Source organism: Quercus lobata, chromosome 10 (genome assembly GCF_001633185.2).
Source record: "Quercus lobata isolate SW786 chromosome 10, ValleyOak3.0 Primary Assembly, whole genome shotgun sequence".
Taxonomy (NCBI): Eukaryota; Viridiplantae; Streptophyta; class Magnoliopsida; order Fagales; family Fagaceae; genus Quercus; species Quercus lobata.
Window position 1 is genome coordinate 39,026,288 of NC_044913.1, and position 72,089 is coordinate 39,098,376.

Below are 72,089 nucleotides of genomic sequence, written 5' to 3' on the forward strand. Positions count from 1 at the left end.
TACGAGTTTCTAGTAATGCCATTCGGTCTCACCAATGCCCCATCCACATTCCAGTCCCTTATGAATGAAATTTTCAAGAAGTACTTACGAAAGTTTGTCTTAGTATTTTTAGATGATATTCTAATTTACAGCAAAAATTGGGATGAGCATTGGATTCATGTCGAGAAGGTACTGTCCATTTTAAGAGATCATAAGTTGTTTGTCAAGAAGGAAAAATGTCAGTTTGGCCAAGAATGTATTCATTACCTTGGTCATGTGATTTCAAGGGAAGGAGTAGCGATAGACCTAGAGAAGGTGCAGGCCATGTTGAAATGGCCAAAGCCAAAGACACTTAAAGCTCTTAGAGGATTCTTGGGGTTAACTGGATACTACAGGAAATTTATTCAAGGCTATGGGAAGATTGCTGGTCCTCTCACATCCATGTTAAAAAAAGATTCATTTGCCTGGAACCAAGAGGCAGAGAAGGCTTTCGAACACCTCAAACATGCTATGACTCAAGCACTAGTGCTAGCTCTTCCGGATTTCACTCAACCATTCATAGTTGAATGAGATGCATCAGGCATGGGTATTGGAGTGGTTCTCATGCAAAATAAGAAACCAATTGCATTTCTAAGTCAGGCTTTACATGGAAAGAATCTGGCATTACTAACTTATGACAAAGCAATGTTGGCGTTGGTGTTAGCAGTGAAGAAGTGGCGACCGTATCTCACGGGGCATCGGTTCATAGTAAGGACAGATCAGAAAAGCTTGAAATATCCCTGGGAGCAGAAAATTAACACAGTAGCACAGCAGCACAGCAAAAATGGCTCACAAAATTGATGGGCTATGACTTTGTCATTGAGTATAAGCGTGGAAGTGAAAATGTTGTCGCTAACGCCTTGTCACGTTGTGCAGAAAATGGAGAACTCATGGCATTGTCTCAACCTAAGCCATCATGGTTGGAACCCATCAAGCAGGAGGTCCAATCACAACCATAGTTACAATGGTTAGTCAAGCTATGTGAAGAAGATGAGGTAGTGGGTCCATGGTTGTTTCAAGAAGGAATTCTTTTCTTCAAGAACAGGATTTATTTATGGGAGCAATCCCCATTAATAACATCCATAATTGAAGAAATTCATTCCAACACTCATGAAGGTTATCTGAAAACATTACAGCGGGTTCGATCGATTTTTTATTGGAAGGGGATGAAGAAACATGTAAAAAAGTTTATTCAGCAATGTGATGTCTGCCAATGCAATAAGGTTGAGAATCTCTCTCCAACCGGCCTACTTCAATCGTTACCAATTCCCACTCAAGTTTGGTCAGATATATCCATGGATTTCATTGATGGTCTTCCTATTTCACAAGGTAAGACTACTATTTTTGTGGTTGTGGATAGACTATCAAAGTATGCACATTTTGTACCTATCTCTCACCCTTACACTGCAGTTGGTGTGGCACAAGTATTTTTTGAACAAATTTTTCAATTGCATGGCATGCCACAATCTATTGTTTGTGATAAAGATGTAGCTTTTACCAGTGCCTTCTGGAAGGAATTATTTCGATTGTAGGGAATACATTTTAATTTCAGCTCTTCATATCATCCACAAACTGATGGACAAACTGAGGTTGTCAATCGAACCTTGGAGATGTATCTGCGTTGTTTTACAGGTACAAGACCCAAAGAATGGGTACGATGGATCCCATGGGTTGAGTTTTGCTATAACTCAAGTGTTCATTCGTCAACAAAAATGACCCCGTTCAAAGTAGTTTATGGAAGGAAGCCACCTACCCTACTGTCATATGTTCTTGGTATAGCAAAGATTGAAGCTGTGGAAAAGGAATTGCAAACTCAGGATGAAGTTTTGCATGAGCTCCGTCAGAATATCAAGGCTGCCCAAGCACGAATGAAGCAAAATACAGACAAACATCGTAAGGAAAAGGAGTTCAAAGTTGGTGATTGGGTGTATTTGAGGCTCCAACTTTAAAGGCAAAATTCAGTAGCTTTTCGTAAGAATCTCAAGCTGTCACCCCGCTATTATGGTCCTTTCCACATCATTGAACGGGTAGGAGCTGTGTCTTATAAACTTAAGTTACCTGAAGGGTCAAAAATTCATCTGGTGTTTCATGTTTCAAACCTTAAGGAGAAGTTAGGTGAACAAGATAAAATGAATCCAAAGTTGCCTCACTTGGATGTCACTAACAATATTAATCCCACTCCACAAGCGATTTTGGATAGGTGAACCAGGCGAAGGAAAGAAGAGGTTCTGGTACATTGGCAAGGGTTATCACCAGCAGATGCCACATGGGAAGAAGTTGAAGGTTTACGCATCCGATTTCCCAATCTGTCCCTTGAGGACAAGGGAATTCTTTAAGGGGAAGGGAGTGTTACGAACTAGCTTGTTGAAGTAGATTTGGATAGCAGCTCAGATCAGATTATGTAGCATAATTCAGATTATGCAACACAGTTGTTACTCAGATTATGCAGCACAGTTGTTACTATCTCTTGGCTGCTCTAGATGAGTGTTATCTGCTGCACAAGATTGGTTCCAACTTGTTGAAGTTATCGGATTGTTTAGGATTTGTTTTGGAGTTATTAATGGTTATCTTATTTATGTTTATAGGGTTGCTTTTCAAATAATGACTCTGCTTGGGGTGTGTCCAATAGAGCTAGGAGTTGGAAATAGGATAGGACTTGATGTTATTTTATCTTTATCATTAGGAATGCATTGTATGCTCAATTGGAGGCTATTTATAGTCTACGTTTATTAATAAAAAGTCATCTGAATATTCAAGTAAAACAATCAAGCTTTTGCTTGTTAAGGAGGTCCCGGTTATCCCTCAAAGCATAACCAGAAATTTATCCTTCTTTTCTATTAAATTCCAGAATTTCCTCGATCTAACCATAGCCCCACGCGGGAAAAGAGGTGCTACACGCGGCCGAGGTGGGGGTTGTATCAAAATATGCCAAGAACTTGAATCACATGGAACTAGTTCTATCAGGACATTCCTTAAACAAACAGTGAGATTTATTTGTTTATATCAGTTTCCCAAAAAAGAGAACAAAATTATAAATGTCCTATTGCATAACTAATTTGTTAAGATAAAAAATAAAAATAGATAAGAAACAACCTTAAAAACTTATTTCATAATATCTAATACCTTTAAGCTTTCATTTTATTGTTGATTGTGGATAAATATGGCTTAGAGAAGTGTTATTGGTTCATTGCGCATATTTACTTTTGAGTACAAGCCCTTGTGTTTTAGCACAAATCCGAACTTTCAATTTGTTTATTACTATTTTTTTCTCTCTCTCTTCATCTCTATCTCTCTATCTTCTCCCTCTCTTTAACCCACAACCACTCATGGGCACCACCACCACCACTACCACCACTCACCGTTGTGTCAAACCCAACCTAGCCACCAACTCACTACCAACCCATGGTGAAACCCACCAAAGTGGCAATTGGATACCCACCCACCACCAGCTGAAATCCACCCACAACCACCATCAACCACTACAAACCAATCCACCACCACTAATCCAGCTAGAATCAACCACCGATCCACCACAAAACCCATTAACAAAAAAAAAAAAAAAAAAAAAAAAAAAAAAAAACAAAATCCATTAACCTCAAAATCAAAACTCATTCATCAAAAAAAAAAGTCATCAACAGAAAATCTCCCAATCATGACTCCAATTTCGCACCACAGAGATGGGTCATCAATGGAGGCAGAAATGGGCTGGCTTGGGTAGGCGGCAAGTGGAGGAAGAAAGATGGGTCGGTGTTTGGGCAGGGGAGTTGGGCCGGTGAGGAGTGGAGGAAGAAAGAAAAACAAAATGAAAGGGAGAAGAGAAGGGCAATGGCTTGGGTTGACAACGAGTGGAGGAAGAGGTGGATCGGAGTTGGGCAGGGGAGATAGGTTGGTTGGTGGCTGGGCAGGGGAGATAAAGGTATGGGCTTGGGTTGGCGAGGTGGAGGAAGAGAAAAAAAATCTAAAGAGGAGAGGGTGAGATTGAAGTGAAGGCTGAGAAGAGAGAGCGGAGATGCAACAAGAAAATGAAAAAAGAAAGAAAGAGAAAAAAGAAGAAGGAAATAATCATTATCATAATTGGTCCGCAAATAAAATATATTATTTTAGTATAACATTTGAGCTAAAGTGCACTACCAAAGATGGTAGTGCATTGTATCTCAAAAGCCAAAAATTTTACATATAGCTCCGCTGATGCAACCCCATTTTTGTTATATTGGTTGTTAAATTTGGCAACTTGACACCACCAATGTGGATGCTTTAATACTTAATTGTATATGTACAATTCCTATTATGGCTTGAATCAAAGACAATAAAATCATCCTTGATACATGCATAATCAAAGTCTCATAACTCAAATATTATTGTGTATAAATGGAGTTTTATGTACACTATCTAAAACATGGAGAAATATACAAATTATTTGCAAAAAAATTTCATTCACTCTTTGTTTCTTTGTTTCTCTCAACATCATATGTATGTGGCTTTCACTAGATTTATCATCACTGTACACCTATTACTAATTTTTTTTTTTTTTTTTGATAAGACCTATTACTAAATATTATTGTATATAAAAATAAAAACTAAGATGTTGAGTTAGTTGTAATATAAGATGATAAAATAAATTAAATGGTGTTTGAGGATGTAAAATAAGTCTTTTTTTAGCATCCCTGGATGCTAGGCATAGTGATGGTAGTCATGTTTCGCCACATGGCACATCTTAGTTCTGAGTATTGTTCCATGCGCCACTTGGAGCTAGACATGGCAAAACAGGTTAGAATTTTCTGACCCGACTCGAAAAATACCTGACCTGAAGCAAAAACGGGTTGACCCATGACTCGACCCGAACTCGAACCATTTTTTAAAACTTTTTTTTTGGTAAAAAAATAATAAAATTAAGACAATATTGATTTAATTTTTTATTGTAAGTTTTAAGGAAACAATTGAGACATTTACATAACTGCATTGAAATTAATTGAAAGATGAATGATTGAGTATTCTGTAATGAGTAAAGATTTTTAGATATCAAATAGCAAAGTACATGTCAAGATAATTTGGTTACAGTATAGTTAAAAAAATAGATTTAAAATTGTAGACATGTGTGAAAAACATTCACAAGTGTGAAAATAGTAAAGCCAAAGTATCAAATTAACATAAATTATGAATGCTTAGACCTATTTTTTAACAATTTATGTCCAAAATAGACGGCTTTTCAAAATAAATTATGATATTTCCTAGGATGTGTGGTGCTTAACAATAATATGATATTCATAAAAGAGACAATGTATAAATAAGTAAACAATCAAACTTTAATGTATATCTCAAATTGAAATAGAGTGCCAACCACAATTGACAATAGATTATAAAATTAATTTCCAAGATTGTAAATTTCTTATATGTTTTTATTCTTTGTCAAATGAATTATCCAATAAGTCATTTGCAATTTTGTTTTATATTTTGGGATGTTGATACTGTGTAGAAATGAAACTTGTGTATTTGTTTTACTTATCTTTTTATTATTTTATTTTAGATAGCAATGTTAGGATTTCTGTAATTTTAAAATTATTGAATAAGTGTAGTTCATTCTTGATATAAGTGGTGAATTCAAATTAATGCATTTTACATCAAGTAATTTGTTGCATGATTTTCCAAATGGCAAATACTTGTTGTTTTCTTTATAAAAAAAATTCATGTGAAAAATACGAGTCTACTTGACCCGAACTCGAACCCATTTTTAACTTGCTTAAAATGACTCGTTTTGACCTGCAACCCGATTGACCCGACTTGAACCCGACCCGACCTGCCCGTTTTGCCATGTCTACTTGGAGCCCACACGCAACAGCAAGTGATGGTAGTCATGCTTTGCCACATGGCACGTCTTTGATCAACCACATTAGTCCTGGGCTTCGAACTGTGGTCTAAATTGCAACACAATGCAACCCAACCCACCTACAGAGCCCAAAAAATTTCTTTCAAATGATGTTACCCATCCAATTTCCATTATTTTGGATGCATCAATTTTTCTAGTGTCATTTTTAAGCCCGAGCCCCATTCTCTGTTCAACATGTCTACTTTGAGGTCTTTTTCTTGGTTTATTAAGAGAGACAATTCCAAATCTTTGCTTGATGAGTGAATTCTATTTCTACTTGATTTTGATTTTCTAATTCAATAGTTTCTTCCGTCGATAATTAAAAAAAAAAAAAAAATCCTTTTGTATTTTCCCATCATACTTTTATATGTTTATTAATATGTTTATTAACATCATGGATGGAGCTATCATTGGACCATGGTCAAGCCCCCATAATTAAAAACCCCATAATTAAAAAAAAAAAAAATTATATATATGTGTACTAATTTTAGTAGTTTTGTTATATAAGCTTACAGTTTGTTTCCTTTAAATAATATTATTGATTCTTTTAAGTGTAATACTATACCCATAAACTTTTTTACAACATTTTACAAACTGTTTTGATAGCAAATTCTTATTAGTTCGCATAATGGGCTCACCACTCAGATCATTTTTTTACTTACCAATAACCATTTATCATATTAGTAATTTATATATATATATATATATATATATATATATAAACTTGTAATTCTAGCATTTTCCTCATTTTAGTAACCATAAAAAAATCTATAGATTTAAAATCTAAAACAAATTATACAAGCTTGTAGACACCGCATTTTGTACCTCTTACAACTCAGGCTCTTGTTACCCAATGATGCCCAAACTCTAAGGCCTAAGGCTAGTTTAGAGCCCAATCAGATATCAAATTGACTTGAGGAGTGTTAAAATGGAAAATATAACCTTTTAAATGAGCAAAAATCTATTTTTGGAAATAAAATGATCAAAGTGGCCCTTGGCCCACGTACGTGGATAGTAGCTTGCATACGTGGGCCAAAGCATGCGTACGCAGGCACACTCCTACGTACGCAACTAGGGTTTCAGAGACATAAAAAAGGCAAGTTTTCTACAATAATTGCTATGGTTTGGAATGAATCCTACATCATTTGGGAGCCGTTCCAAACCTCATTTTTTTTTTTTCCCACTATAAAAAGCCTTACATGGTATACTTTCAAAACATATAGAAATCCCTTGAGAAAAATACAAGAATCACTAGAAAATAGTGAATCAAAAGGGAGTTTTTCACAAAACACCCTTAAGTCAATTTTATTTGATTGAGACATTTTCTGACCCCAATCCTTTTAGTTTAACATTGCTACTCACTTTCTTATTAGTTTGTGAATAGATTTGACTGAGGGGAATGGTCAAAATCAAGCTTGAAGAGCTTTTCTTTGAGGTATTAGTTCAAATTTTGCTTTTTCCTTTTCTTTACTTTTTATGCTTTTAATTCTTTTATTTGTCTTGTTTTCTTGTTATAACATGTTTTGATATGATTTTCTAGTCCAGGTATACGTTTTTATATGTTTAAAATGCATGTTACCCTAATTAATTTTTGTTTTGTTTATTTCGTTTTTGCTTTCACATGTTTGTTTTTTTAGCTTCTTTTCCTATGCCTTTATCCTTTCAATGTCTATGTTTCACATGTTTGATTGCTTGTTTTGTCTCACATGTTAGTGTAGACACTTGATTTTTTACTTATAATATAATTTTGGAAGATGACTAAAATGACCTTTTCATATACCCAAAAAATCACAATTGTGTTACATGCATTAAATCATTCATTGCATATCATAAAATGATCCTGAGATTCTAACAGTCGCGATAGTATGCCTGAATCCCAAATCGAACTGCCAGATTGAAAGATATCACAAGATCAAGTTTTCACGGTCTATAGAGGTGAAACTGATCACATGTGATTAATTGAAATTAATTCTGATTGGTTAAACCATTAAAATTAATTAAATAATTTGTGATTGGTTGTTAGTTCTTATCATAAATAAGCCTATTTGCATGAGAATAAAATGGATAATCAGATAACAAGGGAATTGTTGATAATTAAGTATTTTAAGAATATTTATCTATCAGATAATTATTGTTTTAAAGACCTGATTATTAAAATAAAAGGGATTAATTTTAGAATACAAGTTAAAAATATGTCTAGGTGCAATTCCTGACTCATAAAATCCCTAAAAAAGAGTCCAAATTGAACCAGAATAGGAAGTGGGCTCGGCATGTGAGAGGGCCAATTGGCACTTTTGGAGTGCCAATTGGCACATGGCAAGTGCCAAAGTGCCAATTGGCACATGGCAAGTGCCGATAGGCACAATTCCAAGGCCCGGCCCAGAAATGCTCTGATTAAGTTAAAACACATCTATTTCGAATTTTTAGGGATAATGACACAACCCAATTTGTATTTGATCTGATTTAGCTTATTTTTCAAGCATCCAACCTTTATAAATAGGGGAAAATCATTCGAAATCAAGGCCCTTCTTTTTTTGACTTCTTTGCTCCCCTTATGTTAAAGACGTTATGGAAGCCTTGGCTTTAAGAATTTCTTTTCCGTAAGTGAACATATTTTAGATCACAAAAAGGTTAAACTTCTTTTATTTCTAAAGTATTCTTTCATACATCTATTTCAAATTTTTAGGGATAATGACACAACCCAATTCGTATCTGATCTGATTTAGCTTATTTTTCAAGCATCCAACCTCTATAAATAGGGGAAAATCATTCAAAATCAAGGCCCTTCTTTTTTTGACTTCTTTGCTCCCCTTATGTTAAAGACGTTATGGAAGCCTTAGCTTTAAGAATTTCTTTTCCGTAAGTGAACATATTTTAGATCACAAAAAGTTAAACTTCTTTTATTTCTAAAGTATTCTTTCATTGAAGGGCACATTCGTGCAAGTATGTCTTTAATCTTACTCTTTTGTTTATTCTTTTCTTCCCTATTTGATATATGCATTTTGTTCATTGCATGGTTTTCATGAATGTATGATTTTATTCATTGTCAATACAATCTTGTTCATATTTTTTAGCCATGTTTGCATGTTTAATAATTGATTAACATGCCTAAGTTTAAGATTGGATTCTTCTTTAAATTTCAATATTTGAAAAAAAAATGGTAAATATATATATATATATATATATATATATTTTTTATAAAAAACAACAACAAAATAGAACTGCATTTTCATTAAATATAGAATTGGAATTTTTTCTGCATCTAAAACAGATTTGTATTCTCATTAAATTAGGGCTGTAAATGAGCCAAGTTTTGCCGAGTAGTGTGTGTTTGAGCTTGGCTCGTCAATAACATCAAATGCTCAAGCTTGGCTTGAGCTTTAGACAAGCCTAAAAATAATGTTTGAACTCGAGCTTGTGAGAATGCCAAAAAGCTTGACCTCGGCTTGGCTTGGCTTGATTAATTAGTCAAGCCAAGCTCAAGCTTAATATCAAGCTTGAACTCAAGCTCTAGTCAAGCCTTTTAGCTTGGGATCCAAAAAAAATGCATCATCAAATGCTTATATCACCAAAAATCAAGTAAAAAAATATACATATATATAATATACTCATTTTATCACGCTTCTAACACTCGTGATTAGAATTTGTTCAAAACTTTACATAATTAAATCCATCCATCATCATTTACAGTCTATAGCTTGAGTAATTTTTCAAAATACAATTTTTACATCCAGATTTGTCATTCATACAACTATAATCTTCACAAATCTAAATAAATTAACATTCCAAAACATATATGAATAAACAAGCTATAAATTAACATTCTAAAACATATGTGTAATGTCATAATAATAAGTTTATTTAGTAAACATATGTCAAGCTATAAACTAGGTTAAGCTTGGCATGTTTTGTATTGAGCCTTATTGTTCACGAGCTTGTTCACAAACAATTTTTTTTGCTTGAGCTCGGCTTGTTTATCAAACAAGCCTAAAACTAAGGTTCAAGCTTGGCTTATTTGTAAACAAACGAACATGAACGAGCTTTTTATCGAGTCGAGCCCGAGTTATTCATGAATGGCTTGATTCGTTCACAGCCCTACATTAAATACAGATCTGGAATTTTTTCTGCATACAAAACAAATCTGTATTTTCATTAAATACAAATCTAGAAATTTTTCTGCATACAAAACTGATTTGTATTTTCATTAAATATAGATCTGAAATTTTTTCTATATAAAAATTGTTCTGTATTTTCATTAAATACAAATTTGGAATTTTTTTTTCTGTGTACAAAACTGATTTGTATTTTTATTAAATACAGATTCGAAATTTTTTCTGTATAAAAACAGATCTGTATTTTCATTAAATTTAGATCTGGAATTTTTTTTTTTTTTTTTGCATATAAAAATTGATATATATTGTCATTAAATATAGATTTGGACCTTTTTATAATAAAAAATTGTTTTCTTCAATGTAAAATATCACTGAATATTGTGTTTCTTTTTTTAAAAAAATAAATAAGAATTGCAGATTTTGAATCCTTAAAGGATGAATTAATCTTAAATTTGGAATTTCAATATGTCATTATAATGCATCATTCAAATGGGTATATAAATGGTCATTTAGAGCCTAGAAGACCAGACTTCGTCTGGGCAGAATGGGTGCCTATCGCCTTCGTATTCTGTCGCCTAGCCCCCAAATCTAGATTTTGGTTCGTAGATAGTGCATTATCTTTTCTTTGTTTTTAGATTGTAATCTAGGAAACGAATCCTTGTAATTTTCCTTTTTTAGATTGTAATCTAGGAAATAAAGTTTTGTAACTTATTACTTGATTGTAATTCATTCAAATTAATGATAGGTTGTATTATTCAAGCATGTATTTTGTGTATTCTTTTCTTTCTTCTTCTTCCATTTTTTTTTTTTTTTTGGTAACAAAAAAATAAGTGGTGACTCCATACATAATCCTGAAAAGGGAAGGTGCCGATGCCTAACCCCTTTTCTGAGAGCACCCTAGTTTTTTCAGTCTCTCACAGTTAGAATTAGAGTTTATTTTGTATTTTCTTTGTTTCAATGTCCTAATCATTCATTCACATGCTCATGCATGATGCCATAGGTGCTGAGTTGCTGCAAGGTGAGTAAGGGTTAGTCATACATTCACATGAACGTGCATATGTGTTGTTATGTTTTGTTTGATGAACATGTACATGTGTTGTTGTGTTGTGTTTTGTGTTTTGTGTTTAATTGATAAATGATGTACTTGTTGCCATGATTAAGTTGTTGCCTTATATATGACATGATAGGGTTTTCACATCTTAGATGAATGCTAGGGTTGTATATGTGTGGTTTGGTTTCTTATGCTTTATGAATGGATATGTATGTGTTTTGGGATGATAATGCCATGTTGTATGCTTAGATGTGTGTGTGAGTTAAGGACATAAGTGTTGAACATGATTTTATCGAGGTTAAGACATAAGACACAATGATGGGAGATCAACCTTAGGGTTGGGCTGTCTTAGGTGCCTAACACCATCCCAAGAACGTACTTAAACTCCGAACCCATATATCTAGTAGTAAGATCAATGGTCCTTCCTTAAAAGGACGCTATATTCATGGTTCTTAGGCCATTACAAAAACTAGGTGGCGACTCTATCCGTTGTGTCCACCAAGCCCAAAAAAATAGCTCAACAAAAATTACCAATAGTAAAACTAAACATATTAAGCACAATTAACCAATTTTATCCAAAATAAACAACCATGCCCTTTAAAAAATTCTAAACAAAAATAATTTTGTTCTTACACAAACACAAAAATAAAATAAAAAGAAAAAATCTAAGCAACTAAGTAGTAGCAAAGTCAAAGGTTGAAACCCCTGTACACAGCCAATAGTAAAGCCGTCCTTTTAAGTCAAAGTTCTGGCTCTGTTCTTTATTAACATTTTCATTTCCATTAAAAAAAAAACTAGTAATTTGTTAGATATGACCCACGGTTTAGTCTATCTGTTTAATATATATGGCACTATCATTTTGCGGCAAAGATTTCAATCTTAGGTTGGCACAACGGAGTACATGTTTTATTTATTTATTTTAAATCTTAAATTTATTGTTTAGTGTTTGTTGGGAGTATGTAATTTTGAATTTTTTTTTTGGGTGTTTATGGGCTTTATTCAACTCTTATGGTAAATCACATCACTTGTTTACCATTCCATTAAAAAACTTCCACATATTTAAAATTGCTGAGTCAATTTAACAAAAAAGTCAATTTCCGTTAATTTTTTTATTATTATAAATTGAGGCAACAATTTTAAACAAGTGAAAAGTATTTTAGTAGAACGGTGGATAAATGATGTCATCCACCATAAGAATTGAATAATTTCTTGGACTTTTAGGTTGAGGTTGGATTTTTGGAGTCGATTTGCTATTGCTGATTGAGTTTTCCATATTTTTTGTTTTTAATTTTTTTAGTATTAAAAAAGTTTTTTTTAATATTTTATTTTCTAGCCTAATTGTTTTGCTTAAAAAAAAAAAAAAAAAAACTCACACACAAAGGCCTTCCTCTTATAAGTACCTTCATTTTATTTATTTATAAAACTGGACTCTTTTATGTACCTTCTAATATCATTTGTTACCATCCTTTGGTATTTGAGCTAATTAACATGCCAAGATTATGGAATTGAAGTTCCTCAAAAAAAGAAAAAAGGATTATGTAATTGAATTGGATGTAAATGAACCGTTTTATGTTGAACCCAAATTGTGTTGTCAACCTTATTAATATGACCTACAATTATATAGCTTTCAATCTAAGGACTATCGGTGTTTCGTCCACCATGAGACATTCTGCACTTGTTCTGGTGAAGTGAATATTATTGTAGGCTATTAATGAAAGCATATGGTAGATAGATATGCTAAGAGGTAATAAAATTATTGAATTCTTTTTTCTTTTTTTTTGAGATCAAAGATAGAAAGCTTTATTGAGATAGCAAAGTATTACAAGCTGGACTAGGAAAAAAAAATTGGAAAATAACACCAAGTTGCAAACAATTTTGTTAGTTAGCAACGTTTCCTAACTATTTGGAAAACTAACATCCTGAGTGCCTGAGACTCGATCTCATTGTAGCAACTTGACTCTTTTAGATTCGAGTTCCTACTCTTTGTTTTCAACTTTGCCTAAGCTTCATGTCCAACACTTCTTTCTTCTAATCTCAGAACCTTTGGACAACCAAATCTCCATGGCTCAACCTCCGCCTCTGCCTCTTCTCTCTAACTCTCAAAAACTCAAACCCACTTCCAAAGACTACAAACCCAGAAAATAGAAAACAAGAAACAATAACATTGGAGACAACATACCCAGAAAACAACAAACCCAAACCACTTCAGTGCTGAGATTGTCATTTTTGGGTTTGGGTCTTTCAGAAATGGGTTAAAGGTGAAGAAGATGGAGAAGAAAGCTGGTGTGAAGAAGATGGAGAAATGGGATTTTGGGGCTTGGAGCGTGGGATGGTAGGAAAGAAAGAAGAGAAAAGAAATCGTGTCTCTTAGGCTCAAGTTCTAAAGAGAAAACACAGAAATTGAGTCTCTTAGGGTCGATTTGTAAGAGCAAAATCGAGTTTCTTAGACTCAAGATGTTAATTTCCTAAATAGTTTGGAAATGTTGCTAATTAATGAAATTGTTTGCAACTAGGTGTTATTTTCCAATTTCCTCTGCTGGACTATATTGCATACACAGTGGACCCCGACAAGTAAAGCATAGGTTAGTTCTCAATGAAATAGAGGCCTTGAGTAAAAAATACAGCAGTGAAACGACATGCTAGAACAAAGTATACTCAAGTTGTTTGTGCTGCCATGAGGTGCCGACACACTAGAACATAATTCAAATTATTGAATTCTTCGAATTGATTGAGGAATGCTTAAATTTTAGAATCTCACTCTCCACTTATTTACGTTCACTAGGCAAATCCATATGAGAGAACTAATCCTACAAGGATGAGTTTAAATGAAGGTTATTTTTTTGGACAAAACTTAGGTACAGTACTTTAGATGCTGTTCCTTAGGTTTTCTTTTTAAAATTCAGCCATGTGGTTATTTAACTTAAAAATACACTTTCATTCCATGAGAAAAAATCCACATGATAGAATCTTAAAAAGGGAATCTAAAGAACTGCACCTAAGTACTATACCTAAGTCTTGCTCTATTTTTTCCTTAGACTTGCTCACCTTTTCTAATTGGGCTCTATGCTGAAACAAGGAAAAGCCCCAAAAAAAAAATTCGGTAGTTTTGGATAAAGTTTCCATGTTTTCTTTTTTTTGATTGAAACGATAGTTCATTGCACCCAAAAAAAAAAAAAAAAAAAAACTAGGATTAAGAATTTACAATGGATTGAATAATAGGTGGACACTCCTCAATCCACATTTGAGGACCCCTATTCCAACAAAAGCAGTTGCTAACAACTTGGCAGCTCTATTACAAGATTCGTTAATAGCTTTATAATTCAACTAGAACTTGTATAGTGTTTTCAACAAAAATGTCAAGAGCTTAAATATCATCCCCCTGAACTATCAAATTATATATATAAGATAAATGATGACTTCAACTTTTAGTATGGAGTATAACTTGTTCTCTCTCTCTTAAAAGTTACTATAACTTTTGAGTAGAGTTGTGATATACCTTTGTGTTAAAATCTTATTTCCTCTCCCTTCTCCGTGTGTTTATCCCCCCCCCCCCCCCAAAAAAAAAAAAAAAAAAACCAATATGATAAATGAATGTTTTATTTAGTTTTTTTGTGATTGATGACAAGTCAATTTATAAGACCTAAGTAGTAAAATTTGTAGTATCTTTAGTATTAATCTTTGGAATACAAATTTTTGTATAAATTTTTGATCCAATTAATGGAAATAAAGGAAATGCCAATTTTTTTTTTTTTTTTTAAAGAAATAAATAATTCCAATTTTTTTTATTCCCATTTGATTTTTGGTGTAGTCGGGGTTCGAATAACTGATTTTTTATTTGACGACAAAAAGTTTTACCAGTTAAGCTAATTAAAACTCAATATATATTGAAATAGTTGGAAACATATACATAATATATATGTTGCAATTCTGATAGTATCTACTCTCCCAAGAATTACAATATAGGGTTAGCACTACAACATTTAACCACTGCACACTCTTGGTGTGATAATCACTCCACAAGTATAAGTGCTTGTGGAGTGGGGGAGAAATGATTGGGGTTCAAGTTTTCAGGAGGGAGTTTCACGTATATATACTTAGATTAGATTAGAGTAGAATTTCTATCTTGTTAAAAAAAAAAAAAAATCCTACAACATTTAAAGAAAGGAGAGAAAAGGGGGTAGGGGTGTTTACAACATTTAGATGTGTTTGGTTGGGTTGAAAACAGGGTGGATAGAAAATATAGGTGAGAAAATATGAGAGAAAATGAGTAATTGATGTGTTTGGTTAAGAGGGAGAAAAAGTGGTGGGGTTTGGAAGTTTTCTCTCTAGGCCCACTAAAATTGAATCACTCTATTTCGAAGTAAAAACACGGAGGAAAATGTGTGGCAATATTTTTGACAAAATTACCTAGGCCAACGTGTTTCTTCCATGTTTCTTTTGTCATTCACTTTTCAACATATAAAGCTTTTTCTTTTTATTTTATTTTTATTTTTATTTTTGCTTACCCTTTCTTCAGTTTTTTACATTTTTATTTAACATAAATATTTTTTCCTTTTCATTTAGCATGCTTAGAGTGTTTCTTTTCTCAAACAATTAGTTGGGTTTTTTATTTTTTATTTTATTTTTTATTTTTATAATAATTTTTATAATTAGTTTTGGGTTCTTGAACTTCTTGTCTATTATTTTTTTAATGTATGAAATACAATTGTACAAATTATTTTTAATAAAAAAAAGTGTTACTTTTTGTTTTATTTAATAGGGACATCATTGTAAATTTATATCAATTTCAATTTATATCCTCTCACTTTTTTTCTCAATCAAACAAATAAGTTTTCAATTTTCCCACTTTTCCATCTTCCAACCAAACACAAATGAGAGAAAACTAAATATTTTCTATCCTTCCACCAAACGGACCCTTAGGGTGTGTTTATTTGAAGGTGAAATAGGATGAATGGAAAACTTTGGAGAGAAAATAGGATAGAAAACTTTTTTGGAGTGTGTTTGATTGGGTGGAGAGGAAGGAAAATAAATGGTGGGACCTAGGTGTTTTCTCCCTGGGCCCACCAAAATATTTTCTCCAAAAAATGGAGAGAAAATTGAGTAGGGATGAATTTTTTCTTGATTGACAAAAATGCCCATGTGCACATGCCCTTTTTTTTTCTTCTCCTTAGTATGTAGGTAATGTTGCCCTTCTTTTTTTGTTTGTTTTTTTTGGGCAACGTTGCCTCTTTTCTTCTTCTTCTTCTTTTTTGATTTTGTAGGCCTGGCGTTCTTTTTTTTTTTTTTTCCTCGGCAGTAACTTGCCTCTTCCTTTGTTTTTGGACATGATTTTATTTTTAATAAATTTGGGTGATTACTTCTTTGTATTTGTCACTTTTTTTTTTTTTTTTTTTGGTTTTAATTGGGCACCATTCTTTAATAAGGATATATATGTAAATTTATTCAAACCCATTTTTTCCATCTCTCTACTATTCTACTCCCAACTAAATAAAAATGAGAGAAAATAAAATATTTTCTATTTTTTCACTTTTCTACCCCTTTAACCAAATGGACGCTTAAGAAAAGAGAAAAAAGGGAGTCAGGGTGTTTGTCCAACTATCTGTTGGACTCGTGATTATTACTAAATTAAACTAATTAAACTATTTCCAAGTCCCAACTCATTGGGATTGGTACCCTGGATTCTCCCATACTATGGGAAAGTGGAATAGAACCCTATGACCTAAGTGAATGCATGTGTACAGAACATAATTAAAAATATGACGTATTACGAGTATCAACATCGACATTAGGCATACAAATACAAAGCATATTTATTCGAGGATTGATTGTATTGAGTATTTCGAGCTAGTATCGAGTATTTCGAGCTAGTATCGTTATGGAAGCATTGTATATTATAAAGGGTCCGGTATACAATGGATAGTTCTTGCAGTAAAATCTGTTGTAACTTTATCATTTTTCATTATAGAATTTGGATAGCTTTTTGGTGGCGCATGATTTGTATTATATAATATTAATGCATCTCACTTAAGTAATTATTCGCAAATTATAAATAAATATATAATAAATTTCCTAGAAATAACATAAAATTGTAAATCTCCTCGATCTAGTTTTACTTTTATCCCAAACATTGTTTATTTAACTAGCCTTAATGAGAGTCTTTACTAGGCTTCAATTTTCAATTTTTCAATTTTTCAATGCTTATACTTTGAGCACTATCAGTTCTGTTAACAATTTTATGATAGTAGAAATCGATTCAATAGCTAATGTTGTTTCAATTTTTTTATTAATTATTTTGGTGATTTAATGATAGTGAAAAAAAAAGGTTTTTCAGTTTCCCCTCAAAAAAATATATAGAAAGAAAAAGAAAGAAATCTATGTTTCCAAAGATGATACCAATACAAGGAAATCAATTCATTCTCAAAAAAAAAAAAAAAAAAAAAAAAAACCTTAAGTCAACTATTCTCGAAAAAAAAAAAAAAAAAAAAAAACCTTAAGTCAGCTAACAAATATGGAAAGCAGTTTGATAATGGGAAATCATACATTTCCTATTACCAAAAGTTAACTCACAAATATTTTTAATTAGTATTAAATTTGAATTACAACTAAAATAGTAAATACCTTCTGAAAAATACAAGGATGCATCAAAATCCCACAATATTTTCACAATACTCTTTATTTTAAGTTGTGGTGGGTCTTCGCATATTTGTTTTATTTTATTTTAAGCAATACGATTTGAGAAATTAACTTGTTGTAAAAATGTTGTGAGATTTTATTGTGGACGTAGAAGAAACATTTCCATTTGTCAAAAAGAAAATAGATTATGCTAAAATCTAGAAAAATTCAACTGTGGTTAAGAAACAAAACATTAAGGTTTGATCAAACAGACAAAAAATTAATTAATTAAATAGATCTTGACCTTTAAATGGACACTATACATTTCAAAGGGAAATGGAGGGGATCTGGATCCAAGACTAATGGGGAGTCAAGAATGGACCAAGACCATCACTTTCGTTTTTATTTTTGAGTATATGTTTGCCGGGACCTCTCACTTTTCATATGATCATTTTTTTTTTTTGCCAACTTGAATGCACCACTCTTTGTTTTCATACCAACGTTGTTTGAACCTGGGCATTTCTTAATGTTCTATATTGGGATGAGTTTGGACGAACATTTGAAAATAAATTGTACGGAAATTTTTTAGTAATTTTATAAAAATTTATAAATGTGTTTAACCAATTACCTAGAGAATATATATAACATTCTTTTTTTTTAATATAAATTATGAAAATCCTTATATCCCTCGTAACAAAGAACTTAATTAATTAGGAGGAAATGGGCAAATGCCCCTTTCAAAAAAAAAAAAAAATCTAGCATTTTGCCCAATTTTCCAAACTAATTAGGGAAATGTCCCTCTTTCAAAACTCGATTTTCTCAAAATCGAGTTATAAAAAAAAAAAAAAATTCTAGAGCCCTATAGTGGCGTTTTAAGGAGTCTATAGTGATGTTTTAAGGACCTACAGTGGTGTTTTGTAATCCGATCTCCATGAAATCGAGTTACATGCAATTTTTTTTTTTCCTTTTTTTTACCTATAACTCGACTTCATGGAAATCGGATTACAGAACGCTACTATAGGTCCTTAAAACGTCACTATAGGATCCTTAAAAACGTCACTGTAGAACTTAACTCGATTTTGAGAAAATCGAGTTTCAAAAGAAGGGCATTTCCCTAATTAATTTGGAAAAGAGTGCAAAATGCTGGATTGTTTTTTTGAAAGGGGCAAAAGCCAATTTTTTCCTAATTAATTAATCAAGGTGTACATCAAAGTATCAAGGGCTTAAGATATCTAATCAACTCTAGTATTAACTCAATCCAATTCTCATTTCCAATCCAATTCAATCAAGTTTGTCAAACGATACCTTGGTATAAGAAATCTTAGTATTACATCCCTACTATTGTAGGGTAATAGAGAATTATACTGGCTGACATTAAAGAGATCAAACCTTCCAGACATTGAATGTATACAATTGGAGTTTAGATCATACAGAGAATTAGTGCAAGGGATATCATTGTTGCAGTGCTCCATGCACCCAAGGTAGATCCATTGCTTTTGTGATGGGTGGTGTTCGAACTACTCCTCCTAAAAATGGGAATGTAGGGGAAGTAGGGGTAGTAGGGGATGGGTTGTGCCTGTGCCTGAATACTGCTGCTTCCACCTCCAATACCTCTGCTTCCACCTCCAAATCTACCTTTGGCAGCTGCCGAAGTAAGCAGGAGGGTCATAACCATTAGCACAATCGCGAGTTTCACATGGTCGTGAGCCAAGTTAAACTTCTTCATCGTTTCCATTTACTGCACACCATACAGAGGCAAAGACTACTTGAGAAATATTGGAAGATGCATATATCATTTATGAAGGAAAGAATACTACAATTGTGATCACTTTGTAAGAGTGTTAAGCATGCATGGTGATTCAATCAAATACCAAAAACCAGAATATGGAATTTTGAATGCCTATGAGCTCTAACTTAAACCTTATAAGAACATGCATCATGAAAGAACTTCTGGCTTCAAGATCCATTTGGTGCGTGTTTAATTTACTAATAAAAATTATAATACATGTTTTACTTAAAATAGCATATCCACATAACATTTCCTCACTTGGAGAAACATGCATAAAGTGTTATGTTGAAGTGTCAATCGATCTCTAGAAAAATGTAAGTGAGGAAATTATACAAGATGCTAATGGTGTTTATCATAAACTAGAAGAATCATCATCTAGGAAAAAATAAAAAATAGAAAGGAAGAAAACTAGAGGAAGAAGGTGAATTACGAAATTTTGAGGATCAGTTGGAGAGAACCCTTGTGATAGCATTTAGTACAGTACACAGAAGAACAATATATAGGAAATTTTACAACCAGTTTTGCTATTAATGAAAATTCTTAAACAAATTCTTGCTCCTAACTCGTATTCACCTCTAGGTGGCAACAATATACCTTTAACAATGTAGTTTCCTATATAGATTCATTTCCCGTGGAGAATCCGTGTCCTAAAATTAACAACTATTTCAACCCTTATTTAACTGTAGGTGAAAATATTGTTTTGGTCCCTACATTTTGATATCACGGTCAATTTGGTTTCTACATTTTGACAACAGTCAATTTAGTTCCTGCTATTTTCAACATATAGTCAATTTGGTCTTTACCGTTAACTTACTAACGGAAAATGCCTACGTGACAAACGGTTTGTAAGGTTAGCATGTTTAATATTAAAAAATTAAATGAGATAATGATGTGTCTAAATTTTATTGGCCATGTCAGTGGTTAGTTGGCAAAAAATGCCACATTAGTTTTTACAAATATATTTCTTTTCTTTTCTTTTTTTCCTCTCTTTATTTTTCTTTCAACTTTCTTTAATCAAACATAATTTTCATTTTATTTTCAATAACAATTTTCTTCATTGTTCCAGCAAACAACAATTGAACGTGCATAACTATCTCACTTGGTGGAGACCATGATTTGGAAACCCCTCTCTCTCTATAATTGTGGATTATTGTGTTGTGTTGAATTGTATACCAAGTGAATTTATAGCACTCAAGGCCACTAGAAAACCCATATTGAGGAAAAACTTTCATATGCAGTTGTTAACCAAACGGAGAGGAGATGGATCTAATCCAAGTTGCACGTCAAATTGGCAAACTTGAACAGAGCAATCGTTCTAGACCATTTTGAATTAGAACCGGAGGTCCACTAAGGGGCTGGATTTGGAGTGATTGGGATTTGGATCCACATGGGAGAGGAGGATGAGGAGGAGAAATCCCAAGAAGGTTAGTATCTATGAAATGAGATTCGAATCTAGCACAGTTGTGGTAGTTGACGATGTGATTTTTCTTTCTGATTTTGTTTTGAGTGAGTGGTTTGGAGAGAGGGAGAGACCCCATAAAGGACTTGATTGTTGCGGTGAGTGCGGTTCTAGTGGTGGCGATGAAAGAGAGGTGGCACAAGCACCGGTGGTTAAGTGAGGAGTAGGAGATTGGGAGAGACGGAGGGCTGTCTTGGGTTTGGGGAAAGAACAATGAAGAATGTTCTGGGTTTGGGAAGAAGAAAAATGAAAAATGTGGGAAAATAAAATGAATTTTTAAAGAAATTGTAGGAAAATTGAAAGAAAAAATAGAGGAAAAGAAAAGAAATATATTTGTAAAGGTTGATGTGGTTTTTTTTTCCAACTAAGCATTTACTTTATTTAGACATATAAGCATCTCACTTAATTTTTTAATTTAGTCATGTCAACTGTACAAACTGTTTGCTATGTAGACATTTTCTGTTAATAAGCTAACGGTAGGGACTAAATTGATTGCAAGTTGAAAATAATAGGGACTAAATTTTTATTTTTTTATTTGAAAAGAGACTGAATTCTTAGTAACAGGAGAAAAAAAAAAACCAAAAACAGAGAGCAAACAATCTAGGATCTCAAGCAGAACAGTAACAACATAGACCAAAAACAAAAAACCCCACCTAGACTGATCCCTTTAATTTAAAAAGGTCAAACAAAAAAACCTGAGATCTCATTCCTCCAAACAGATTTTTCTCTAGTTTTTTTGGCATGTTGGGCGAGTTCATGGGCTATTTTGTTGCTATTCCTATCAATATGTCTGACTTTTGCCTTCTGAAAGCTGCTACATACTTGCCCAATACCTTTTATAATGTGGCCAACAACCCCCCTAACATCCATGGTTTCAACAACTTGGATAGTTAGGAGGGAGTCACCCTCTACAATAATTTTCTCCAAGCCCAGTTCTTTAGCCAAAACTAAGACTTGTTCAACTGCGATTGCCTCAGTTTCCTCAACACAGTATCTTCCTGGAAGAGGCATAGACACAACAACTATCACTCTTCTATTCCAATCTCGAATTAGCATTCCCACCTCGGATTGTCCATTGGTCAAAGGAATGGCTCCATCCACATTTATAACGTAGAAGCCCTTTGGAGGAGGTTCCCATTGTTGCTTCTTGTTCACTTTGTGCTTTGCCTCCAAGCCATTTACATCTTTGTAGTCTTTAGTCATACGAACTACAAACCCCCAAATATAAGCTATTGGTACTCTATTTTCCTCATAAATTACTTGGTTCCTATTTAACCAAATCCTCCAAGCCACTCCAAAAAACTTCTCTAATTAAGGATCATGTGCATTGCACATAACAATTACAAATATCATCTTCTTATTGATGATTGGAGCTAAATCTTTTCCTTTTGTTAATTCTAAATAGATACTAACTTTGTTTTTTTTTTTTTTTTTGGTTTTGTTTTTTTTTTTGTTTTGTTTTTTGTTTTTTGTTTTTTTTTTTTTGTTTTTGTTTGTTTTTGTGTGTGTGTGTGTGTGAGGAAAAGATAATAACTTTGTTAATCCTAAATTTTAGTATATTTCTTATTTTCGATTGACCAAATAATTTTGGTTCATTTTTAATTTGGTCAATAAAGATAAAACCTTGGTTCGGTGGATGTTGGTTTAACATGCTAAGAATTGCAAGTCACCACCTATAGCCAAAGCAAATTTGGCCAAGTTTCATCAATTCAAATAACAGCACAGAATGCTCCAAGATATAAAGCACATCGGCCAAATTGTAGTCGAAATTCACATTGAGTAGAACGTGAAGAGTTATACTGTCTTTGTGCTGTGTTGATATATATTACACAATTACAGTAAGACACCAAATTTCTGTAATAAGTTCCAATGGAGGGAGAGCAAGAACTGATGCATTGATATTTGAGAAAGAAAGTTTGCAAGCAGCATTAATTGTTATCTTTGTTATTTAACTATTTTGGTTAAAAATGGTAAATGGAGGACTAGTTGATGCAATTGGAACTATTCAAATTATACAAAGCCCGACAGAACTCCAAGGTATTAATGATAATACCAATTTCTCATATCAAAATAAAATAAGATCAACCATGAAGAGTCACAAAGGTGGAATCTTCTACCATGCTATTTAACAATGCTTTTACTATTTAAACCAAGAGAACCAAAACCTGCATATCTATAATTGGGCAACGAAAATTGCAGGCAATATTGGTGGATACAATTCAAACATAGAGAGTCTGCAAGTTTAGAAACCTACAACCAAAACTCTCAACACATACTCATCCCTATTGAGCCAATTTATATCTATGTATTTTATATAAAAGCTGGAGTGTAGCATTTATTATTACTATGCTTCTATTGAACCATATCAGCAGGCCCACTAGTTTTTTTTTTTTTTTTTTTTTTTTTTTTTTTTTTTTTTTTGCAAATTAACATTTCCCACCAACGCGTACTTTTGGCGCGAAGGTCACTCCATAAGTATAAGTGCTTGTGGAGTGTGGAGGGACAAGGGTTGGGGTTCAAGTCTCTAAGAGATAGCTTCACACACACATAATACACTTAGATTAAGTTATAGTAGAATTTTTATTTTGCATAAAAAAAATCCCAATTATTACTCTATCACATAATAAAAAAAATTACACTATCAAATCTATATCTATATATATCAAAAAGCTGAAGTGTAGTATTTATTGTTGCTATGCTCTTATTGAGCTACATTAGCACCACGTCATTGGTCCAATTAGTGTTTTTTTTTTCTTTTTTTTTTGTTGCAAATTAACATTTTCCCAATTATTACTCTCACATAATAGAAAAATTACACCATAAAATCTAATTCGTGAACATTTCCAATTCCTCTCTCTCTCTCTCAATTAAGAATATGGGGTAAAAGAGAGGAAAAAAAAACCTCACTTTAGTGGGATTTTCCAAATTTGCAGAAGTGGAGTAGAACAATTGCAAATATTTATAGACAACAAATTAGTAGGTTTTTTTTGGAATTCTAATAGGGTGGTCATTGAATGGTTTTCATAACTACTTGAATGGGGAGAGAAAGAGTCATAGAGTTGAAGGAAGTTTGAATTATTATTAGGAAACGTTAGTGGAGAGAGAGAGAGAGAGAGAGAGAGAGAGAGAGAGAGAGAGAGAGAGAGAGAGAGACGGTTGAATAGTAAATGGCAAAAGATATGAAGGAGAATGCAGACTTGGGAAAGCATCCAACTCTTCAATAACGTTACCATTTTTCAACATCCATTTATTACTCCATCAAGCCAAATCTATTGCCATTTACTATTCAATCACCTCTCTCTCCCTCCTTCTCTCTCTCTTAATTAATGTTTCCTAATAATAATTCAAACTTCCTTCAACTCTATAATTCTCCCTCTTCCCAATAAAGCAGTTATGAAAACCGTTCAATGACCACCCTATTAGAATTCCAAAAAAACCCTACTGATTTGTTGTCTATATATATTTGTAGGATTCTTTTTCATTTGTCTCTAATATAGCACCCTTATCACATAGATCTTACTAAATTCTTGTTGAAAACATTAAAAAGGTATTTACTAAATTCTTGCCTTTTATCCAATGAATGTGGTCACATGTCCAAAAACTTCAGGCTAAAAACTTCATTGTCATCTCTTATATAAACCCTTCAGTCAGGCTCCATCGAAAACAAAAAAGACTCTTCATTCAGGCTCCATCGAAAACAAAAAAGACTATGTATATACATCCCTCTATTTTAACGTGCTCTCCCTCTCTTCGGTGTTTTTCTCAATCGGTTACCCAAATGGCAACAAAGTCTCTAGAGCCTTTGAAAAGAGTAAAGAAACCTTCATTTTGCAAGGTCTTGATTGGGGACTTCCCTACCCAGTTGGTAAGTCTCTCTCTCGTGCACAAATATATTTTCTGTTTCCATTATTAGTAGTTTGAATTTAAATTCTCAAATCATGTTGGTTGTGTTCATTCTTCCTTTTGCTCTCATTTCTTTTATTATACTTCCTCTACCATAGTCTTTGGACTTACAAAGCGAATGCCTCGAAGTAGATGTAGACTTGTAGACTTGTAGTAGTCCTATCTATGACGGAGCTATCACATTATTAGTCTTACGTTGTGTTTCACTATGTTTCTGTAAGTAATATCACAAATATAAAACTACTGCATTTACAAGTATATCAATTGCGCTTATATTTTATATTCATTCTTCTTAATTTTACAGAGAATCCCAGAAGCATTTGTCAAGTATTTTGATGGAGAAGTACCTAACAGTTCTGTACTTTGGGGTCCTTCAAATTCAAGAAAAACTTGGAGGGTTGATTTGAAGGAAGTTGATAACAATTTGTTTTTCGAAAAAGGTTGGAGTGCATTCGTGCAAGACAATTCCTTGGAAATGGGTGACTTTCTACTTTTTCGTTATGATGGGAGTTCAAATTTTTCTGTAAAAATATATGGAAGAGATTGCTGTGAAAAGAGTGTCGCTGGAGCTAGTAGAACGAGTTATACACCTGTTTATGGCAATGAAAAAGAAGAAAAGGAGAAAATGAGAAATTATCTAAAGAGGAAAAGTGAACAATTATTGGTTGGTACTGGAGAAAATGACGAAAAAAAGAAACGGGGATATCATAAAAAAATGAAAAGAGAGAGATTATTGGTTAGTACTGGAACTAATGAAGTTGACACCAAGGAAATTGAAGTAATATATATTGATTCTGATGCTAGTGATGATAATATTGGTAAGCCTGACTTGCATTCTCAAATTAGATCCAAAAACAAACTAAACATTTCCTTCTTGAAACAGCTCCTACGATGCTTTAGAAATTTGACCTTCATGTTATTATACTTTTGGTGCAGGCAAGTGTATGGGGTCAATACGGAAAGAGAGAACAGGTATAGAGGTTATTCCAAGGCATTTGTCTTGTAAACCTCCAAATATTCAAAAGGGTGCTAGAGCTTTTGAAGCAGCCAGCAAATTCATCTCAAACTATCCTTCCTTTCAAGTCTCAATGTACCCATGTTATGTGAATTCCGATAATCTGGTGAGCCCCCTAACCTAACTTCTTCATTGATTAAAATTTTAAAACATAAATACAACATGACACCCTAATGTTCATTCCAACGACTGAATTAGCTGTTTTAGAAAACGATTATAAATTGTTTTTGTGAAGCTGTGATTCATTAGGACACTGTTTTATCAAGCACTGGAAGAAATGACACATCATCTGACTCTCTTATTAGTAGCTTATGAAAGAAAGCAGTTTAATTTAGTTAAAATATGTGCAGAATTATGGTGCTACCCATGCATTTTTGTGTAGAGACTTGAATGAAATTTTTATCATTTTTAATACTTGAAATTTATAGTTTTTCTACATGCAAACACACTCAATATAAATAAGCATATTAATACGTTAACATGTTAAAGAAATTTATAGATGGCGGTCTCTTCAAATATAAATTTCAATTGTGTTTGACATCCTAGGTCTTTGTTGAAACAAGATGTGTTTAAATCACATAGATGAGAAATGATACTTTAATGTTAGATACAAAAGTTACCTAGGATTTGTAGACTTGAGAACATGCATACATTGTATTACCTCCACAAATAGTACTACGATTAATAAAAGACTTGATTTGCCAATGACTTCACATTTATTTTGTGCAAATATTTTGAGTAGAATGTGCCAACAAGCTTCTTCAAGATGTATATGAAAAAGAGGGAGCGAAATGTTATGCTTCAAACTTCAGATAAGTTGTGGACTATGAGATTAGTACGATATGCAAACAGCATGGGTAAAGTCTATGGCAAGCTAAGACAAGGCTGGCATGCCTTTGCAATTGGGAATGCTCTGATAGTTGGTGATGTATGCGTTTTTGAACTAATTGACAAGACTGATGGTCTTTTTAAAGTTAGTATCTTCAAAAGTTCTAGTTAAGTGGTTGAATAAGTAAATTTATGTTAAGAGAATTCAAGAAAAAAAAATGTATAGTGAAATTTATTACTATTAATACCTCTCACTCTGCCTGCCATGAAAAATAAAAATATATTAATATAGTGTTGATGAAAGTGAGTATAGATTACCGATTTCTATTTTCTTTACAAGTTTGATAACATGTATTTGCCCAAGTTTGAACTCGTTTAATTAATCACCTATCGTAGGGTGAGATATTTTGATTTTGATTTATATATTTTTTTAATCTTGATTATAAATTAGTAAGTTCATTCATTTACATGTAGTGAAAGTTTTGAGAACCCTACATTAGGGCCCCTCTCAATTTCAAGTTACGGTTAAGATTTTATTTTATGAACCATACAAACTATAATTACTTGACATTGGATATAACTTTAGGATCTATTTTGAAGGGAAACAATCATTTTCCACACCATATTGTCATACAGAATCGATGATTATCTATTAATTTATTTAATTCCATACCCCTTCAAAATAAAATGTGAAATTAAGGGATTCTAAAATTAAATTTTTTTTCAATTAAAAAGTATTAAAAAAAATATTCTCCCAATTCCATTATTTGGAAGTTTAATTAGAGAGAAAAGAATGGAACTCATGGGGCATTCATTTCCCTTATATTTTAAATGGGTCCCGCTCTCCTTTTAATCCCTCCCATTTTAATTAATCTTGATGAGTGACCCTTGACAAATGAAAAATCTAACGAATTAAAAAAAAATCCACTTTTCAAAATCATTTTCTCCTTCCACGTATCTCCCTCTCTAGCACCACTGCCATTAAAATCTACCCACTAAACCAAATCTGAACTTAATAGATGAAAAATATAAAGATTTTATGCAGACTAACTAAAATCGGTAAATATTGATCAGAAAAAATCGATTTATTCTGATGGCCATAAGGGTTCCGACTCAAATGATAATAGCCATCAATTATTGTGGTCGATTTGTTGTTCTAATCCCGAGTCGCCACAGAGTAATTCCAACTGTCGTAAAAACATGGACATATATCCTAATATTGACAAATAGATTATATAACTTTTGGGTAGCCTGCCTAAAATGAATTTTGGGTATATCAAGTTCAGAATTGGCTATAACAATAATGATGAGAGAGAGAGAGAGATTAGGAGAAAATCATTTTGTAAAGAGGAAAAGAGACAACAAGTTTTATATTCGACGTGGGTTGTTTTTAGGCCAAAACACCATTTTATATTTGAATTTTTTATTTGCCTAGTGTCGCTCATCCGTATTAAAATAGGAGAGAATAGTAATAGGGGTTAATTGCATCTCTCTATCACAACAATGTTTTACTAATCGTATTTTTTTTTTTTTTTTACTTTTTTTTTAATATTTAATGGTTGGGATTTAAAGTTACTTTTTACAACTTTAAATCTCAGCTACTTAATTATAGCAATTCCATATACACAAAATCTTATTGAAGAAAGGGAATAACAATAATGTTTTATAAAATTATTCATTTTCACTTATTTTAATTCATTTTCATTCTTTTAATTCTATTTTATTTTATTTTGTTTCTAGACGCACACCGGATAAAAAGGATGAATCAAGATCTTTTCTATTTCACTCTGAAATGGAGAGTGTCCATTTAAAAGTAAGAATCTACTTCAAATAAATCTAGGGTCTAGAATCTGCCACATCATTTAAAAGCCACTAACTTAACTTGATAGCAATTCAATCGTGATTAAGAAACAAAACATTAAGGTTTGTTCAAGTAGACCAAAAATTAATTAATTAAATAGATCCTGACCTTTAAATGGACACTCTACATTTCAAAGTGAAATGGAGAGGATCTAGATCCATGATGGATGGGGAGTCAACAATGGACCAAGACCATCACCTTCGTTTTTATTTTTGAGAATATGTTTGCCGGGACCTCTCACTTTTCATATGATCTCGTCTTTTTTTTTTTTTGCCAACCTGAATGCACCACACTCTTCGTTTTCATACCAACGTTGTTCAACCTAGCATTTCTTAATGTTCTATATTGGGATGAGTCTGGATGAACATTTGAAAATAAATTGTAAGGAAAATTTTGAGTAATTTTATAACAATTTATAAATGTGTTTAACCAATTACCTAGAGAATATATATAATATTCTTTTTTTTTTAATATAAATTATGAAAATTCTTACATCCCTCGTAACAAAGAACCTAATTAATTAATCAGGGTGTACATCAAAGTATCAAGGGCTTAAGATATCTAATCAAGTCTAGTATTAACTCAATCCAATTCTCATTTCCAATCCAATTCAATCAAGTTTGTCAAACGATACCTTGGTATAAGATATCTTAGTATTACATCCCTACTATTGTGGGGTAATAGAGAATTGTACTGGCTGGCATTAAAGAGGCCAAACCTTCCAGACGTTGAATGTATACAATTGGAGTTTAGATCATACAGAGAATTAGTGCAAGGGATATCATTGTTGCAGTGCTCCATGCACCCAGGGCAGATCCATTGCTTTTGTGATGGGTAGTGTTTGAACTACTCCTCCTAAAAATGGGAATGTAGGGGAAGTAGGGGTAGTAGGGGATGGGTTGTGCTCGTGGCTGAATACCGCTGCTTCCACCTCCAATACCTCTGCTTCCACCTCCAAATCTACCTTTGGCAGCTGCCGAAGTAAGTAGGAGGGTCATAACCATTAGCACAATCGCGAGTTTCACGTGGTTGCGAGCCAAGTTAAACTTCTTCATCGTTTCCAATTACTGCACACCATACAGAGGCAAAGACTACTTGAGAAATATTGGTAGATACATATATCATTTATGAAGGAAAGAATACTGCAATTGTGATCACTTTGTAAGAGTGTTAAGTATGCATGGTGATTCAATCAAATACCAAAAACCAGAATATAAAATTTTGTTTGCCTATGAGCTCTAACTTAAACCTTATAAGAACATGCATCATGAAAGAACTTCTGGGTTCAAGATCCATTTGGTGCTTGTTTAATTTACTAATAAAAATTATAATACATGTTTTACTTAAAATAGCATATCCACATAACATTTCCTCACCAGGAGAAACATTAATAAAGTGTTATGTTGAAGTGTCAATCGATCTCTAGAAAAATGTAAGAAGTGAGGAAATTATACAAGATGCCAATGGTGTTTATCATAAACTAGAAGAATCATCATCTAGGAAAAAATAAAAAATAGAAAGGAAGAAAACTAGAGGAAGAAGGTGAATTACGAAATTTTGAGGATCAGTTGGAGAGAACCCTTGCAATAGCATGTAGTACAGTACACAGAAGAACAATATATAGGAAATTTTAAAATCAGTTTTGCTATTAATGAAAATTCTTAAACAAATTTTTGCTCCTAACTCATATTCACCTCTAGGTGGCAACAATATACCTTTAACAATGTAGTTTCCTTTATAGATTCCTTTCCCGTAGAGAATCCGTGTCCTAAAATTAACAACTATTTCAACCCTTAATTAATTGTAATGGGTTCCAATGTATACCACTGAAAGGTCATTGGGCTTACTCCCAAGGACCCAAGCAAGGCCGGCTCCGTATGGTTGAGGCCTAACACAATAAATTTATATGAGAACTTTTAATTTAAATATTATTTAAATAAATTTATTTTGTACTAACTAAATCAAAGTGAATTTGATAAATTACGACTAATCAAACTATATTAATTTCATATAGCTAGATAATACAATCACATGGTTCAAGTATAAAATTTAATAGAAAGAGGATGAAAATTTATTATTGTTTTAGAAAGGAGATTTACTCTATCTTTGATAAGGTGATGAATTGTTATATATTTTTATTTTGGTGCCAAGAAAAAAAAAATAGAGATTATTTATGTGGCCATGTATAAACCGTTAATTGTGTAACACTTCATCCATGTAAGTTTCGAATATCCTTCATCCATTGGAGGGTTTGAATGTGACACAAAACTCCCCTATAATACTATTTTATGTTGAGATAACATGGGCATGAGTCATTACATGAACAACTCACCGTTTATTTGCATAGATATTACCATAGTAAGACAATACCATATCAATACTCGGTTGTACCAAGAAAATATATCATATCGACTATTAAATTGGTACTAGTACTCTCTTCAAAATGTTCCAGATAAAATACTAGGCTGTACTAGGATATTTCTGGTGTTTTAGCAAGTAAAATAATTTTTTTTTAAAATATATTAAAAATTTAAAAATTTTGTTAAAAAACATGCTATTTAAGCAAATATATTGGGTTAATGTAATTGGGCTAATATTATGGCTTATAAAATATGTAAATTTAAAAGAACAAAGTTTAGCTACAAAATTGTTTGTAACCAAAAACTACAACCTTACTCGATAAAATAAAAATTGTTACATATTTTGAAAATCCAACCGTTGAATTGAAAGTTCTTTACACTCTCAATACACATGTCAAATTTTGTGTCAACAGATATTATCTACTAGATGATCTACAAACTTATATTTTATGCATAATTTTAAACTACAAAAAATTGCAATTTAAATAATTATTTTTTGATGACATAACTATTGATCTTTAACTTTCTAGAAATTTATCAAGCATAGTGGATATAAGAAGAAGATATAATCAAATGGTGGATTTGTTAAAATTCATCTCCAATAAAAAGATATAGAGTAAGGTTGTAGTCTTAGGCTACAATCAATCTTGTAGCTAAACTTTGTCCAATTTAAAATTTTTATGTTAATTAATATAAAAATTAATAAATTTATACTTATATAAATAAATACCAAAATACATATATGTATAAAAATATATAAATAGTGGTAATTCCAAAACAGTACATTGGGATTAACTAGTTACAAAATGTTCTATTCCCTAGCCAAAATGAAACGGTCTCACATATGAAATTGAATCCATTACATTAAGTGTTACATTGAAAACTTCAGGAGCTTTCATTTTTATTAAAAATGATTGGCCAAGACATATTTGGTTGAAACATTGGACACATGTAAAATGAAGGTTATAGTCCTTAAGGATTGAATATTTGAATGGTATGTGAAAAAGTTGTATCTTTGTTATATTACACGTGACAATAAATGTCATTTGTCACTTAACATGCAAGTAAAGAATGTAGCTTATCAAGAAGTTAAAAAATTACATTCTTAACCTGTGAAGAAATTATTGGCTAGAAATAAATTCCTCTTCTTTCTATGGGAAAATTATTAGGTACTCCTGGAGTATTATAAATGTGTACTCTCTCCTCTCACATGAATAGTGGGTCCTACCATGAATTTAATTAGTGGGACCCACCATTCATGTGAGAAGAGGGAGTACGCATTTATGGTACTCCAGGAGTACACAATAATTTTCCCTTTCTATGACTTGAGGAGAACAATTTATAGAAAATTTGGTTGTATACTTAATGTATACCAGCTTTAAGAAGCATTTTGATATAGGATATCTTATCGTGAATAATACATTAAAATTTATATTAGTGGAATCTAGAATAGATCAAATATTCATAAGAATTAAATTTCAATTTTTGCACAAAAATTAATATTTTTATCGCACATGGCCTTTTATTGAGTCACATAAGTGACTATATCATCATTTTATTTCCATCCTTTTAATATATATATATATATATATATATATATTAAAAGGATAACTCTTGTAAAGTTACCCCAAATGTAACTAGCATTCATACCATATCAAAGCTTAAAGCCATTTAGTTTTGGTTTGGACAAGTGGGCCTAACTCCCAATTAACTAAAGGCTCACTAAGGTATGAGTTTATTCATCAAGCCCATATCAAACTTATTACCAAGCCCTTGAATGTTTTGAATTTTCACGAGCATTTTTTTTTTTTTTTTTTTTTTTTTTATGCTTGGGCTCGCCCCATTTATTAAATAAGCCTAAAACTAAGAATTGAACTTGGCTTATTTATAAACAAACAAATGTAAACAAACTTTTTTTTTTTCGAACAAATAATGAGCTATTTATGAATGACTTAATTCATTTCATAGCCCCAATAAAATGATTATTTTTCAAACATGAATATTATCAAAACAGATTGTTGGGTTTAGACCCCTATCAAAACACTGTATTTAACCACTTTTAAGGTCAACTTCATAATTGGGTTAATTATGGAAGCCTTAGGTTAAATAAACAATTATCAATGTCATGCAAGTGCGGAAATATAAATGAGACAAGATATAATGATCTAGGAAACCAATGAAACAAAATAGCTTCCTAGGAAAAACTTCGAGCAACCAATCCTAAGATAAACAAATCGACTATCAAATAGATGTTCACAGATTAAATAACCTTATTCTTCGTAAACTTAACTATAGTTACCCAATTGAGCTTTGGGATTCACAGTCGTCTCTAATATGATTGCGTTTCAAATGTGAGCCTCCAATCCACGACTCCAAAACCACCCTTGAAGGTTTTCTTCAACGTAGACCTCCAGTCCATGACTTCAAGATCACACTTGAAGGTTTAGATCTAGAACTTTTGGTGACTAGTACGCAAGAACTTCAGATCTATCGATTCAGATTATATGTAGATTGATTTCCAGTTGTAACTTTGAAAGGAGAAGGTACAGAATCTTTTTGATCTCAAATGAGCAGCTGTAGAGTCTTCTTAAAACGTGTCTTATAGTTTCCTTTATTTACTAAGTGAAATAGATCTAAGACCCTAATTACCTGATGGGTTGGCGGGTTGTAAATCCGAATCTCCATAATTACCCTTCGATCGGTCAAAATTGTTAATTCTTGAATAGCTAAAAACAATCAAATTCATGTTCTTGCACACTGAATACCAAAAGCTTGAGCACTTGTCTAGAAATTCCCATAGACTCTAAAGACTATAACAAGAAAGTTTTTATTTTCGTGTTTGCCAATACAAATCTAGATATTCAAATCCTAACAAAAATGTTGCAACAAAATGGAAGATGATATTCTAATGGAATATTTGATTTTGTATATTGAAAGTAAAATTGTTGTGAAATTTAATACAAAATCAATCATAAATGATTTTCGCGATTTAAAAGAAGGTTGATTTTAATTTTGATATGTCATAAATGATTGAATTAAAGTGTATCAAGAAAATTTTATTTCTTTTATTTTGTTTATATTTTGTTACAAAGAATGTTTTCCCCCAAACTGGATTGGAGAAATCTCTTTTAACTTAACATGTGGTGATTTAAAAAACCATCAATGTATATTAAATCACATTTTAATTAAATAATTAAATTTGTCACTTGATTATATCAAATAGGTCATGTAACTAGAAGCACACGTGGATGATTTGCTGAGTTGCTATGTAGTGGGTTGGAGGAACTTGCCTCCAAATTGGTTGTGAGAAAAATTCTACCATTTTTTAAGGACAAAATTTGGCTCCAAATACCAAGAGGAAGATAATATTTGTCTTTATCACTCACTTAACCCAAGTAATTAAGTGATCATGTGCATTGCACATAACAATAACAATGGCATCTTCCTATTGGTGGTTGGAGCTAAATCTTTTCCTTTTGTTAATTCTAAATAGATTAACTTTGTTTTTTTTTTTTTTTTTTTTTTTTTTTTTTTTTTTTTTTTGTTTTTTTCGTTTTGGTGAGGAAAAGATACTAACTTTGTTAATCCTAAATTTTAGTATATTTCTTATTTTTGATTGACCAAATAATTTTGGTTCATTTTTAATTTGGTCCATAAATTAAGATAAAACCTTGGTTCGGTAGATGTTGGTTTAACATGCTAAGAATTGCAAGTCACCACCTATAGCCAAAACAAATTTGACCAAGTTTCATCAATTCAAATAACAGGACAGAATGCTCTAGGATATTAAGCACGTCAGCCAAATTGCAGTGGAAATTCACATTGAGCAGAACATGAAAAGTTATACAGTCTTTGTGATGTATTGATATATATTACTCAATTACACTGAGACATGTGGGTTCTAGTTAGTTCAATTGATAAAGTCTCTGATGGTTGAATAAGAGATTTGGGATTCAATCCCTACCCACACCAAAAACTGATTGGTGTCTTGGTATGATGACAAAGAGCAATCATCAGGAGCAAACACCATAGATTGAAACTCTCTCCAAAAATTAAAAAAAAAAAAAAAGTTAAACTGATACACCAAATTTCTGTAATAAGTTCCAATGGAAGGAGTGCAAAAACTGATGCATTGATATTTGAGAAAGAAAGTTTGCAAGTAGCATTAATTGTTATTTTTATTATTTAACTATTTTGGTTAAAAATGGAGGATTAGTTGATGCAATTGGAACTGTTCAAATTCTACATAGCGTGAGAAAGAAAGTTTGCAAGTAGCATTAATTGTTATCTTTATTACTTAACTATTTTGGTTAAAAATGGAGGATTAGTTGATGCAATTGGAACTGTTCAAATTATACATGGCCTGATGGAACTCCAAGGTATTAATGATAATACCAATTTTACATATCAAAATCAAATGAGATCAAACATGAAGAGTCACAAAGGTGGAAATCTTCTACCTTGCTATTTAACAATAATTTTACTATCTAAGCCAAGAGAACCAAAACCAGCATATCTACAATTGGGAAACGAAAATTGCAAGAAATATTGGTAGATACAATTCAAACATAGAGTCTCTCTCTCTCTCAATTAAGAATATGGGGGATAAAAGAGAGGGGAAAAAAAACCTCACTTTAGAGGGATTTTCCAAATTTGCAAAAGTGGAGTAGAGCAATTGCAAATATATATAGACAACAAATCAATAGGTTTTTTTTGGAATTCTAATAGGGTGGTCATTGAACTGTTTTCATAACTGCTTGAATGGGAAGAAGGAGAGTTATAGAGTTGAAGGAAGTTTGAATTATTATTAGGAAACGTTAGTTAAGGGAGAGAGAGAGAGAGAGAGAGAGAGAGAGAGAGAGAGAGAGAGAGAGAGAGAGAGAGAGAGAGAGAGAGAGAGAGGTGGTTGAATAGTAAATGGCAATAGATATCGAACGTAGACTTGGGAAAGCATCCAACTCTTCAATAACGTTACCAGTTTTCAACATCTCATTTATTACTCCATCAAGCCAAATCTATTGCCATTTACTATTCAACCTCCTCTCTCTCTCTCTCTCTCTCTTAATTAACGTTTCCTAATAATAATTCAAACTTCCTTCAACTTTATGACTCTCCCTCTCCCCAATCAAGCAGTTATGAAAACCGTTCAATGACCACCCTATAAATTAGTAAGTTCATTCATTCACATGTAGTGAAAGTTTTGAGAATTCTACATTAGGATCCTCTCTCAATTTAAGTTACGATTAAGACTTTCTTTTATGAACCGTACAAACTACATTACTTGACATTGGATATACCTTTAGGATCTATTTCAAAGGGAAACGATCATTTTCCACACCATATTGTCATATAGAATCAATGGTTATCTATTAATTGATTTAATTCCATACCCCTTCAAAATCAAATGTGTAATTAATGGATTCTAAAATTAAATTCATTTTTTCAATTAAAAAGAATTAAAAAATATATATTCTCCGATCCCCATTCTATTATATGGAAGTTTAATTGGAGGGAAAAGAATGGAACCCATGGAACATTCATTTCCCTTATACTTTTAATGGGTCCAGCACCCCTTCGATTCCCTCCTATTTTAATCCGAATAAGTGACACTTGGCAAATGAAAAATCTAACAATTTTGAAAAAATGCACGCCAAATACAGAACCTTGTTGTCTTTCTTTCCACTTTTCAAAATCATCCTTCCATGTATTTCCCTCTCTAACAGCATTGCCATTAAAATCTACCCACCAAACCAAATCTGAACTTAATAGATGCAAAATATATAGATTTTATGCAGACTACCTAAAATGGGTAAATTTTGATCAGAACAAATCGATTATTCTGATGGCCATAAGGGTTCCGACTCAAATGATAATTGCCGTCAATGATTGTGGTCGATTTGTTATTCTAATCCCCAGTCCCCACAGAGTAATTCCCACTGTCGTAAAAACATGGGCATATATCCTAATATTGACAAATAGATTAGATAACTTTTGGGTAGCCTGCCTAAAATGAATTTTGCATATATCAAGTTCAGATTTGGCTATAACTATAAGTTGCAGATTTTCTGTTACAGTAACAGCAATGATGAGAGAGAGAGATCAGGAGAAAATGATTTTGGGAAGAGTAAAAAAGACAACAAAGTTTTGTATTTGAATTGCATATACCCATAATTTTATTGAAGAAATGGAATAACTAAAAGTTCAAATATGTGTATAAACACCCTTGAACGTTTAGACCCCCAAATTACAACTTAACCAATTCAAGTATTATGTCAAACAACTAGTGTACGGAAAATGAACATAAGATATAATATAGAATTAGATAAACTATCTAAGCCAAATTAAAATCACAACCCACAGCAGATAATAAAAGGCAAAGATAAAAGGGAAGGAAGATGCAAACACAAAGATAACACGCGATGTGTTATCGAAGAGGAAACCGAAGCCCTCGGCGTAAAATCTCTCCGCCGCTCTCCAAGCGGTAAACAATCCACTAGAAAATGTAGTTGGGATACAAGGACAGCAATAGACCTTCCAAGCCTAATCTACCTAGTGCACCTAAGCCCTCCAAGCTTCTTGCTCCAACAAGGTTGCGCCGAACCTTTTTCTTTTCTAACTTCCTAGAATTCGCTACTAGACCATAGCATCAACCAATGAAGATTGGTTCCTTCCTAATTGCTTCCCAGAACACCAAACAACCCTCTCACAGTAATGGATATGGTGAGAACAAGGTTTTGGTAAAAAGTCTCTCAAGGGTTTGGCAATGGAGAGGAAGAGAGTTGAGGAATTTGAAGAGGCACTTATGTAAAGATTGTAGATGATTCAATCTTGTTTTACTCTAGGGTTTCTCTCTCAAAATTCTCTCTGGAAGCTCTCTTACATTTGTGGGTATAAGGGGCATATATACTAGGGTGAGAGTGGAATGTGAAACGTCAGGTTTTTCAAAACAGGGCTGGCTCGCGGCTTGGCCTCGCGACTTGATTGAGTCGCGAGATCCAATCGCAAGATAATTGTATGGCCAGTTATCCTGTTTTGTCCTATAGTGCTCCAGCTAGCATGACTGTTCACCTCTGGCATGCTTGGCACGTGTGCTGCGTCTGGCGGCTTGCAGCCGCGAGTCACCCGCGAGGCCAAGCCGCGAGTCTCTGTTTTCTTGCATACTCTTGAGCAAACTTCACTCTATCTCACTCACTACCCTTACAACAAGCCCACCTAAATACAGGGTTACTAAATGCTGAAATACAAGTAAATTTGGTACCGAATAAAGCCAATTAGATGGTTGAATAAATTCAACCTTACAATCTCCCCCTTTGGCTATTCCGTGACAAAACCCTAAAACAGACTCTAGACTTAACATGTGAGTTGGGAACAGTTGAGCAGAACTCACTCACCCCTAACTCTAGAAGCGGTGAAGCACTTGAATCATATGAGCATAAGACTCCTGAAACACAACAATACACCATGATCATTGTAAGTAGAAAATCGTGAAATGCATATGAAACAGGCAATATGTGATCAAGCAAAGATGGAGTTAAGAAACAAACCATGGCTTGATCAACCAAGTAATCACTACAAGGTAGTGACCACAATGCTCATTCACACTTGGAATGAACACTAGGACATACAAGCTAACAAGCTCAATGCAAGTCTCTTGCATGCAAACACTCAACCAATGCATAATACACTAAGTATATGCATCTAGGAACAATCCTACAAGGGCACAAGAGTGACAGTACTTAAAAGAAAATGCAATACATTTATATAGAAGTACTGATTTAAACAAAGTATAAAAGGCTGCATAAAGCATGGTACAAATCATAAAGCCTACAAACTATGCATAAAACATAACCCTAAAAGCTTACAAAAGCAACAAGGGTACAAGAACAATATATCCTGAAAAACATCAACAATATATATAAAAGATTAAACCAAGATTGTAAGTTATGAGTTAGAAACAAAAATACACCAAAACCACAGTGTATCAACTCATATAAACACAAAAAAATATAAACCTATAAGTTTAAAGGTTTAAAACAAGAGTATGTGTGTACTCCCCCTATCATTATGCATACTTCCCTTTGAGCTTTCTCCCCCTTACTGAATGCTCTCCCCCTTTTTGGCACGAATAGCTAAAGGCTGTCGTCCAACTTTTGTTGAATAGCGTCTAGCTGATTCTCCATAGTCTCGAGACGCATTTGAACATGGTTGTTTGTGGAGTAGAGAAGTGTCACAATCTCATCAATGCGTTTCTGAATATTTTTAAGTAAATTACCCACTCTATTAGTTTGAGGATCAGTCTATGCGTACGGAATGCTAGCTTGTGGAACTTCAGGAATAGCATGCGAAGTAGGTGTGGTATGTGCAGGTGTCTCTGACTCAGGGGCAGATGGAGTAACCGGAGAGATGTGTGCACTCTTTGGTGTTTTAGAGGAGTGATTTCTGTTAGCTTGAAGAGTGTACATGGAAATAGGACGCTGACAGGTCAACATTTTTCCATCTGTGGGAGGAACAATGCCTTCACGAAGAATGAGCTTCATGATGAGACTACAAAATGGAATAATTCCTCGAGCTGCAGTTCAAACCGTGGTCTTCCTCATGGTGTAAAAGATGTGAGCACATATATCAATGAGGGCTCCTGTAATAAGATCACAAAGGAATAGAGCTCTCCTAAGATTTATGAATGTAGTGTTGGACAGTGGGTAGAGATTAGTGAACATGATCAACTTCAGTGTGGTTAGCTCTGGTGCAAACTTTGCGGTGCTGATGGATGTTCCTGTATTGGATACTTCATGATCGGATCCTAGGATTTGTAGAATGTCATGAATCTCTGGAGTTCGATCATCGTACGGAGTTAGATCCACATTCTGAGGTCTAGTGATGCCGAGAACATCTGCAATGGAGTTTGGGGAAATGCCAAACTCTTTTCCTCTGACCTAAAAAATAAGTTCAGCTCCAAGATCACTTGCATTGGAGAAGCATTCTTTAACCAGTTCATCCATTGGATCGAAAAAGTTCCCAAACAAGTTTGCCCAATCTCGTGTCTCAAAGATTCGAGGGATAAAAGTGGTCACTAAGGTGTTAAACTCCACCACCCGTTCCACTATAGGAGTTGACTTGTCAAAGATGTTTGAGTAGATGTGTGAGGTAAGCGGGGTTCTAAACCTCTCCTCATTGGAGTCTTGAGATGACTGTGATGAGAGTCGAGTCCTTTTAGCAACTGGGGTTGCTGGATCGTCAGCAACAATGTCTTTACCCTTAGAGGATCGATGAGACATCTGCAAGAGAATAGGCCCACAGCAAAGAACCAAAAACAGCACCACACAAGATAAATATCAACATGATTCGATGCAAATAAGAGAGAAAACCATAGAAATTAATACACAAATGCTAACTTAAGACAGTTCAGACCCAAACAAACCACCAACAATACTAAAGTGCACAATACGACAGGTGCAGCAAAATGGTGAAAGAATAATAGAGCATAGAGAGACACAAATTCTAAAATAACTGTCAATTAGACAGTCTACCATGACCATGATATGCATACAAAGACAGCATTTGAACATTAAGAGCGGATAGCATAAAACAGACCACATAAAATTTCAAAATGAAGGATCAGAGCACCCAAACTAAAGCACATGGCAGTGAGACACAACATTCAGAAAAAGAAGTTGTTTTAAAGGAATACTTTCAAGATGCCATCATCCACACGTTATGTTATCATAAAAACACAGTAAACCAATGCTGTAAGCCAACTACAACACACAAACAAGTGAAAGGAGCAAGTCACAAAAATACCAAACCCATCTAACAAAAGAGTTTGAGAATCAACAACAGGCAAATATCAGACCAAAGATTAAACACATTGTAACCAATCAACATGAAAACGGATGAAATCAACAACAAACACAACTAGCCATACCCATCAAACAAAGAGAGGAATGTTTCGAACATAGTATCTATCCAAATGGCAAGAAACATTCATTAAGCAGGGAAAATGAGATGAGGAAAACGAGACCCATACCTTTTCTTGATGATTTTGAGAAGAAATGAAGCAACAATGGAGTTTGAAAATGGGTACACGGAGTGTTTGGGAAGGAGACAGTTGAGAGAGAAGATGAATAGTCATAAAAGCTCGAGAGAAAACTGAAAAAGATTTAAAAACTGCCCCTATTTTTGCCAAACACGTGTTTTTTACGACTAAAGTGAGTCATCACAAAGCCGCCAGTTCAAGCCGCCAAAACACTCAAAGACAAAAGTTTGAAAAAAAAATTTCTAAGTGTTTTTCGCGATTGGAAGGTCTACCCGCGAGGGAGTCGTGAGCTGAGCCGCGAAAATCTCTAAGTAACCCTCGCGACTGGACCTTCCACTCGCGAACAAGTCGCCAAAAATGACCCTCGAAGACGCGACTGAGGCTTGCGACTTGACTTACCCGCGACTGAGTCGCCAAAACAGGGCAAAAATGGATTTTTGAGATTTTCAGATTTTTTAAACAAAATACTTTCCAAAAACACCTAAAACACTCAAAAATCTTTTTGTGCTTGAATTAACAAAGATTGAGCATGTGAAAACATATTTCATCAAGTACAATCACACAAATGAATATGGCATTTATTGAACATAAACTTGTGTGTTGTGTATGGATAACGACAATGAGATAGTCCTTAGTCTAATGTGAAGCTTCAATGATCAATTCAACCAAGACATACACAATTAGCACTAGATCATGTGATCCATCTCAATTATAGAAATATGTATATATGACATCCCACAAAACTTGATAACATATCTTGGAGCTTTGCATTTGACTCTACTTTCAATCATAACATTTGATCTTTTGAGACAATCACCTCTCATTGTGAGAGTGATATTTGATATTTCACTTTAATGAACTAGCCTTTGGCTTTTTGAATAAACAATCACTATAATTTTAGGTCGCTTACCCTTTTTCCTAGTCGAATACTAGAGTGTGCGACATGCTTTTGTAGCTCAATATCTCTTTTCATTTGGAGATTTACATTTGGTGAGTTCTTTTTAGCAAAAACAAAAATAAAGTGTGGGAAGATATATAGACACAAGTCTATGCATGTCTCAAGATCATCATAACCATTCACTAATCATTCATGACAAGTTTGAAGATCTATTTACAACAATCACATAGATTTCAAGATTTCTCCCACAGTGATATGAGTGCAAAGAAACAAGCAATGCTTGAAAATGCACAAAGCCATAGCACAAAGGTACAAGGCAAAACAAGTTTTGAGACAAAAACCCAACAATGTCAATCAAACTTTTTGATTTTCTGATTTTTATGTAAATTTTTGGATTTTTGACATAGGAAGAAAAAGATTGGTCAAAAACAAAAAAAAAAAAAACAAAAATATGCACAAGTAGACAAACAAACAACCATCAACATAAACAACAAGGAATCAATCAACCATCGTCACAAAGCATAGGAAGTATTAATGCATGGACATGTTGTAATGTTTATGCATGAGTACCCTTTTTCACCCACACGTCACTTGCGTTTGGGGTGATTTCCTTATAGGATTGGGTGTGGGAGTTAGGGCTTTCAAACCTTCGTGAGAAGCTTTCCAAGCAGTTGGTGAATGCACCAATCATCTTCATCATGTTCATCATTCCGGGATCACCATTTTGATCTCTAGATTGTTCACCTGCCCAATTTCTTCTATCATTTCTAGGTCCTCGTGACCTTTGAGGAGTTGCACTATTCTTTGATCTCAGCTTTTGGCAATTTGGTTGAGTATGCCCTTGAAGTCCGCAATGATGACACACATAAGTTGATCTAGGACCTCTTTGTGGTCGTGGACGAGACTTGGCACGAGATTCAGACCTGCCCACATACTGATTGCAGGGATTCAACAACCGTTGGTTCTCCACATTCTTCTTCTCCTCCATCTTGAGCTTCTCAGCAGTAAGGTCAACTTCAACTGGATCTTTAGCCTTTACAAACTTCACTTCTTTAGTGACAGTTCTAGATGAGCTACTTCCTCCGGTATATCCCAATCCAGATTTGTCTGAAAAACTCTTTTGAGATGAAATAACATCATCTAGCTTCTTTAGTGACAGTTGGTTCTCCACATTCTTCTTCTCCTCCATCTTGAGCTTCTCAGCAGTAAGGTCAACTTCAACTGGATCTTTAGCCTTTACAAACTTCACTTCTTTAGTGACAGTTCCAAATGAGCTACTTCCTCCGGTATATCCCAATCCGGATTTGTCTGAAAAACTCTTTTGAGATGAAATAACATCATCTAGCTTCTTGGTGGTGACCCTATCTATTTTAGCATTTGTTTGCACAACCTCTTGCTCAAGAAATCTCACTTTTGTGTAAGCTTCTGACAGCTCACCATTCAGTGTCTCTATCTCACATTTAGCCTCCCTATATCGGATTAGGAGACTTTTATAGTCCTCCTCTGCCTTCTTCATTTTTCTCACAGCAGCCTTGACCACCCTTGTGTACTCACCCGACTTCTCCAGGAGTGAGTTATAATTCTCTTGAAGATTGGCTGTACTTTCATCTTCTTCAGCATCTGATTCTTCAACAATTCCCAGTGATTCTTCATCACTATGTTCTCCAAGGTCTCGTACAAGCAGATTCAACTCGTCTGAAGACTCAACATGAGCAATTGTCATAAAAGCTGAGTAGTTCCCCTCTCCATCACAGCTTTCTTCAGATTCTGAGTCGGATGAATCCGAGTCACTCAATGTTGTGGCATACACTTTGCCTTTCGATTTCAAATAATTCGGACTTTCTTTCTTAAAGTGTCCATGCCCGTTACATTCGAAACAAGTGACACCTTGTGTAGGTTGGGATTCTTTTCCATTTTTCTTTTTGAATTCTATTTTCTCCTTTCCTGAACTTTGGAATTTTCTTTTATCACCAAATTTGCCATTATTTTTGAATTTCAAGAACTTTCTAAAATTTTTAACAAGGTATGCAACATCTTTATCAACCACATCTTCTCCCGATGAGTCTTGATCTTCCACCTTCTCATTAGTGGTCTTAAGAGCAAGGGATTTACTCTTCCGTTGATTGGGCAGCGACATCTCATAAGTATGAAGAGAACCAACCAGCTCCTGGACTTTGATGTCATCAAGGTCCTTGCTTTCTTCAATCGCTGTCACTTTAGCACGAAAACTTTCTGACAATGATCGAAGGATCTTCCTTACAATTTTAGAATCCTCCGTTTTCTCCCCCAAATTGAACTTGCTGACAACCACCTCATTTAGCTTCCCATAGAAAGAGTCAAATGACTCATCCTCACTCATTTTGAGCTCCTCAAACCGAGTGGTCAGCATTTGCAACTTGGTGTCTTTCACTTTCTTCGTGCCTTCGTAGGTGGTTTCCAATATCTCCTATGCATCTTTGGCAACGGTAATGTGAGAGATCCTGTGAAATTCATCTGGAGACACACCATATAAAATAGCATTGAGTGCTTTATTGTTAGCATTAGATGCAGCGAGTGCTGCCTTATCCCATGTGGATTTGGCTGCCTCAGGTCTGGTCCAACCAATCTCAACAGCATCCCAAACAGATTCATCAATTGAGTAAAGAAATGCTCTCATGCGAACCTTCCAAAAAGCATAATTACTACCATCAAAATATGGAGGTGCATTTAGGGATTGAGACCGATCCATCTCAATAAGGAGTCAAGGATCACACAATGGTATTGAAACCAATAAAAGTGTACCCGCTCTGATACCAAATGAAAGTTCAAATATGTGTATAAACACCCTTAAACGTTTAAACCCCCAAATTACAACTTAACCAATTCAAGCATTATGTCAAACAACTAGTGTGCGGAAAATGAACATAAGTTATAATATGGAATTGGATAAACTATCTAAACCAAATTAAAATCACAACCCACAACAAATAATAAAAGGCAAAGATAAAAGGGAAAGAAGATGCAAACACAAAGACAACACGCGATGCGTTATCGAAGAGGAAACCGAAACCCTTGGCGTAAAATCTCTTCGCTGCCCTCCAAGTGGTAAACAACTACTAGAAAATGTAGTTGGGATACAAGGACAGCAATAGACCTTCCAAGCCTAATCTACCCAGTGCAGCTAAGCCCTTCAAGCTTCTTGCTCCAACGAGGTTGCGCCAAACCTTTTTCTTTTCTAGCTTCCCGGATTCCGCTACTAGACTATAGCATCAACTAATGAAGATTGGTTCCTTCCTAACTGCTTCCCAGAACACCAAACAACCCTCTCACAGTAATGGATATGGTGAGAACAAGGTTTTGGTAAAAAGCCTCTCAAGGGTTTGGCAATGGAGAGGAAGAGAGTTGAGGAATTTGAAGAGACACTTATGTAAAGATTGTAGATGATTCAATCTTGTTTTACTCTAGGGTTTCTCTCTCAAAATTCTCTCTGGAAGCTCTCTTACATTTGTGGGTATAAGGGGTATATATACTAGGGTGAGAGAGGAATGTAAAACGTCAGGTTTTTCAAAACAGGGCTGGCTCGCAGCTTGGCCTCGTGACTTGACTGAGTCGCGAGATTCAGTCGCAAGATAACCATATGGCCAGTTGTCCTGTTTTGTCCTGTAGTGCTCCAGCTAGCATGATTGTTCACCTTCTGGTATGCTTGGCACATGTGCTGCGTCTGGCGGCTTGCAGCCGCGAGTCACCCGCAAGGCCAAGCCGCGAGTCTCTGTTTTCTTGTACACTCTTGAGCAAACTTCACTCTATCTCCCTCACTACCCTTACAACAAGCCCACCTAAATACAGGGTTACTAAATGCTGAAATACAAGCAAATTTGGCACGGAATAAAGCCAATTAGATGGTTGAATAAATTCAACCTTACAATAACAATAATGTTATACAAAATGATTCATTTTCACTTATTTAAAATTTTTTTTTCCTATTCTATTTCATTTTGTTTCTAGACACAACAAAAAGGATGAATCAAGACCCTCTCTATTTCACTAAAATGGAGAGGATCCTTTTAAAGGCCAGGATCTACTTCAAATAAATCTAAGGTCTAGAATCTGCCACATCATTTAGAAGCCACTAACTTAACTTGATAGCAATTCAACCATGATGAAGAAACAAAACATTAATGTTAGGTTCTAAAGTCTTAGGATTTTATGTATTTAGAACTCTAATTTATATTGTTGGCAAACCATGATCAAAATAATGTGTTTAGAAGTGTTTAAGTCTAGCTCAAAGTTGTGCGTCTATGTAAAGTTGGAATCGAGTTAAAGCAGGAAAGGATTGTGCCTTTCGGCCTGGCTCGATCGATTAAAAGACAGGCTCGAACAATTGAAGCTTGGGCATAATGTTTTTCTGCAGATTCGTCCAACTCAACCCTAAGTATTTTAAAACTTTTTTAGGGTTTTTTATTTGTTCTAAGTATAAAAGGCAAACCCTAGTCACGTTTTAGTGTTGCTCATATTTGCGGTTTGTGTAAATCTCTTGTGAGATCTAGAGGAGTTTTCCTTTACACAAACTTAGGGTTTTCAAGGAGAAGATTTATCTTCACCTTGATGATCAATTCAGTTGTTGCCATTGAAGTTTAAAGAAAACACAAGCGGGTGTGCTTGTATCTGGTGGTGAATTCAAGAAAGAAGGAGTCCGTGGATTCGGAGCTTGCACGTGGTCGTGTCAATAAGTTCTACTGGTTAGTAGGAATAAGAAGTCGAGCGTGGGGGCTTGTAAGTTTTATTGTATGAACTTCGATTCTTTCAAGATAGTGGATTCAAGTTTACCTTGAGGATAGTTAGGTCAAATCCTCCCCAGGTTTTTACCGGTTTGGTTTCCTGGGTGATCATATCTTGTGTTATTTATTTTCCACTACTTTGCATGATTTGATCTTTTATATTGTGATAACCTAGACTTGTTTAATTGGACTAAGTAATAACTTGGCTAATTACCTAGGTTTAATCAATTGTTTAAGGGGTCTAAAAACTATCAATTAAGGTTTGTTCAAATAGACCAAAAATTAATTAATTGAACAGATTCTGACTTTTAAATAGACACTCTACATTTCAAGTGAAATGGAGAAGATCCAGATCCAAGACGGATGGGGAGTCAAGAATGGGCTAAGACCATCACTTTCGTTTTTATTTTTGAGAATATGTTTACCGGGTCCTCTCATGTGTGTGTGTGGCTAAAGCACCACCCTCTTCGTTTTCATACCTAGAGAATATATATAACATTCCTTTTTTTTTTTTTTTTAATATAAATTATGAAAATTCTTACATCCCTCGTAACAATGAACTTAATTAATTAATCAGGGTGTACATCAAAGTATCAAGGGCTTAAGATATCTAATCAAGTCTAGTATTAACTCAATCCAATTCTCATTTCCAATCCAATTCAATCAAGTTTGTCAAACGATACCTTGGTATAAGAAATCTTAGTATTACATCCCTACTATTGTTGGGTAATACAAAATTGTACTGGCTGACATTAAAGAGGTCAAACCTTCCAGAAAGTGTTTACAATTGGAGTTTAGATCATACAGAGAATTAGTGCAAGGGATATCATTGTTGCAGTGCTCCATGCACCCAGGGCAGATCCATTGCTTTTGTGATGGGTAGTGTTTGAACTACTCCTCCTCAAAATGGGAATGTAGGGGAAGTAGGGGTAGTAGGGGATGGGCTGTGGCTGTGGCTGAATACCGCTACTTCCACCTCCAAATCTACCTTTGGCAGTAGCCGAATTAAGCAGGAGGATCATAACCATTAGCACAATCGCGAGTTTCGCAGGGTTGCGAGCCAAGTTAAACTTCTTCATCGTTTCCATTTACTGCACACCATACAGAGGCAAAGACTACTTGAGAAATATTGGTAGATGCATAAATCATTTATGAAGGAAACAATACTACAATTGTGATCACTTTGTAAGAGTGTTAAGCATGCATGGTGATTCAATCAAATGCCAAAAACCAGAATATGGAATTTTGAATGCCTATGAACTCTAACCTAAACCTTATAAGAACATGCATCAAGAAAGAACTTCTGGGTTCAAGATCCATTTGGTGCATGTTTAATTTACTAATAAAAATTATAATACATGTTTTACTTAAAATAGCTTATCCACATAACATTTCCTCACTTGGAGAAACATGCATAAAGTGTTATGTTGAAGTGTCAATCGATCTCTAGAAAAATGTAAGAAGTGAGGAAATTATACAAGATGCCAATGGTGTTTATCATAAACTAGAAGAATCATCATCTAGGAAAAAATAAAAAATATAAAGGAACAAAACTAGAGGAAGAAGGTGAATCACGAAATTTTGAGGATTAGTTGGAAAGAACCCTTGCGATAGCATGTAGTACAGTACACAGAAGAACAATATATAGAAATTTTAAAATCAGTTTTGCTATTAATGAAAATTCTTAAACAAATTTTTGCTCCTAACTCGTATTCACCTCTAGGTAGCAACAATATACCTTTAACAATGTAGTTTCCTATATAGATTCCTTTCCCGTAGAGAATCCGTGTCCTAAAATTAACAACTATTTCAACCCTTAATTAATTGTAATGGGTTCCAATATATACCACTAAAAGGTCATTGGGCTTACTCCCAAGGACCCAAGCAAGGCCGGCTCTAACGCCCTCCCCACTGAGGACAACCTCATGAAGCGGCTTGCAAACATTGACCCCACATGTATCTTCTGCAAGGAAAAGATGGAATCTGGTGTGCATCTCTTTTGTGAATGCCCTGTAACAAAAGCCATCTAGTTTGTTCCTGGACAGTCCTCCCAACACTCCTGTGACTCCACCCTCAATGTGGACCCCTGGATTAAAGTCAACGTGGATGCGGCTCAGTTAGGTGCCAAAGCTTCTCTAGCTTTGATAGCTAGAGACCATAGAGGAGAAGTGACCGGCGTGTGGGGACAATGTCAAAGCATAAACTCTCCTCTCCAAGCTGAGGCAGTGGCTCTGCAATGGGCTGTGGAGATTGCTATCAGGGAAAAATGGCAGCTGGTCATGATCGAAAGTGATGCTAAAGCACATACGTAAGTAACATCCGACACCTCTCAGCTTCCTTCAATTCCATCATTTTCTTTTGGGTTAGAAGAAACTGCAATTCAGCAGCCCATTCTATCGCCAAATTTGCTGTTAGTTCTAATATGTCTTTCTTTTTCAATAACGGTAATCTTCCACGTGCTTTAGAGCTGGTTTGTTAGGAAAATTACCCTGTTTGTAATTCCTTTTCTGTTTAATGGAAATTGCAGTTTATCCCCCCAGAAAAAAAAAACAATAAATTTAAATGAGAACTTTTAATTTAAATATTAATTAAATAAATTTATTTTGTACTAACTAAATCGAAGTTAATTTGATAAATTAAGACTAATCAAACTAAATTAATTTTATAGAGCTAGATATATAAGACAATCTCATGGTTCAAGTATAAAATTTAACAGAAAGAAGATGAAAATTTATTATTGTTTTTAGAAAGGAGATTTACTATAGCTTTGATAAGGTGATGAATTTTTATATTTTGGTGCAAAGAAAAAAAAAATAGAGATTATTTATGTGGCCTTGTGGGAGATAGATGGTTAATATTGATATCTACCATGTAAAATATGGTTTACAAAAATTAAGTCTCAAATTCTTTTTTTCCCCAAACAGTTTATGATTTTCAATTAATTTGAATTTCTAAATTAATCTAATATTTTTTGTGACATTTTTGGAGGTAAGACAAATAGTTCACAACTTTTTTTTATTTTTTAAACCACTTATTATCAAAAAAATACTGTAAGTACTACAAATTGTACTACATAAGCATACAAAATTTTGAAGATATTTTGGCCATTAAAGATGTTTGAGATATTTTTATCATTTAGAGGTTCCTAATCTTTTAAGCTAAAAATAACTATTTTATGCCCATAAAAGGAGTAAAACATTTCAAAACTCAAAAAGAATAGTTTTTATTTTTGCCAACAAAAAGGGATTTTGATTTGACCTAATTTTACTGTCGTCCAGACCTTGACAATGAGAATTTTTTTTCCAAAAATATGTTTTATGTCAAAACAAATGAGGCCTTTGAGACCAAAAGACAAGTTTTACCTAATATTAGGTTTGCAAGCCACATCTGAACCATGGAGGAAGTTTAAAAGAAATTAAATATCATGCAAGGTGCTTGCATTGTATGTGGGATTACTTATTATAAATTTCCAACTGGTGGGCCTACAAATGAATTTGAATTTTTCATGTGTATTAGTTATAGTGGTTTATTAAATGGAAAAGTAGACAAAACATCCGTGTGGTTTTCCAATAAAACAAAGAATCCTATGGAGATTTTGAGTATAACACTTAAATTCCATGTAATATATATATTTTTTTAATGTATAAACCGTTAATTGTGTAACAGTTCACCCATGTAAGTTTTGAATACCCTTCATCCATTGGAGGATTTGAATGTGACACAAAACTCCCTTATAATACTATTTTATGTTGAGATAACATGGCCATGAGTCATTACATAAACAACTCATCGTTTATTTGCACAAATATTACCACCAGGGGATTAAGTCAAGAAAGACAATACCATACCAATACCCGGTCATACCAAGAAAATATATCATATTGACTATTAAATTGGTACTAGTACTCTCTTCAAAATGTATCAAATAAAATACTGGGCTATACCAACTGTACTGGGATATCTCAAGTGTTTTGGCAAGTATAATAATTTCTTAAAAAAATATATTAAAAATTTGTTAAAAAACATGTTATTTATGCAAATATATTGTATTACTGTAATTGGGCTAATATTAAGGCATATAAAATATGTAAATTTAAAAAGACAAAGTTTAACTACAAAATTGGTTGTAATATAAAACTACAACTTTACTCGATAAAATAAACATTATTACATATTTTGAAAATTTAACCGTTAAATTGCATATTTTTTACGCTTTCAATACATATGTCAAATTTTGTGTCAATCGGATATTATCTACAAACTTATATTTTATGCATAGTTTTAAACTACAAAAACTTGCAATTTAAATAATTAATTGATAACATAGCTTAATATCTTTAATTTTTTAGAAATTTTGCAAGTATGGAGGATATAAGAAGAAGACGTAATCTAACGGTGGATTTGTTAAATTTTATTTCCAATAAAAAGATATAGAGTAAGGTTGTAGTCTTAGGTTATAACCAATTTTATAGCTAAACTTTGTGTAATTTGAATTTTATGTTAATAAACATAAAAATTAATGAATTTATACTTATATAAATAAATATCAAAATACATATATGTATAGAAATATATAAATAGTAGTAATCCCGAAACAGTACATTGGGATTAACTTGTTACAAAATATTCTATTCCCTAGCTAAATCGAAATAGTCTCAAGTACGAAATTGAATCCCTTGCATTAAATTTTACATTGAAAACTACAGGAACTTTCATGTTTATTAAAAATGATTGGCTAAGACATATTTGGTTGAAACATGGGACACATATAAATGGAAGGTTATAGTCTTTAAGGATTGAATATTTGAATGGCATGTGAAAAAGTTATATCTTTGTTATATTACATGTGACAATAAATGTCATTTGTCACTTAACATTCAAGTAAAGAATGATGCTTATCAAGAAGTTAAAATTACATTCTTAACCCGTGAAGAAATTATTAGCTAGAAATAAATTCCTCTTCTTTCTATGACATAAGGAGAACTACTCATAGAATTTTTTTTTTTTTTTTTTTTTTTTTTTAAGGAAAAAGTAATACTTTATTAGAACACACAAACACGAAGGTAATATATAGAGTTTTTTAAACAGACTTATAATACATTACATAACCAAAGTATTACTACAAAAGGGTCTAACCTCTGTAGTAGTAGTATGAGGTTATAAGGACTAAAACTCTAACACACACAACTGATGTAAGATAAACATCCCTATATTTTTTTGAAGAAACAGTGATACTTTATTAGAAAATACAAACATGAAAGTAATATATAAATTTTTTTAAACAGGCTTATAATACATTAACATAACCAGAGTTTCACTACAAAATGACCTAACTTTTGTAGTATACTTAACGTATACCAGCTTTAAGAAGCATTTTGATACAAGATATCTTATCATGAATAATACATTACAATTTATATTAGTGAAATCTAGAATAGATCAAATACTCATAAGAATTAAATTCTAAATGTTGGCGTGCTCTAAAGATGACATAATATGGATCCATTAGGTTGCTTGATTTCAATTTTTGCACATGAATTAATATTTTTATCACACATGGCCTTCTATTGTGTTACATTAGTGACCATGTCATCCTTTTATTTTCATTCTTTTAATATATATATATATATATATATGTGTGTGTGTGTGTGTGTGTGTATTCTTCCTATCTGCTCACACCTATTGTTATATTTATTTTAACAAAGAAGGAGATGTTTAATGCTGATGTGTCAAATTTAAGCTAGCTTTATGTACGACATGTGAGTAGGTTTTTTTTTTTTTTTACAAGATAGAAATTCTCCTCTAGCCTAATCTAAGTGTATATGTGTGTGAAGCTCCCTCATAAAGACTTGAACCCCAACCCTTGCCCCTCACACCATATAAGCATTTATATTTGTGAAGTGGCCGTCGCACCAAGGTATAACTCTTGTAAAGTTACCCCAAATGTAACTAGCATTCATAACATATCAAAGCTTAAAGCCATCTAGTTTTGGTTTGGACACGTGGCCCTAACTCCCAATTGAATAAAGGCTTAGTAAGGTATGAGTTTATTCGTCAAACTCATATCAAACTTATTACCATGCCCTTGAATGTTTTGTATTTTCATGAGCATTTTCATGATTTTTTTTTTTTTTGGCTCACCTCATTTATTAAATAAGCCTAAAACTAAGGATCAAACTTGGTTTACGTATAAACAAACAAATGTAAACAAGCTTTTCTTCACACTAAGAACAAGCTATTTATGAATGACTTAGTTCATTTTATAACCCAATGAAATGAGTATTTTTAAAACATGAATATTATCAAAACAGATTGTTGGGTTTAGACCCCTATCAAAACATTGTATTTAACCGGTTTTAACGTCAACTTCATAATTTGGTTAATTATGGAAGCCTTAGGTTAAATAAACAATCATCAATATCATGCAAGTGCAAAAATATAAATGAGACAAGATATAATGATCTAGGATACCAATGAAACAAAATGGTTTCATAGGAAGAACTTGGGGCAACCAATCCCATAATGAACAAATCCACTATCAAATAACTATAGTTACCCAATTAAGCTTTAGGATCCACATAATTTTCTGATATGAATGTGTTTCAAACATGAACCTCCAATCCACGACTTGAAAACCACCCTTGAAGGTTTTCTTAAATGTAGACCTCTAGTTCATGACTTCAAGATCACACTTGAAGGTTTAGATCTACACTTTTGATGACTAGTATGCAGGAACTTCATATCTATCAATTCAGATTATATGTAGATTGATTTACAGTATTGAATTTGAAAGGAGAAGGTACAGAACCTTTTTGATCTCAAATGAGTAGCTCCAAAGTATTCTTAAAACGTATCTTATAGTTTCCTTTATTTACTAAGTGAAATAAATCTAAAACCCTAATTACTTGATGGGTTGGCGGGCTGAAGATCTGAATCTACATAATCACACTTTGATCAATAGAAATTGTTAATTCCTAAATAGCTTAAAACAATCGAATTCATGTTCTTGCACACTGAATACCAGAAGCTTGAGCACTTGTCTAGAAATTCCCATAGACTCTAAAGACTATAACAAGATAAGTTTTTATTTACATGTTTTCCAATATAAATCTAGATATTCAAATCCTAACAAAAATGCTGCAACAAAATGGAAGATGATATTCTAATGGAATATTTGATTTTATATATTGAAAGTGAAATTGTTGTGAAATGTAGTACAAAATCAATCATAAATGATTTTCGGGATTTAAAAGAAGGTTGATTTTCAATTTTGATATATCATAAATGATTGAGTTAAAATGTATCAAGAAAATTTTATTTCTTTTACTTTGTTTATATTTTGTTACGGAGAATGTTTTCCTCCAAACCGGATTGGAGAAATCTCTTTTAACTTAACATGTGGTGGTTTAAAAAACCATCAATGTATATTAAATCAAATTTTAATTATATAATTAATTTGTCACTTGACTATATTAAATAGGTCATGTAACTAGAGTACATGTGGATAATTTGTTGAGTTGCTATGTAGTGGGTTGGAGGAACTTGCCTCCAAACTAGTTGTGAGAAAAATTCTACCAATTTTTAAGGACAAAATTTGGCTCTTGATGATGCCAAAAAATCAACAATAAGTTACGCGGTCCTCACGTGCTTGAAACAACACTTGTACAACACAAAAAGAGAAGACCTCATAGAGAGCACTGGTGTGGTGCCAGCCAAGTACCCTCCGAAGGTCAAGTTAGAATTTCTTACAACTCTAGAATGCTAGAGTGGGTAAATTATGCATACCTTGGTTAGTGAGGGTATTGGGCCTTTTATAATAGAAAAAGGTTGACCTCTCTTTCCTTGGCTTAAAAGCCTTTCCATATAGGAATCCTCATGAACGTATTTTTTGGAATCATTTCCTTGTAAGAGTCTTTTTTTATCAACATTGTGCGTGAGGTACAAGAAATTTCCTTATACGTATGCGTGAAGACCAAGTTTGGGTTACGTCGGAACCGTCAACCTAGTTCCTCCCTTCATCATGGTGGCATCAGCTTTTAATCCCCGTCCTAAGTTAATCCCGTTAGCTTTGTAGACTTAGTGTTTGTCATGTGTTGATAGACGCAAGGCTGACGGGTTGATTTGGGGCGTCACTCTACGCCTTGCCATGGGTAAGTCCCAATATTACAAAATTATCCTTATTAGCTCTAAACACCAATAGAAAGATAATATTTGTCTGTCACTCACTTAACCCAAGTAATTAAGTGATCATGTGCATTGCAAATAACAATGACAAATGTCATCTTCCTATTGGTGGTTGGAGCTAAATCTTTTCCTTTTGTTAATTCTAAATAGATGCAAACTTTTTTTTTTAATTTTTTTTTTTTGTGAGGAAAAGATACTAACTTTGTTAATCCTAATTTTTAGTATATGTCTTATTTTTGATCGACCAAATAATTTTGGTTCATTTTTAATTTGGTTCGTAAAGATAAAACCTTGGTTCGGTAGATGTTGGTTTAACATGCTAAGAATTGCAAGTCACCACCTATAGCCAAAGCAGATGTGGCCAAGATTGATCAATTCAAATAACATGACAGAATGCTCCAGGATATCAAGCACATCAGCCAAATTGCAGTCAAAATTCATATTGAGCAGACCATGAAGAGTTATACCGTCTTTGTGCTATATTGATATATATTACACAATTTCATTGAGACACCAAATTTTTGTAATAAGTTCCAATGGAGGGAGAGCAAGAATTGGAGAAATTATATAGTCCTCTAGTGGACCACATCACTTGTCCACCATTCTACTAAAAAACTCTCACTTGTTTAAAATTGCTGAGTCAGTAATCAATTTTTTTTTTTTTAAATTTTTAACTCAGCAATTTTAAACACCATATATGAGAACCTTATAATTTCTCCAAGAACTGATGTATTGATATTTGAGAAAGAAAGTTTGACAGTAGTATTAATTGTTATCTTTATTATTTAACTATTTTGGTTAAATATGGAGGACTAGTTGATGCAATTGGAACTGTTCAAATTATACAAGGCCTGACAAAACTCCAAAGTATTAATGACAATGCCAATTTTTCATATCAAAATCAAATAAGATCAACCATGAAGAGTCACAAAGTTGGAATCTTCTACTATGCTATTTAACAATAATTATACTATCTAAGCCAAGAGAACCAAAACCTGCATATCTACAATTGGGCAACGAAAATTGCAAGCAATATTGGTAGATACAATTCAAACATAGAGAGTCTGCTGGTTCAGAAACGTGCAGCCAAAACTCTCAACACATTCACATCCTTATTGAGCCAATATTTCCTAATAACTAGTACAGAAACTTTGAGCACTACCTGGGGCCAGAAAGCTGTTGTGAAGAGATGTAAGACATTGGGTTATATGGAAAACCTGCAGCACTATTAGAAGTAGCATTCATATCTGGATACAACCCCAAGTCCTTCAGCTCATTGGACCCTTCCATTCTTGACATCTCAGTAAATCTCTGGCCATAGAACCGCAAGAAATTTAGTGACTCGGACCTCGGCTCACCCAAAGACAACCCACCTTCCAACATGCCAACAACGTGAGCCATAGAAGGCCGCAGCGCTGGATCTTCATGCACACAACACAAGGCAATCCGCACTAGCTTCTCAACCTCTTCGCTTGTCACACGTCCCTCTAACCTCGGGTCTGCCAGTTCCAAGTACCTTCTCTGCTCATGCATTTCTAGCGCAAATAAAGGGAAATATATTAGTCTGTGTTCCGAAACAGAAGGGGATGAGGATGGGGCATTTCCTTCACTGCTACTAGTTTTTATGCTATGGCTCCATGTTTGTATTGAGCAATTTTTTCTTCCCCTCACAATCTCTAGTAAAACCAATCCATAACTATATACATCAGCCTTGTCGGAAATTGTGGAACTCATTATCCACTCAGGTGCAAGATAGCCTCGAGTTCCTCTCATTGTTGTAAATAGAAAAGATTGTTCAGGATTTAGCAGCTTCGACAGCCCAAAATCTGAGATTTTCACTTGTAAATTCTCATTCAAGAGAATGTTTTCTGGCTTCACATCGCAGTGGATGATTCTGTGCTCACATCCACTATGCAAGTAAGCAAGCCCCCTTGCTGTTCCAATGGCTATTTTCAATCTCTCTTGCCATTCTAGAACAGGACCATTACCGAAGAGTGTACTGCCCAATGAACCTCTGTTCATATACTCGAGAACAAGAAAGCGCTGCCTCCCTTGTGCACAAAAACCTTTCAATCTAACCAAATTGACATGGTGGATGTTCCCAATTATTGAAATCTCAGTACAAAATTCTTTTTTCCCTTGGATTCCCAAACTAGTAATCTTCTTGACCGCCACAACACTTTTGTCTGACAGAGTACCTCTGTATATAGTACCAAATCCACCACTACCAATCTGAGTCTTGAAGTTCTCAGTAGCAGCTGCAAGCTCTTCATAATCAAACCTTCTCAGTAAGCCTGGGATAGAGATCATCTCTAGCTCTGCAGACGATGACGAGTTACTCCGGTCTAGTTTTACAGTTTTGGTTTTAGAAAGCTGCTTTTTCCTTAACCAAAGGATTGCAATGATTACAAACACTATTAGTATTAAGAATACTGTTAAAGGTAATAGTACGAAACCAGCGACTGATAAGTTTTGTTTCTGATTTATGTTAGACCCAATTGAGTTTCCATGAGAGGAACCAACCAAAACTTTAATATAACCCAAACGGTCCTTATGGTGGTCTGTCAAAATGAAAGAACCTAAATGGTTTTCAAGAAGATAACAAGAACCAGAAGAATTTTCATGGAAAAAGCCCAAACAAGAACAACTTTGAGAGCATAAATCTTGGCAAACCGACAACGTTACATTATTTTTCACGGGCTCCCTGAAATTATTGGCAAAATAGTCCATACCAGGGCCGACTTTTAGATAGGAAATAGAGGAATTCAATTGACTGCCATTTCTAGCTGCAGTACAAGCTGAAGGCAGAGAAAGGGAACGGTTCACTGGCATGCAATCACCATTGTTTTGATAACTGAATTTTGGTAAACAAGAACAAATTCCACCCAGAGGCTTTCTTCTGCACAATCCAATTTCTTTGCAATAGAGAGGAAGATCACAATCCTCAAATGGTCCTGCAAATTCTAACTCCCATTTATCGCTCCGAGGTCTGACGATGCTAAATCTGCCATCGGGACCCAACTTACCACTCCTAAAACTTGATGAACCATTCAAAGCTACTTGAACAACCGTGGAATTATCACTTGCTAGCAAATACAAACCTGTACCATTCATCACCATCAACGATACGGCCTTGTTAGAGTTCCTGACAGCCTTTAGATCCATGGACAATTCCTTTAGATCCATGGACAATTTCCAATAATTCATCTTATTCCATTGCAGCACCACATCCGTGTCAGTAATTTCAAGTCGATAATCACCCACCGACATGTCCTCGTATGTCACAGCGCTTTGCAATGATTTTCCAATAGGAATTCTCTGTCCCATGACAATAGTGTCCGTCGGATGATCGAAACTCTCCCACAACGTATTGTTTCCTGCATCAACTAAAACGAGATTTCCTGTCTCTGAAAGCTGCATAGCAGAAATATCAGAATTGAATAGCGGGGTTGACCAGAGTGTTTGGCCAGTTTGGTTTGTGACTGTGAGGCCGTTGACAGTTAGTGACAACTTGTCAGAGCTTGACATGGGTCTGTCGCGGTTGGCTGACCAGATTATGATATTGGTGGCACTGTGGACGATAGAGAAGTAATATTTTGAGGAGGATGGTCTGGCATCAATTGTGGCTTTGAAAGTACCATTTTGAGAGCGTAAGAAAGCGCCACTGGTGTCGAGGAATTGGAAGTTGGAGGCTGTGAAATCGGGGCTGATTGAGTGGGTGGAAATGGGGGCTGGGAAAGTAAAACTTGGAAGGAAAACGCAGCACATAAAGAAGAAGAATGAGAATGAGAAGCAACCCATGCATGCAGAGCAAAAAGTGTAGAAAAAAATTGGGGTTGGTTTGAAGCAGAATGATGATGATGATGATGATGATGATTGTGGTGGAGCTAGAAGAGGTGCGTGTTTTTGGTCTTCGGCTCCTTCATTTGGATCGTTATGTCATATTGTCACGTACAGACCTACTTTTTTGTGTTAGTGTGGTAAATGCATTGACTGAACGAAAGTCTTGGATACCGACACAGGTTCACAACTGTGGTTTTTTCAAGCACTAGAATTTTTGTTTTTCTGGTCCTACTTTGGGTTGAGTTTTGTGGTGGGAGAGGTTTTTTCATTCTTTTTTCTGTTTTAATATTTTTTCTTGACTAATAAAATTGAAGAATAATAAGGGGCAGGTAAGGTAACCACCTATAACAGGAGAGTTGATAATGAAAGTACGATATAAGATTTGAGTTTATCAACAAGATATATAGTATAAATTGTCTATGTTCTTTATAAGTTTTTATAATTGATTTTACATTATTTTATGCTAATTAAATAGATTAATTTTAAATTATTAATTTATAAAAGTTAGATCCATAGCCATTGTATTTTTAGAAATTATATATAATGTTCACTATGATATTTTATTGTTATTTATATTATAATATATTAAAAATAAGTTTTTTTTTTTAGAAGTATCAAAAATAGGACAAAATTTAACTATAAAATTGGTTGTAGTCTTAGGCTATAATCTTACTCAATTTCCTTTTATTGGATGTGAATTTTGACAAATCTACTATTGGATTACATTTTCTTCTTTTATCTTTTATACTTGCAAAATTTGTATAAAATTAATTATTAATAGTTGTGTCATCAATAAATTATTTAAATTGTAAGTTTTTGAAATTTAAAATTATGCATAAAATAAAAAATTATATATCATATAGTGAATAATATCCAATTGATCCAAAATTTGACATGTGTATTAAGAATATAAAGAACATATAATCCAATGGTTAAATTTTCAAAATATATAGTAATGTAATATTTTTAAGGATACAACTAATTTTATAACTAAATTTGTCCTTAAATAAGTTGGTGTTTATAAAAAAAATAAAACAATCTTCTTCCTTTCTTTCTTCTTTTTCCTCACAACTTAAAAAATCTTCTTCTCAAAACTTAAACAATCTAATCTCTAGCCTCTATACACATAAATACAAAAGTTATGTATATCTAGCTCTTTAGTCATAAGAGTATTGTATTTGTGGGGCCCAAATGATTTATGGGCCAAGCCCATCTACCCGGGGAGAATCCGAAGGCCCAAGCCGAGGAGGGCTATGGCCCAAACTCGACAAGATAGCTTTTGGATACCGCCGAGGGCAGTTCAGTTCTCGACAGACCCAAAGTACCCCCAGAAAGAAGGGTAAAAATGGTATAGGACTGAAACTTGGAAGAAAGATCTAAAATATCCAGGGAAAGCTGCTGTTACTGTCATTTAATGCTCTGAACCTGACAGAGTTGCATTCTTTGGCTTTTACAACCCTTCCCAACGACTTTGGGTATGGGCTGACGAGACAAGTATCAGCTTTGGAAAGGTTGACCCTATATGTGGATGAAGGATAGTGGACGCAGGCGAGTATAAAAGGAAAAATAAGGAACCTAGAGAGGGGGTTGGGAAAAAGGGCCAAAAACCAGAGCCTCCCAGCTCACCTCCAGGAGAAAGACTCCAGGGGTGAAGGAAAATTTAAACTTGTACGAACAACACGAAAAACTCACTGCCTGTCGATCAAGGCCTAACCTTCCAAACCCACGCTCTACAAATGATATTGTTAGGGCCTTTTCACGTGCGAACCCGACACTGTTACGGTCCGCCACGAATTGTGTCCTTACAATTGGCGCCGTCTGTGGGAAGGCTTGTGTGTTGGCATAGGCAGTAGGTCGAAATAGTTCATTTTTTATTCCTAACAATTGGTTATAGAGTTTCAGCGTAAAGTTCCATTAGGGGCTATGCTTCTTGATTAGGGGCTACGTTTGTCAGCGTTAATCGCGCGAATAATTCTAGGGGCTTGGCCGAGGAGCTAACTCCCGTAAAACCAAGTTCCAGTGCCAAAGAAAACTAGGTTTTGGACAGAACCAGGGCATTGCATGGTCCACGGACTCAAGCCTATGGGGAAACCAACTACCTGGATGAGGAAAACTAGGTTTTGGACAGAACCAAGGCATTGCATGGTCCACGGACTCAAGCCTATGGGGAAACCAACTGCCTGGATTAGGAAAACTAGGTTTTGGACAGAATCAGGGCATTGCATGGTCCACGGACTCAAGCCTATGGGGAAACCAACTACTTGGATGAGGAAAACTAGGTTTTGGACAGAATCAGGGCATTGCATGGTCCACGGACTCAAGCCTATGGGGAAACCAACTACTTGGATGAGGAAAACTAGGTTTTGGACAGAACCAGGGCATTGCATGGTCCACAGACTCAAGCCTATGGGGAAACCAACTACTTGGATGAGGAAAACTAGGTTTTGGACAGAACCAGGGCATTGCATGGTCCACGGACTCAAGCCTATGGGGAAACTAGATTTTGGATAGAACCAGGGCATTGCATGGTCCATGGACTCAAGCCTATGGGGAAACCAACTACTTGGATGAGGAAAACTAGGTTTTGGACAGAACCAGGTTATTGCATGGTCCACGGACTCAAGCCTATGAGGAAACCAACTACCTGGATGAGGAAAACTAGGTTTTGGACAGAACCAAGGCCTTGCATGGTCCTCGGACCCAAGCCTATGGGAAAACCAAGTACAAAAAATTATAATTATTACAAGTTTTGGACAGAACCAAGGCCTTGCATGGTCTTCGGACTCAAGCCTATGGGGAAACCAAGTACATAAAAAATTATAAGTTTTGGACAGAACCAAGGCCTTGCATGGTCCTCGGACCCAAGCCTATGGGAAAACCAAGTATAAAAAATTATAATTATTACAAGTTTTGGACAGAACTAAGGCCTTGTATAGTCCTCGGACCCAAGCCAATGGGGAAACCAAATACTTTGATAAGAAAAGGTTTGAATTTCGTAAGATGGGTTACTTGATAAAAATGTCAGGTCACTTCATCCACGGCTTAAACACCATAAAAGGTTAAGGCCAATAAAGGTGTAAGGAAGGTGGTGGAACGCCCCAGCATTTAGTCGTATAAGAAGGCTGTTCATTTGGTGGGTGATATATCTTCAAATGGTTATTCCTCACACGGCATCAAACCTTCGTTTTTCTCCTCGGCTAGCAGGGGGTAAGTATTACTTTTCACTGGTCGGCCTTATTGTGCCAAGCATTTCTATTAAAGTTATGGCGACATCTTTTTATTATCAAGTATTTTGGTCTTAGTCGTCATTGGTTTAGATGCTACATTATTGTGCCGAGCAGCGTTTGTAAATTAAAAAAAAAAAAAGGCATAGAGACAAAACATGCGAAATAAAATAACAACAATTTTTATTAATACGAAAAATTATTACAACGTACAAAGAGGGGCTCAAACGAGCCTATACAAAATGTGAACTGCCTAAGCAACAATTACATCCGTAGTACAGATAAGTAAATTGTCAGGCGTCTTTTAAACTCGTCTTCAAAGTCTCTACAATCTCTGCCTCAATACTGTTCATATTACGATAAGAACCTTCTTTGGGAAAAAATGAAGGAGAAGGAAATAGTAAAGAAGAAATCAATGAAGAAGATGGAGGACATGAGTAAAGAAGGAGGAGAAGAAGAGAGAAGAGATGAAAAGAAAGAAAAAGGAGCAAAAGAGGGAGAAGTGAAAGCACCAGGATGGATCTGGTGCTGGGAAGACTAAGAAAGGGAAACGGAGGATAACACCAGTGAAGGAAGAGAGGAAGAAGTAGAGACACTTAGTCCCTGCCTCGATCCTGACTCCCAACACACTGGAGCCATACTAGGTATGCTCATAGGAGAGCGGTTGGTACTGATGATAGGTGTTCTCGACTCAGTCACGCCGAAAGTTTGACGTGACAAGTCCCTGTTTCGGATTTTGACTGAAAGAAGGGTGAGGTTGATTTTGAGTCTTCGCCATCCCTGTCCCGATCGAGCCATAATGAGCTTTATTGGAACATGGCGTTTATGGGAGGGGTTTGGCTCCTGCATCACTCATTGTTATGGTAAAGTGTATCACGATTTAGTTTATAAACCAGTGGGTAAAATGAACCCTAGGGGAGGCCAAGTATTTCAAATCTCAGAAGGATGAAAAGGGATTCTTTACAAAAACAATAACCTCCTCCCTTCCTTTTTATACAGAGGGTGGAGCGGGAGACATTTAATAGGTTCAGATCTCCAAAGGAATCTGCCAACACAAACATGCCGGTTCCGTTTCTCCACCCCATCAAAACAAACCACCGAATTAAAGTAGTCTCGTAAATAGTGGTCATTAAAAGTGCGTTTTGGATACCCAAACGATAAGAACGCATCAAGCGCGAAATCAAAAAACTGTCTCATAGACCGGTGCATTTCTTGGACAGATGAAGAGCCACCAGCATTATTAATAGGCTAAATTGATTAGGCCGTAGGAAGAGGTTCGGCATCACCAAAACCCCCCTTTCCAACCAAGAGGTTGGACAGCCGGGTTTTGAGGGGCTATTGTGGGGCCCAAATGATTTATGGGCCAGGCCCATCTATCTGGGGAGAATCCAAAGGCCCAAGCCGAGGAGGGCTATGGCCCAAACTCGACAAGATAGCCTTTGGATACTGCCGAGGGCAGTTCAGTCCTCGGCAGACCCAAAGTACCCCCAGAAAGAAGGGTAAAAACGGTATAGGACTGAAACTTGGAAGAAAGATCTAAAATATCCAGGGAAAGCTGCTGTTACTGCCATTTAATGCTCTGAACCTGACAGAGCCGCATTCTTTGGCTTTTACAACCCTTCCCAACGACTTTGGGTATGGACTGACGGGACAAGTATCAGCCTTGAAAATGTTGACCCTATACGTGGATGAAGGATAGTGGACGCAGGCGAGTATAAAAGGAAAAATAAGGAACCTAGAGAGGGGGTTGGGAAAAAGGGCCAAAAACCAGAGCCTCCCAGCCCACCTCTAGGAGAAAGACTCCAGGGGTGAAGGAAAACTTAAACTTGTACGAACACCACGAAAAACCCACCGCCTGTCGATCAAGACCTAACCTTCCAAACCCACGCTCTACAAATGATATTGTTAGGGCCTTTTCACGTGCGAACCCGACACTGTTACAGTCCGCCACGAATTGTGTCCTTACAGTATTCATTATTATACTTGAGATTGATTAGTTCAATCGCTTGATATGTTTATTTATAAATGAAAACAAACTATTTTTTTTTTTTTTTAAAAACCTAACTCTAATGGTTTTCAATGAAAACACAAAATGTAATAAAAATTTTATTACGAAAAAATTAAAAACACACATGATAATTAAACTAATTAATATAATTGAGCTCACAGCAATAACAAAATACATAATTTTCATTTGAATTAGGTTCGAGTTCAACGTACACCTGATGTATAACTTTAAGCAATATTACATCAGTCAATAACTTATGAACAAAATTTGACTACAAACTTAGTTGTAGCTTAAGGCTACCAACTTCCTTTAAAAAATTAATATTGCTTCATATCTTAAAAAATCTAACCGTTAGATTGCAAGATTTCTACGCTATTAACACACATGTCAAATTTTGTGCTAAGCGGATGTTATTTACTATATAATCTATAAACTAATTTTTTATACATAATTTTAAACCACAAAAACTTGCAATTTAAACAATTAATTGATGACATAACTATTGATTTTTGAATTTCTAAAAATTTTGCAAATATGGGGAATATAAGAAGAAAATGTAATCCAATTGTAGATTTGTCAAAATTCACATCCAATAAAAAGTTATTAAGTAAAACTGTAGCCTTAAGCTATAATTAAGTTTGTAGTCAAATATTATTTATAATTTATTATTGAATTTATATTTTGAAATTCTCACTATTGGATTACATGTTCTATATGTTCTTAACATGTATGTCAATTTTCATAATAATCAGATATTATTTATTATTGGATTCATAAACTCATCTTTTTCTGTATTATTTTAAACTACAAAAACTTGAATTTAAACAATTAATTGATAATATGACTATTGATCTTTGATCACTTTAAAATTCTGCAATATAGAGAGTATACGAAAATAATGTAATTCAATTGTAAATTTAGCAAAATTTGCATGCAATTAAAAAATATTAAGTGATATAATATTGCTTGAAGCTACCAAGTGTAGCTTGAACCTGAACCTTTTCATAGAGAAGTGTTACGTCCACAACAATTTCACAATATTTTCACAACAAATCATAAGTGGTAACTTAATCTTGGTTCTAATTTGAATCCACAATTTAAGTTACTTTTTTGCTCACCTATAACATCCAATAACAATCTACTATTTAAGATTTTTAATGAAAAATATTGTGAAAATAGCATTTCTCAATTTTCATAATTATTTTTCTATTTTTCATTTAGAAAATTATATCATTTCATATAATATAATATCTACATAACTGTTGTTATCAATAGAGGCTTGTATCCATATTAAAAAAAAAAATAGAGGCATGTACGTCATGCTGACATTATGTAAATCTATTAAGAATTAGGCATGGTTCATGCCGGGAAAAACCCATAATGTATTTATTATTGTCATTCATTGTTTGGCCATTCTTTTTTAATTCTTTCCGCAGATAAATATTGTGTGGATTGAATTTTTCCACCTTTCACACATTGGACTAAACCAAGGCTGTCTGGTGCAGGAAGGCAACCTCAGACGTTCAGACTTTAGAAACTCCATAATTAATTATTAAAAAATAATATTAAATAACTCGCTAAAAAAAATCACAAAATTTCTGAATTTGCCAACATTTTTTTAATAAATCTAAAATATGCTACATTTTTATTTATTTATTTTCTATTTTCTATTTTCAGTTTTAAATTTATTTTTCATTAGTATCTAATTTTTTAGTAATATTATAGACACAAACTATTTTATAACATTTTTACAAATTACTGATGCGGCTTTAGCATCTTTCAAATAGTTATTGCAGGTAAAAATGTGATGTTAATGATAAACCCATATTAGAATTAGAAAGAATTTGCAACATCAGTTTGTAAAAATATTGTAAAATAGTTTGTATCTATAGCATTGTGGGGATCGTTCGATTAATAGGCCCATAGGATTCAGAATGGGTTCAGGATTGTTAGGCCAGTGGCCCATCGGAGGCTATATACACGTCCGAGGACACCATGGTCCTCGGCAGAACGCGTCCGAGGACGATCAGGACGTGGTCTCGTTGCGATCAGATCTCAGAATTCAGTCATCTCAAAGGGTAGAGTAGCCGACTAAAGATGAAAGAGATAAAGCAAACAAATATTTGAAGCTACAGCTACCTCCATATTAATGACCTCTCAACCAACTCTCTGGCCGCATTAATGTGGAGGTGATACCTGAACAGTGAGGAAGCAGCCTTACAGCTGCCCATAGGAAGTTCCAGGAGATGCCAGATGGGACAGAAAGAAATCCTCCGAACCCAACCTACACGTGTGCGGCGAGGATGGAGCGCAAAGGGAGATATATAAACTAAAAGAAGAACATGAAAGGGGGGGGATCGAGACAGAAAAAAAGAAAGAAAAAGAATAAGAGACGGAAAGTAGAGAGAGAAAAGGGAGAAGAGAAAGAAGGATTGGTACTAGTCACTAAGGAGGAATATCCAGAGTATCAACTGAAAAACCTTGAACGTTCATGAAATTGAGTCTTTGGAGGATAGATTATAGTTAGCCTAGTTCTTTACACCCACGCTCTAAAAATCGTATTGTCTGGGCCCTTTACGTACGAACCCGATACTGTTTTGGTTCGGTACTAAATCGTGTCCTTACAATTGGCGCCGTCTGTGGGGAGAACTTGTGTTAGCTTGTGTAACCTCTAATACAACGTTTTCGATGGAAGGAGTGGAACTGCCTCACCCCGCAGCGGGGCTGCATCAGGGTGATATCAGCCCGCATCAGGCAGAGTCAAGGGGCTCTCAGCATGGTGGTCCTCGAAGAAGTCCCGAACAGAGGGAAGTCCAGGAGGGGAGCATACATACTACTCACACCACGAGAACCCGTACACGCAGGAAGAGTCACGTTTCCCACGTGAAGCATGATGGGGATCTGCAACGTGAGATTGCGGACTTGAAGAGAGAGTTGCGCCATGCACGACGGGAACGTTCACCACCTCGCTTCGAACTATCATCCGGGGAGTCGGATGAAACTAGTTACAGGCGGAGGTCGAGGACTCCGCAAAGCGAAACTTTCTCCTACGAAGAGGAGCGTCGTCATAGGCGTAGGCGTAAAAGTCCCACTAGCAGGGGCTTGGGAAACGATGCGATGAACAAAGCATTGAGTCAGATTTCCAAATCACCATTTACAAGAAGCATAGATGATGCTACCCATCCTCGGCGGTTTAATCAACCTACGTTCTCTCTGTATGATGGCCACTCGGATCCGGTGGAACATGTAAGTTATTACAGCCAGAAGATGGCTATTCATTCCAGGGATGATGCTCTGATGTGCAAGATTTTTCCATCGAGTTTGGGTCCAACGGCGATGAGGTGGTTCAATGGCTTAAGGGCCAATTCTGTGGGATCCTTCAAAGCACTGACCCAGGCTTTTGGCGCTCGCTTTATTACATGCAGCAGAACTCCTTTGCCTCTGGGCTCCTTGTTGACTTTGTCTATGCGAGAGGGTGAGACTCTCAAGAGCTACTCGGATAGGTACTGGGAAATGTTTAACGAGATAGGGGGGAAGAATGACGCTGTGGCTATAACCACTTTCAAAGCCGGTCTCCCAGCTGACTACGACTTGAGGAAATCTTTGACGGGCAAACCTGTCACCAGTGTGCGCCAGCTGATGGACAGAATAGAGAAGTACAAGAGAATAGAGGAGGATCAACATCAGGGGAAAGGAAAGGCCAAAGTGATCCCTCAGGAGAGAAGGGATTTCAGGTCGGATCGTTATAATAATAATCGACCAAGGAGGGACTTCGCTGGGCAGTCAGCCTCGGCGGATGCCCAGGCCGTTAATGCAGTGTTTCGGGAGCCTGTTCAACAGGTCTTGGAGAAGATAAAGGATGAGCCATTCTTCAAATGGCCGAACAGGATGGCGGGAGAGCCTACAAAGCGCAACCCGAGTTTGTATTGCCATTACCATCAAGACCATGGTCACACGACAGACAACTGTAGGAATTTATGGGACCATTTGGAGCAGTTGGTCCGAGAAGGGAAATTAAAGCAACTCTTGCACCATTCCAGCGGAAGGGCGAGCCAGGCAGGTTCTGAGGTGCGGGGGGATGCCTCATCAAGGCTACCCCGGGGAACGATCAATGTCATCTTTGCGGCCCCGGGAAGGACTGGCTCTTGCCCCACAAGAGTGTCGTCGGTGTCCCGATTCCCCGCCGAGGATCGTTCTCAAGCATCGAAGAGGGCCAAGAGGCGTGTCCCTTTGATTTTGGGTTTTTCAGATGAAGATTTGATTGGAACTATACAACCCCATGAGGATGCCTTGGTGGTCACGCTGAGGATTGGTGGGTACGATGTCCGAAGAGTGATGGTTGATCAGGGGAGCGCAGCGGATGTGATGTATCCGGATTTGTACAAGGGGCTAGGTTTGAAACCGGGGGACTTGACGACCTATAATTCCCCTCTAGTCAGTTTTGAGGGAAGATTGGTCATTCCTATGGGGCTAATCAGGTTGCCCGTACAGTCAGGCACGGAGGTGGTGGAGGTGGATTTTATTGTCGTAGATGTTTATTCTCCATATACGGCTATCTTGGGCAGACCTTGGCTTCACGCACTCAAAGCGGTTTCGTCCACCCTACATCAGAAGGTGAAGTACCCATCCGGAGACCAAGTGCTGGAGATAGTAGGGAACCAAGCGGCTGCTCGGCAATGCCAAGTAGCGGCCATTCAGCATCGGCCAGAGGCAGAAACCTCGGCTACAGCCGATAATGAGTCATAGCAATTAAAGCCCCCAGCGTCGGGTTTAGACATACTAACCAATGGGGTGGAGTGTGAAGATCTGGAAAAGGTGATTGTCGCTGATGATCCAGAAAAATTCTTCCGGGTTGGGGCTAAGCTGCCTCTGCAAGAGAAAGCGAGTTTGCTGGAGTTCCTCCGAGCCAATGTGGACGTCTTTGCATGGGACCCGTATGAAGCCCCAGGAGTAGACCCAAGTTTCATTTGCCACCGGCTCAACGTGAACCCTGCCATTCCCCCTAGGAGACAAATCCCTCGGCGACCATCGAAAGAGCATGCCGAGGCAGTTAGAAGTGAAGTCGCCAAGCTGAAACAGGCTGGGGCTATTAAAGAAGTCTTTTATCCCCAATGGCTGGCCAATACGGTGGTAGTAAAGAAGAAAACAGGGAAGTGGCGAGTGTGCGTTGATTTCACCGATCTTAATAAGGCCTGCCCTAAAGACCCATTTCCTATGCCCAAGATTGACCAGTTGGTGGATGCAACCGTGGGCCACCCTAGGATGAGTTTCTTGGATGCCTTTCAAGGATATCACCAAATACCGCTGGCCGTTGATGATCAGGAAAAAACCGCTTTCGTGACCCCGATTGGGAACTACCATTACAAGGTGATGCCCTTCGGTCTCAAAAACGCTGGGTCTACCTACCAACGCATGATGACGAAAATGTTTGAGCCACAGCTGGGCAGAAGTATTGAAGTTTATATTGATGACATGGTGGTGAAAAGCAAGGTAGTGACTGAACATGTGGAGGACCTCACTAGCATCTTCGGGATATTAAGAGAGCATAAGTTGCGCCTGAATGCTTCGAAGTGTTCCTTTGGTGTAGGTTCCGGGAAATTCTTGGGGTACATGGTGACCCATAGGGGAATTGAGGTGAATCCAGATCAGATTAGGGCCATTAACGATTTGCAAGCGCCTCGAAATCCAAAGGAAGTCCAGAGGTTGACGGGGATGACTGCTGCGTTGAACCGGTTCATCTCCAGATCGGCTGAAAGGTGTCGTCCTTTTTTCCGTCTGTTACATAAGTGGCAGGGATTCGAATGGACCGAGGAGTGCGCTGAGGCGTTCCAGCAGTTGAAAGACTATTTATCCAAACCGCCTATCATGTCTAGCCCTGAAGTGGATGAGGTGTTGTATGCCTATCTGGCGGTAGCTCCTCACGCAGTCAGTTTCGTCTTGATGCGAGAAGACAGTGGCGTCCAGAGGCCGGTTTATTATGTGAGTAAATCCCTCCATGAAGCCGAGGTGAGATATCTGTCGTTAGAGAAGGCCATACTGGCAGTCGTTCATGCAACACGTAAACTTCCGCACTATTTTCAAGCTCACACTGTAGTTGTCTTGACCCAATTGCCTCTCAAATCCATACTTAGAAGTGCTGACTATACCGGCAGAATTGCCAAGTGGGGAACGATTCTGGGTGCTTTTGACATCAAATACATGCCCCGCACCTCTGTGAAGGGTCAAGTTCTTGCCGATCTGGTAGCTGAATTCGCTGAGTGCCCTGAGGAAGTTAGTAGGAATCAAGATCACATGGATGAAAAATCGGTTGGCGTAATATCCGCTCCAGGAGGGCCGGTATGGAAGGTATACGTGGATGGGGCCGCAAACCAACGGGGAGCTGGATTGGGATTGGTTCTGATATCTCCCGAAGAGGTCATCATCGAGAAGTCGCTAAGACTAGGGTTCTCAGCTACTAACAATGAATCAGAGTACGAAGCTCTGATAATGGGAATGAGCATGGTCCATAAAATGGGCGGAAAGGCGGTGAAACTGTTCTCGGACTCGAAGCTGGTCGTTGGCCAGGTGACTGGAGAGTTGGAGGCCAGAGACCCAAGGATGCAAGGGTACCTGAACCGGGTTAGGCATATGCGAACAGAGTTCGAATCTTTTGACGTATTACATATTCCACGAGGTGAAAATACCCACGCAGACTCCTTAGCAACCCTTGCCACCTCCTCAGTACGAAGTTTCCCTCGGGTAATTATTGTCGAAGACTTGCATACTCCCGCTTCCCCAGAAAAGGAAGTTTGCCAAGTTCGTCAAGCTAGTCTGACGCCATGCTGGATTGACCCTATATTAAAATTTCTCGACAATGACGTGTTGCCCGAGGATAAGGTGGAAGCTGAGAAAATACGAAGGAGAGCACCTCGGTACTGGTTATCCGAGGATAAAAAGCTATATAGACGGTCCTTCTCTGGGCCATACTTGCTCTGCGTGCCTCCTGAGACCGCAGAATCAATCCTGGAAGAGTTGCATGAGGGCATTTGTGGAAGCCATACCGGAGGAAGGTCCCTGTCATGCCGAGCACTAACGCAAGGTTATTGGTGGCCGAATATGCAGAAAGAAGCGCAGGAGTACGTTAAGAAATGCGATCAGTGTCAAAGATATGCTCCGAATATCCACCAACCCGGAGGAGTTCTTAACCCTCTTTCGAGCCCTTGGCCCTTTGCACAATGGGGGCTGGACATTGTCGGCCCTTTTCCTAAAGCTATAGGAAACAAGAAGTACCTGCTGGTCGGCACAGACTACTTTACTAAATGGGTTGAAGCTGAACCCTTGGCGAACATCCGGGACGTAGATGTGAAGAAGTTTGTCTGGAAGAACATTGTTACGCGATTTGGAATCCCACGAGCTCTTGTTTCGGACAATGGGCTCCAGTTCGATAGCAATGCCTTTAGGAAATACTGTTCAGAACTGGGAATAAGAAACAGATATTCCACTCCAGCTTATCCGCAAGGCAATGGGCAGGCTGAAGCTGTTAACAAGGTCATTGTCAATGGGCTTAAGAAGAGACTAGACGACGCGAAAGGAAAATGGGTGGAAGAACTACCACATGTGCTTTGGACGTATCGAACAACACCCCGACGTTCGACGGGAGAAACTCCCTTTTCCATGACCTATGGGGCCGAGGCCGTTATTCCCCTGGAAACTGGATTCCCAACATTGAAGACCAGTGCATTCTCTTCTAGCAACAATGATGCAATGTTGGAAAAAAGTCTAGACCTGATTGAAGAACGAAGGGAGAGCGCGATGGTACGGCTAGCTTACTACCAGCACAAACTCAAGCAGTGCTACGATAGCAATGTGAGGATGAGGCCGTTAGCCATAGGAGATCTGGTGCTGAGAAAAGTCCTGGGGGCCACTAAGAATCCAAATTGGGGAAAACTGGGACCCAATTGGGAGGGACCATACCGGATTACTTCTGTAGCAGGAATAGGGGCTTACTATCTAGAAGACCTAGATGAAAAACCTGTACTCCATCCTTGGAATGTAAATAATCTCAGAAGGTATTATTACTAGTAAAGAAGTTTCAATTCAGATTTTCTCTTTTAAACTTACGTCGAATATGCATCCTGTAAATTTCGCATCCTGTCATATCATACTGAATTGTTAAACAGAAACTGAGTTATGCCAGGTCCTCGGATCGCAAACTTAGTGGAAATTAACATCCTATCATACTGAATTGTTAAACAGAAACTGAGTTATGCCAGGTCCTCGGATCGCAAACTT

The 72,089-nt window shown here is 35.4% G+C and overlaps 2 protein-coding genes across 2 annotated transcripts; one reads left to right on the plus strand and one right to left on the minus strand.

The window, feature by feature from the left end:
- Positions 1 to 24,682: 24,682 nt before the first annotated feature.
- LOC115964725 (B3 domain-containing transcription factor VRN1-like) lies at positions 24,683 to 48,871 on the plus strand. The gene is made up of 5 exons (XM_031083983.1): positions 24,683 to 24,769; positions 25,112 to 25,625; positions 25,744 to 25,928; positions 26,565 to 26,795; positions 48,605 to 48,871. Exons 1-5 carry the CDS (start codon positions 24,683 to 24,685, stop codon positions 48,869 to 48,871), a joined length of 1,284 nt encoding a protein of 427 aa, XP_030939843.1.
- A 6,859-nt stretch (positions 48,872 to 55,730) lies between these two features.
- LOC115963242 (G-type lectin S-receptor-like serine/threonine-protein kinase At5g35370) lies at positions 55,731 to 58,646 on the minus strand. Its single transcript, XM_031082182.1, has one exon. It carries the CDS (start codon positions 58,542 to 58,544, stop codon positions 55,902 to 55,904), a length of 2,643 nt encoding a protein of 880 aa, XP_030938042.1. The 5' UTR covers positions 58,545 to 58,646; the 3' UTR covers positions 55,731 to 55,901.
- Between the last annotated feature and the right edge of the window lie 13,443 nt (positions 58,647 to 72,089).

Bases quoted from the DNA above. Each gene is read 5' to 3' on its own strand.
- LOC115963242 (XM_031082182.1), bottom strand. From the start codon at position 58,544: ATGGGTTGCTTCTCATTCTCATTCTTCTTCTTTATGTGCTGCGTTTTC.
- LOC115964725 (XM_031083983.1), top strand. From the start codon at position 24,683: ATGGCAACAAAGTCTCTAGAGCCTTTGAAAAGAGTAAAGAAACCTTCA. The intron at 25,929-26,564 runs GTGAGCCCCCTA...TATTTTGAGTAG, and splicing joins ATGTGAATTCCGATAATCTG to AATGTGCCAACAAGCTTCTT. The intron at 26,796-48,604 runs GTTAGTATCTTC...GTTCCTGGACAG, and splicing joins AGACTGATGGTCTTTTTAAA to TCCTCCCAACACTCCTGTGA.